This window comes from Erinaceus europaeus, chromosome 9, assembly GCF_950295315.1.
Source record: "Erinaceus europaeus chromosome 9, mEriEur2.1, whole genome shotgun sequence".
In the NCBI taxonomy this organism is placed as follows: Eukaryota; Metazoa; Chordata; class Mammalia; order Eulipotyphla; family Erinaceidae; genus Erinaceus; species Erinaceus europaeus.
In genome coordinates, this window is record NC_080170.1 from 125,887,949 (window position 1) to 125,951,112 (window position 63,164).

Here is a 63,164-nt window from a genome sequence, read left to right on the forward strand (position 1 = left end):
ATGATTAGAACTAGCCCATGCTTTATTCCGAATGGATCAGGCTATTGCTAAGTTTGAAATGATTGGATATAGGCTGATAAGGTGATGTGCTCCCCCCTCCCTGAGTGGAGTCTGAATTCCTATAAATTGTGTGGTTTGAGCCTTGTTCAGGGTCGAGCTGGCAGGCTGCTGTCTGTTGCCACTCAGCCCGGATTGCAATTTGTGAATAAACATCTTTTGCTTCCTTGCAGTGGATGGTGGTTTGATTTCACTTGCTAACACCCATCTGCAGGGGAGTCGCTTCACAGGCGGTGAAGCAGGTCTGCAGGTGTCTGTCTTTCTCTCCCCCTCTCTGTCTTCCCCATCTCTCTCCATTTCTCTCTGTTCTTTCCAACAACGACCACGACAACAATAACTACAACCATAAGACAACACGGGCAAGAAAAGGGAGTCAGTAAGTCAATAAATAAGCAGAGGAACGGTGAGGCAGCAGGTGGGACTCACTCGCCACAGGTCCCAAGGCCCATCCCTGGTGCCGCCTCAGTCAGTGGGTCACTCTGGTCAAAAGAACCAACAGTGTAAAGCCGGGAGAGACCACTGGCCAGGTGGGCGGCGTCTCTGTCTCTGAGAAAAGCCAGGCCAGGAGCAGAGAAGCTGTGTGTGAGTAAGGCCCCGGCTCGGAAAAAACATGAGGCGAAATAATAGTAACAGGTGCAGGGAGGCAGCACAGGGGTTCTGCAACAGACTCTCCTGCCTGGGGCTCTGAAGGCCCAGGTTTGATCCCCAGCACCACCAGCCGCCAGAGCTCAGCGGGCGCTGGCACACCATCCCAGCTTTCTGCTGAGGAGAGAGCAAGGTAGACATGACGGCTGCATGGACCTGCCTTCCCCGGCCATGTGTGTTCCCCAGAAGGAGAAGAACTTTCTAGAATTGGGTTTTGACCTCCGCTGGCCTTGTGGCCTTGGGGACAGAGACCTCAGAGTGGAGGGGACAGAGCTGTGGGCAGGTCTGCTTCCAGAAGCCGCGTGGGGGCGGAGGCTTGGCGCCCGGGGCCAGCCGATGCCCGCCCGGGCATCGAGGGACGGGAGGCCAATTACTCAGCCTGTGTCAACAGCAGCCAGTGTCACACACGCCCCCCCAGGCCCGGGTGGTGGCATTCATCTTGCTCTGGGAATGTTTTCTGAGCGTCAGGCCGGGAGGGAAGGCCCGGCTCTGTGGGCAGCCGGTGACACCACAGGGCAGAGGAAGCTGAGACCCCAGGCCTCAGGAGGGAGGCCGCTCTGGGGTCAAACACAGTTTCTCCTTAAGACAAACAAACAGGGGAGGGGCACAGACTTTCCAGCTGCCTGAGGCTGAGGCTCTTGCTTTCTTCCTACTGAACGCCCAGCTGCCAGGCCCCAGGCCTGTGACAAAGCCACCCCAACCCCCCTCTCACCCCGCCATGCCCTGCAGCCCGGGGCCACCCGGGGGGGGGGGTGTGTGTGTGTGTCTGTCCCTCCCTCTGTGTCCTGCCTGCAGAGAAGCTTTGGGGGGTGGCCGCGCACGCCAGAAGCTGCCCCCCTCTGCAGTTCCCCCAACTGAGCTCAAACCAAACAGTACCCTCCCGGCAGACTCAGGCCAGGGGGCCCCCACTCTCAGCCTGTGGGGCGGGTCTGTGGACATAGCTCCCACATAGCTGGGAGGGGAGGGGCCTCTCAGCCTCGCTCCACTCACAAACACCAACAGAAATGGGACCAAGCAGCCCTGCACCCCAAGAGCCCTCACCTGAGCTCCATGCACAGTGGCCCAGGCTCACAGGGGGGAGGGGGGAGGCACAGCCCCCCATGACGGCCACTACCAATCTCCCCTGCTCCCCGCCCTCACAGCAGTCGGAGCCACAATCGGGTCTCCACACCAGAGCAAAAATAAAGTACCCGAGTGGACACGGCGGGCAGGGCAGCCTACAAGACAAGCTCCCCGACCCCAGCAGCTGGCGCTCAGGCCCCCCGCCCCCCCATCGCCGGCCTCTGCTCCCCAGCTCCACTGGCTCCTGCAGAACTGCGAGCTGCATGCTCCCCACTCCAGAGGCTGGGAAGCGCCCGCCCCGCCCCGGCCCGGCCCCCTCTTTCCCCCCCTCCCCGGCCGCCGAAGGGCCTCACCTGGTAGAGCTTCAGGATGTGGGGGTGTCTCATGAGCTTCATGATCCGTGCCTCTCGGTGCACCTTCTCCAGGTCGCCCGCGTCCAGCCGCGTCTTGTCGATGATCTTGATGGCGACCTGGAGGGCGCAGGAGGCGGCTGTTTGGCTTTGAAGGAGTCAACCCTTCCCGACCAACCGCTGCCTCGCGTAGGCCGCCCTCTCTGCAGGTTCACCCTTCAAGCGCCTTCTGTCCCCAAAAGGTCACAAGAAGTCGGGGTGGGGGTGTGCAATCGCCAAAGTCAGCCTGAACGTTACTTAAAATAGTGTCCATGAAATAGCCGTCTGGCCGGGGGCTCACTTTACAGGCGGCTCCGCGGCTATTTTGATCTCCCCGGCCCTCCCCTCGCTCCAGAGTCTGGACCTGGTGGCGGGGTGGCCCAAACCTGGGTGGGGTTCGAGCCTGGCCGCTGACCCCTGCCGCCCCTCTGCTGAGATCCCCACGCACCTGGGTTTTGGTGACGCGGTGGCGTGCCAGCTTGACCACGGCGAAGTTGCCCTTGCCCAGGGTGCCCTCGATGTCATAGAAGCCCACCCGCAGGGGCTTGAGTGGGGCCTGGCCCTCGGGGGCCCTGCAGCTGGCAGACACGATGACCATGGCTCCTGGTTGCACCTGTGGGCCCGGGGCGCTCAGCACACACCCACCCGCACATGTGCCAAATCGCGGCCCCTAGGCCCAGTGCCCCCAGCAGGCCAAAGCGCCCCCAACAGGCCAAAGCGCCACGGGACGGACCAGCCCCCCCCAGGACCAGCCCCCCAGGACCAGCCTCCCCAGGATCAGCCCCCCAGGATCAGCCCCCCAGGACCAGCCCCCCAGGACCAGCCTCCCCAGGATCAGCCCCCCAGGACCAGCCCCCCAGGATCAGCCCCCCAGGATCAGCCCCCAGGACCAGCGGCCCAGGATCAGCCCCCAGGACCAGCCTCCCCAGGACCAGCCCCCCAGGATCAGCCGCCCAGGACCAGCCCCCAGGACCAGCCCCCCAGGACCAGCCGCCCAGGATCAGCCGCCCCAAGTCCGCGCTGCGCGAACCCCAAGGCCCCCGTCCCCCGGAGCCCCCCAGCCCCCCGCCATCGGCGCCCACTGAACCCCGGGCAACGCGCGCCCCGCTCCTCCGGGCCCCACCTCCGTCGCCGCCGGGCCGCCCAGGCTGGGACGCCGCTGCCCTCGACGCCACCCGCCCGCCTGCCACTCCGGCCGCGCCGCATGTCAGTCCCCGGCCGCCGGAGAGCTCGCCGCGGAGGCCCCGCCCAGCCTGGGACCACGCCCCCGGACACGCCCCCACCACCCCCTCGTTGTGCTTGGCCACGCCCCGACACGCCCACTATTTCCGGGTCCCGCCCACGCGCGTCGCCCCGCCCCCGGCCCCGCCCCGCCTCCGCCCGAGTGCTAAGGGCCCATTGACGTCACTTTGACGCCAGAGCTACGCGCGGCCGCGCGCCCGGCGGATGGCAGGCGGGAGATCGGATGGTTGCCAGGAGACCAGAGGTTCTGACGCGCGCCCGTGAGGCTGTCGCCATGGCGACCGCGGGCCTGTGACGTCAGGGGCACCGGCCGCCCGGGGCCCGCCGAGCCCCCTACCGGCCGCCCCGGGCGCTGCATGGCCGCAGGAGGCGCCCCCCACCCGGCTCCCTAGGCTCCTCTGCAGCCCTCCGGTGGGCTCGGCCCCCGTTAACCCGGCGGTGCCCAGTCGCCGGCGGGATGAGAATGGGGGTCGGGGTCAGCGGGCCGGCGCACACCCCGGGGACCAGGCCTGGCGGACCCCCAGCTTCCCGGCCGCACCCGAGGCGCCCTGGGCAGGCACCCAGGACCGACCGGCCCGCGGGGAAGGGTGCGGGTCTCCGGGAGAGAGCACCCACCCTGCCGCCGAGCCCCGGGAGGAGGCGGGTCCCCAGGGTGGCGAGTGTCCAGCCAGCGGCCGCTCGGGCCTGACCCAGAGAGCTCCCACCCGGGACCACCCACAGGTGAGAGACGCCACCCCAGGGCCACCCATAGGTGAGACACGCCACCCCAGGGCCACCCATAGTGAGAGACGCCACCCCAGGACCACCCATAGGTGACACACGCCACCCCAGGGCCACCCATAGTGAGAGACGCCACCCCAGGACCACCCATAGGTGACACACGCCACCCCAGGGCCACCCATAGTGAGAGACGCCACCCCAGGACCACCCATAGGTGACACACGCCACCCCAGGGCCACCCATAGGTGAGACACGCCACCCCAGGACCACCCATAGTGAGAGACGCCACCCCAGGGCCACCCATAGTGACACACGCCACCCCAGGACCACCCATAGTGAGAGACGCCACCCCAGGACCACCCATAGTGACACACGCCACCCCAGGGCCACCCATAGTGAGAGACGCCACCCCAGGACCACCCATAGTGACACATGCCACCCCAGGGCCACCCATAGGTGACACACGCCACCCCAGGGCCACCCATAGTGAGAGACGCCACCCCAGGACCACCCATAGTGAGAGACGCCACCCCAGGACCACCCATAGTGAGACACCCCCCAGCCCCAAGACCACCCTATGGGTGACATCCCCAGCCCCAAGACCACCCTATGGGTGACATCCCCAGCCCCAAGACCACCCTATGGGTGACACCCCCAGCCCCAAGACCACCCTATGGGTGACATCCACCAGCCCCAAGACCACCCTATGGGTGACATCCCCCAGCCCCAAGACCACCCTATGGGTGACATCCCCCAGCCCCAAGACCACCCTATGGGTGACATCCCCAGCCCCAAGACCACCCTATGGGTGACATCCCCAGCCCCAAGACCACCCTATGGGTGACATCCCCAGCCCCAAGACCACCCTATGGGTGACATCCCCAGCCCCAAGACCACCCTATGGGTGACATCCCCCAGCCCCAAGACCACCCTATGGGTGACATCCCCAGCCCCAAGACCACCCTATGGGTGACATCCCCAGCCCCAAGACCACCCTATGGGTGACACCCCCCAGCCCCAAGACCACCCTATGGGTGACACCCCCCAGCCCCAAGACCACCCTATGGGTGACATCCCCAGCCCCAAGACCACCCTATGGGTGACACCCCCCAGCCCCAAGACCACCCTATGGGTGACACCCCCCAGCCCCAAGACCACCCTATGGGTGACATCCCCAGCCCCAAGACCACCCTATGGGTGACACCCCCCAGCCCCAAGACCACCCTATGGGTGACATCCCCAGCCCCAAGACCACCCTATGGGTGACACCCCCCAGCCCCAAGACCACCCTATGGGTGACATCCCCAGCCCCAAGACCACCCTATGGGTGACATCCCCAGCCCCAAGACCACCGTATGGGTGACACCCCCCAGCCCCAAGACCACCCTATGGGTGACACCCCCCAGCCCCAAGACCACCCTATGGGTGACACCCCCCAGCCCCAAGACCACCCTATGGGTGACACCCCCCAGCCCCAAGACCACCCTATGGGTGACACCCCCCAGCCACAGGACCACCCTATGGGTGACACACCCTCCAGCCACAGGACCACCCTATGGGTGACACCCCCCAGCCCCAAGACCACCCTCTGGGTGACACACCCTCCACCCACAAGACTACTCTATGGTGACAGCCCCAGCCCCAAGACCACCCTCTGGGTGACACACCCTCCACCCACAAGACTACTGTATGGGTGACACCCCCAGCCCCAAGACCACCCTATGGTGATACCCCCAGCCCCAAGACCACCCTATGGGTGACACACCCTCCACCCACAAGACCACCCTATGGGTGACATCCCCCAGCCGCAGGACCACCCAATAGGTGATACACTCCCCACCCCCAGGACCACCCAATAGGTGACACACCCTCCACCCACAAGACCACCCTATGGGTGACATCCCCCAGCCACAGGACCACCCAATAGGTGATACACTCCCCACCCCCAGGACCACCTATTGGGAGACAACCCCCACCCCCAGGACCACCCAATGGGTGAGACACACAGCCCCTGGGCTTTGTGCTTTTTAACTTGTTTTTAATGTTTACTGATTTGATAGAGACAGAAATGCCAAGTAAGGGGTAAACAGACAGAGAGACGCCTGCAGCCCTGCTTCACCACTCCGGAAGCTTTCCTCCTGCAGGTGGGGACCAGGGGCTCGAACCCAGGTCCTTGAGTGCTGTGACGTGAGCTCAGCCAGGTGCCCCACGCGGTCCCATTTGTGCTTCTCCTGCTGAAAGCCCCTTCAAGGACCCCAGGGCCCCACCCCAGGGCCCCACCCCAGGCCGTCCTCGGGGTCTGCAGGAAGCCACCTCCCAGGCCGGCCCCCACGACAGCGAGACGCGGGAGCAGCAGGCCGCCAAGCCGCCTGTCCCCACAGCCTGGGTGCTCGCAGGAGAGCCGCTGTCAGCGCTGGGAGCCAGGCCACCCCATCCTGGACGCCACGTTTCCTGGCACAGTGCGGTGTGGCTGGCACAGGGGCCCCTGAGGCTGGGCAGAGGCCTCTCCCGTCAGGGTGCAGCTCGACGCCCCGAAGTGGAGGGGCTGACACGCTGCAAGGCTGTTTGCGGGCTGGTCACTGGAGACTCAGAGAAGCATCTGTCAGCTTTCTCTTCCATCTGGAGTCTTTGTATTTTTTTAAGTATTTTTATTTATTGGACAGAGACAGCCAGAAATCAAGGGGGAAGGGGGAGAGAGAAAGAGAGACAGAGAGACACCTGCAGCCCTGCTTCACCACTCGCAAAGCTTACCCCCTGCAGGTGGGGACCAAGGGCTTGAGCCTGGATCCTTGCGCACTGTAACATGCGCACTCAACCAGGTGCACCACCACCCAGCCCCTGGAATCTTTGTATTTTTTTATATAGCAAACCTACAGCCAACATCACACTCAGTGGTGAAAAACTGGAAGCATCTCCCCTCAGATCAGGCACCAGACAGGGCTGCCCACTATCAGCATTACTATTCAACATAGTGTTGGAAGTTCTTGCCATAGCAATCAGGCAGGAGCAAGGAACTAAAGGCATACAGATTGGAAGAGAAGAAGTCAAACTCTCCCTATTTGCAGATGACATAATAGTATATATAGAAAAACCTAAGGAATCCAGCAAGAAGCTTTTGGAAATCATCAGGCAAGACAGTACAGTATCAGGCTACAAAATTAACATTCAAAAGTCAGTGGCATTCCTCTATGCAAACATTAAGTCAGAAGAAGTTGAAATCCAGAAGTCAATTCCTTTTACTATAGCAACAAAAACGATAAAATATCTAGGAGTAAACCTAACCAAAGAAGTGAAAGACTTGTGTACTGGAAATTATGAGTCACTACTCAAGAAAACTGAAAAAGACACAATGAAGTGGAAAGATATTTGTATTTTTTTTAATTTAAAAAAGTATGGGGTGGGGGCAGACAGCATCATGGTTCTGCAAACAGACTTTCCTGCCTGAGCCTCCGAAGCCCCAGGTTCAGCCCCCTGCACCACTATCAGCCAGAGCTAAGCAGTGCTCTGGGAAAACAACTGTGGAGACCCGGCTACAGCTCAGCCAGTAGAGTGCAGGCCTGCCTGTGGCACAGCTTGGGTTTGAGCCCTGGCACCACATGGAGATGTCACAGCAGCACCAGGGGACGTTCTGGTGGGGAGAGGAGGAGGAGACAAGGAGAGATGGGGGGGAGAGGAAGAGGAAGGAGGAGGACAGAGGGGGAGGAGGGGAAGGGGAGGAGAGAAGGGAGGGCAGGGAAAGAAAAGGAGATGGGGGAAGAACGGGGAGGGGAGGAGGGAGACGGCCAGGGCGCTGAGGGCAGTGCTGGCCCAGAGAATGGGGGTGGCTCTGGCTGGCTCCCTGTCAGGGAGGTGGGGCCAGCACCCCGGGATGCCCCCAGAGCCACTGCAGACCCTCGGTGTCCCCGGTCTTCCTGGGAGCTGACACTCAGCTCTCTGGGCCCCGCTGCCGCCCCCCTGCCCGTCCTGGCTTTAACCTCAGGGAAAAGTCAAGATAAATGACAAGACACAGAAGTGAGGCCGAGGACGGAGTCGTGCAGCTGGGCAGCCTGGGTGCCATGCGGGGTGCAGGCGGGCAGCTCCCTCCCCCCGCCCCTACCCCACCCCCCGCCCCGCTGTTGGACGTTAAACCAGCTCCCTGCTCCCTGCTGCACTGCAGACACTATGGCCTCTTTTCATAATCACCGTTTTGCCTGCTCTGTCTTCTTTCTGCCTGCAGGGCACATTAATCCCGCCAGTTAAAACCCTCGCAACCGTTGCTACGGAAGCTTTCTTCCGTCCCCGTCTTTCTTTCCTCCACCCCCTTTCCCAGCCATCTCCCTCCTGACCTAACACTTGCAGTTTTACCCCGTAAAGCTCACTTCTGTTTCCGGTTTCACTCTCTCTTCTCTCCCGAGTCCCAACCTGGAGAAGGACTGGCGTGTGGAGCGGGAGGCGGCCATTGCGGTTTGGCGCCACGTGGCTTAACCCGCCGTGCTTGCACCCGACTCCGGAGCCCCCGCACGAGTGAAGAATTGCACTGCCACGCCGCCACGAGTCCCTGGTCTCTCGCCCTCGAAGCCTGCACCCCCTGGTTGGACCCCGGTCTTCTCTCCCTGCCCCAGGATGTCCTGCATCCTCACTGTGGAAAGACACCTCCAAGCGTCCAGCAGCCCGTCCTCCCAAAGGCTTAACTTTCCACGGCTGTGACTCTGCCTCCACGGACAGACAGACGGGCACTGGAGCAGCTATTCCGGGGCTTCACACCTCCCTCTGGGTGGAGCCCTGAGCAGGGACTCGGGAGCCCAGGGGCCGGCGTGTGAGAACGTCCACCGAAAGAGGATCTGAGGCCCGGGGACAGCACAGGCCTCACCAAGCGGCAGACCCGGGTTCGAGCCCCAGCACCGCACGGGAGCTCACGGGTGGTGGAGCAGTGCTGCGGTGTCTCTCGTCTCTGAGCAGATGGAATCGCCACCCTGGCTGGGGACGACTCAGCAGCCCTTATCTGCAGACGTCAGCTGGGCGGGTGGGCGGGCGGGTGGGCGGGCGGGCGTCTCCTGACGTCTCCTGGGGGGGGGTTGAAGGGTGGGAGGTGTGGGTGCCCGCCTCCCACCGCCAGGGTGCCCCTCTGAGCTCCTGACCTCTGGTCTCCCGTGCTCTGGGGGTCAGGCCCGGAACCGGGGTCCCCCACAGCATCAATGTCCTGTCTCTCGGGGTGCCGAGGAGGGCGCCCTCCTCTCTGTGCGAGCAGAGGGCAGGGCGATCCAGTGAGCGCCCAGGCGGCCCCGGGGGGAGGTGGGGACGGGTGCAGCTGGCCCGAGGAAACACACTCCAGAGGCTGCCTCGCCCCCCGCAGGGGCCCAGCCCAGCCCTGCCCAGAGGAGGGTCCTCAGGGCTGAAGCAGGGACTCTGAGGGGCCATGTTTGGGGGCCGGGTGGCCAGAGGGAGACGCAGACAGGCCAGTGATGCAGCGGCAGGGACCCCAGATAGTCAGGCGAGTAAGGAGGGGCCCGGGGTACACGATGGCCAGGGGGTGGGTGGGTGGATAATGGATAGACGATGGATGGATGATGGATGGATGGATGGATGATGGATGATGGATGAATGCATGATGGATGATGGATGGATGATGGATGGATGATGGGTGATGGGTGATGGATGATGGATGGATGGACAGATGGATGATGGATGGATGGACAGATGGACAGATGGGTGGACGGATGGATGGATGGACAGATGGACGAATGGATGGACAGATGGACGGATGGATGACGGATGGATGGACTGAGGGTGATGGATGGATGGATGGTCTTGTAGATGGGTAGATTTTGGGTGGGTGGATGGATGCATTAATGGGTGATGGTTGGATGGCTGGATGGGCTGCTGGGTGTATGGGCTGGTGAAAACATTAGTGGGTAGATGAGTGGATGGACAGATAGACAAGGCCTGTGAATAGACAGGTGGATGGATGGATGGGTGGACGGATAGACGGACAGACGATGCATGTGTCCTCAGCACACGCGTCATCGTGCTTGTCCTAGGGCGCAGCCTAGCCTCTCCCGACAGCCCACCCTGTCCCCACCCTGAGCTCCTCCACATGGGGAGTCCTCCCTCTGGGGCCCCATGCCCCACCCAGGGCTCCCAGCCTCCCACTCCTGGATGCCAGAGCTGTCATGGGACCCTCCAAAGATAGAGGAAGGCTGGGGACCCTCTGCAGGTGGCACAGGAGCCCCCGTGGAGGGGGTTAGAGAGGACGGGCTCCGGCTTCCTGAGGGGCCATCAGCGTCCCCTCGCGGGCTGGCAGTGGCAGGAAGGCGCCCGCAGGCCTGAGGCCGCCGCTGGGCTGGTTGTCACAGACATGTCCACACGGTCACCGGTCAGCCATGCCGGAGAGGGGGACACGGGCAAGGGGAGGAGGGGGGCAGTGCTGGGGCTGTGGGGGTGCGGGGTGGGTTTCGTGGAGTGTCGGGGCAGAGAGCGGGGGGGGGGGCAGGGCAGCACAGAGACAGCATCCAGGCTGCTCAGAGAAGGACGGGGTCACGGGAGAAGCGACCCCAGGCCTCTGGGAGTGTGGAGGGCGGGCAGGGCTCACGTGTGGGGTCGGAGCCCCCTCCTCAGCCCCGCACCCCGGGGGAGATCCAGGTTCAGGTGGAAGGTCAGTGTTGGGGGCCAGGTGGTGGCACATGTTACAGCGCGCAAGGACCCAGGTTCAAGCCCCAGCCCCCACCTGCAGGGGGAGAGCTTCTCCTGAGTGCTGAAGCAGGGCTGCGGGTGTCTCTCTCCCCCATCACCGCCTTCCCTCTCGATTTCTGTTTCTATCCAATAATAAATCTTTTTAAGTTAAAAAAAAAGGAAAAGGTCAGCACTGGACACTGTAAGTGTCCCGAGAGTCACCGGTCCCTCCCTCAGCCACGCCAGCCCGCCAGGCCCCCCCACTTCCCAAGCTGGGGTTGCGGGCTCCTCGCTGGCCCCTCACCCACACTTGGGCCCGTGGAGCCTCGACTGTCCTGGTGTGAGCCCCCTTCCTGGTGCCAGCGTGGGACCCGGGGCACAGGGACGGGGTCCCTGAGTGGGTGGGGTGAGGGGAGGGGTCTGGAAGTTTCGGGCAAGCGCCCCCATAACTGCAGCCCTGCTCCGCCATCTGCGAAGCTCCCCCTGCAGGTGCAGACTGGGGGCTTGAACCCGGGTCCTTACGCACTGTACCAGGTACGGCACTGCTCAGCCCCAACAGAGAAGTTTTAAAGAAGCCCCAGGGGCCGGGGAGACAGCATGATGGTCTGCAGACACCTGCCGGAGGCTCTGAGGGCCCAGGTTCAGTCCCCAGCACCACCATTAGACAGAGCTCAGCAGGGCTCTGGGCTCTCTCTCTCTCTCTCTCTCTGCATCTCTCATTAAACTAAACAAATGTAGAAATGAATAAAATACCTTAAAAAGGGCTGGGAGGCAGCACAGGGGTTCTACAAAGAGACTTTCCTGCCTGAGACTCCTGAGACCCAGGTTCCATCCCCAGCACTTTTATCAAGGGCTTTAAGATTTCTTTCTCATCAAAATAAATAATTAAAAATAATAAGGGAGTCGGGCGGTAGCACAACAGGTTAAGCGCAGGTGGCGCGAAGCGCAAGGACCGGCGTAAGGATCCTGGTTCGAGCCCCCGGCTCCCCACCTGCAGGGGAGTCGCTTCACAGGCGGTGAAGCAGGTCTGCAGGTGTCTGTCTTTCTCTCCCCCTCTGTCTTCCCCTCCTCTATTTCTCTGTCCTGTCTAACAATGACGACATCAATAACAATAACAAACCAAGGGCAACAAAAAGGGAAAATAAATATAAATTTTTTTAATATTAAAAAAATTCCACCACCTGCACCCCACAATTATCCTGGGTCTATACTACCAGAGGGATAAAGAATAGGGAAGCTAAGGAGTCGAACAGTAGCGCAGTGGGTTAAGCACACATGGCGCAAAGCACAATGACAGCATAAGGATCCGGTTTGAGTCCCCAGCTCCCCACCTTCAAGGGAGTCGCTTCACAAGCGGGGAAGCAGGTCTGCAGGTGTCTGTCTTTCTCTCCCCACAGGACCAAGGGCAAAGATCCAGGTTCAATATCCTGCTCTCCACCTGCGGGGGGGGGGCAAGGTCACGAGTGGTGAAGCAGGTGTGCAGGTGTCTGTCTGTCTCTGTCTTTCTGTCTTATCCATGTAAACGGAATAAACAGCCTCCAGGAGCAGTGGATTCCTAGTGCTGGCACCGAGCCCCAGCAATAACCCTAGAGGCAAAAACAAAAAACAAAAAACAAAAACAAACAGGTGGAGGGTGTGGGCTTGGCTGGGGACTCAGCGGCAGCCCCCACGAAGGGGAGCTGGAGCCCCAGATGGGGGGGGGGGGGCTGCTGCTGGAGCTGAGCTCAGCCTGAGGCTGGGGGGCTCACAGGCCCACCCTCACCTCGAGTGAGGGCCCCAGAATGGAGGTGCAGGGGGGCCATTCTCTCCCAGCCCTGGGAACACCTCTCCTCCGTCCTGGGGGGGGCGCCTGAAGGAGGCCCCTCCCCACTGTCCTGGCCATGGCTGGTTCCTTCCTCCCAGACTCTGGGCAACCCCACCCACAGGTGGGAGGTGGGAGATGGGAGGTGGGGCTGGGGGCTGAGCTATGGGGGGCCGTCAGCCCCGTCCCAGGTGGGGGGGGCAGGACATGAGGGGCCGTCAGTCCTTCCTGTCAGAGCTGGGAAGCCCCTGGCCTGGGGCCACGTGTGACCAGTCTGTCCTCAGGAGTGAGCAGGTCCTGAGCTGGCGGTCAACAGAGGCTCCGTGTGGATGTGTGGGCGGTGACCCCAGGGCGGTGAGGGCGCTGACGCAGCCTGCGAGGTGGAGGTCGGCCTGCGGGGACGACCACACCAAGGACAGCCTGTGGCATGGTGCAGGGACAAGTCCTGGCCTGCGGAGCCACCTGTCAGCGCTGCCCTGCTGTGGGAACGGGGGGGGGGGGGTGCTGGAGGACACCCACACAGGGTCACACGCGGGGACGGTGGGCTCAGACCGGCACCCGGACAGCTCCTACTGTGTGCAGGCCCATGGTGTTTACTATGTGGGGGCCCACTGTGTGCTGTCCGAGGGCCGGCCGCTGTACACGCCCTACTGTGCTCCAGCTGCCCTGCCGCGCGGCCCCACTGTGTGTGGCGAGTCCGCCACGTCACGGGTTGAGCAGAACCAAACAGGCGGCCCCACGGGACACTTAGCGGGGCGCGCACGCGGGGGAGGGCTCAGCCCAAATTCTGCAAGAGGGAGGCGGTGCCTGCGCTCCACCAGCTGAGCCGTCTCTCAGCCCAGGATTTTCAGAGCTGCCCACCGAGTCACAGCACAGCCAGGGGGCACAGCAGGGCGTGTGTGGCCTCCACCCCATGGCCCTGGGCTCACAGCGGCCACCTGCCCCGCGGTACCCGCGCCCCCATTCCTGTGACTTAGCCGTGACTCAAACGAGCGCGGGAGCAGAGAGGCAGGCGGGGCGCAGGAACACCCCGTCCTGTCCTGACGCGCGGGGGGGGGGGGGGGGGTGCGGGGCGGGGGCACTGCCGGGGCGCAGCTGCCAGCCGGGGGAGGGGAACACGGGGGCTCGCAGCCCAAGGGCAGGGGGTCACCGCAGGGCCTATGTCCGCAGCTACACCCCCCACACGCCTGAGGGCACTGGACCGTGCTGGGGGCCCACAGGAAGCTGTGGTTCCCAGGGAGAAACTCCCGGAAGCCTGGGGGGGGGGCGGTGCAGCCAGACAGGGTGTGTGGCCCAGGCTGAGACCAGCCCCCAGACCCCACTGGACACTGAGGTGCCAGGCGGGCGGGGCAGGGGAAACCCCACCCTGGCCTTCCTGCTCTCTGAAGGTTCTGTGCTTCAGTCCAGAAGCTTCTGGAGTGGCCATGGGGTTGGTGCAGTGGGTAGAGCACCGGACTCTCAAGCAGGAGGTTCTGAGTTCAATCCCCAGCAGCACATGGACCTGAGTGATGTCTGGTTCTTTCTCATGAATACTTTTTTTTAAAAGCATTTTTTATTATTGGATAGAGAGAAATTGAGATATAAAGGGAGAGAGGCACATCTGTGGCTCTGCTTCAACAGGTGCTTGAACCTGGGTCCTTGCACACTGTAATGTGTGCGCTTAACCAGGCGCACCACCATTTGGCCCCTCAGACTATTTTGCCCTTTTTAAAAAATACTTATTTACTCCCTTTTGTTGCCCTTGCTTTGTTGTTCTTGATGTCATCATTGTTGGACAGGACAGAGAGAAATGGAGAGAGGAGGGGAGACAGAGAGGGGGAGAGAAAGACAGACACCTGCAGACCTGCCTCACCGCCTGGGAAGCGACGCCCCTGCAGGTGGGGAGCCTTACGCCGGGCACTTGCACTTTGCGCCATGTGCGTTTAACCCGCTGCGCTACCGCCCAACTCCCTATTTTGTCTTTTTTAAAAAGTATTTTATTATTGGGTAGAGACCGAAATTGAGAGTAGATACAGAGGGAAACAGGACATCATCATTTCTTTAAAAAAAAAAAAGAAAAACAGCTTCTGCAATCAGCCAGCCTGGCCCCAGGAGTTCCCATGGGGGAGGCAGGCGCTCAGGGATGGGTGGCTACTCCTTTGCACCCCAAAAGCTCAGAGGGTCGACGGGGGTCCCCCCAGACACAGGTGGGAACAGACAGCTGGCCTCCAGGGACAGCCTCTGCTTCTGAGGACGAACCTGGCCTGGGGGAGGGGCGGCTGCACGTCTGGGTGCACCTGTCCTGAGGCGGGGGGACTCAGTCCCCGGTGTTCCTGGGGTCACGGCTGAGCTCAGACCCATTGTGACAGGCCAGCCCACCCACCCCACCCGGGGTGCAGGATCAGGTGAGGGGTTGTGCCCCCCACGCCCCCTGGGGGGCTGGAGCTGTGCCGGACGGGCAGGGGGCAGAGGGGTCCAGGAGGGGCCGCCCCCCAGGCTCTGCCTCGTCCTCCCGGGAGGCAGACACCCAGCGACTGGCGGCTCAGTCTCAAACTTTATTCAATACTAAAAGCACAAAAATAGACAACTCAGAGGCCCAGGGGCCACAGGCAGAGAGGGGCGGCGGGGGCAGCCTAAGGGTGCTGGCCCAGAGGCTGCAGGTCCTCCAGCAGCTCCCGCGCCGCGGTCTGCAGCAGGGGGTTGCGGCTCTTGGTCATGGCCAGGACGCGGGGCAGCGGCAGGGAGTCGCGCAGCTCGGCGGCCGCCTTGGCGAAGACCTCGGGCTCCAGCACCAGCGACTGGGCCAGGCGCAGCGCGTGCAGGCACACCTCGGCGTCGGGGTCTGCGGGCGGGGGGGTCAGTGCTTGGCGCGGGGCCGGCACTCTGCGGGAGGGGCACCGAGCGGAGGGTGGAGCGGGGTGGCAGAGTCCCGGCACAGGTGCACGACGCGGGTCAGCGGCGCGATCAGCCCCAGCGCTCCCTGCGGGATGGACGCGGCCCCGGGAGGCTGCTCAGCTGCCGTGCTCCTGCCGCCCTCCCACCCTGCCAGCTCCGGGCGCAGCCGCCTCTGGCTCAGTCTGTCTGTCTGGCCGCTGCTCCCCCCACCCCATCTTCAGGGCAGAGCTCGCGGGGGTGGGCGCACGTAGCAACAGCCCCCCACCCCTAACACAGCTCAGCCAGGCTGCTCCGGGCCGGCCGACCTCCCCCTAAAACAGCCGCGGCTTTCCTGGAAGTGGAGGCGGCGCGGGCGCAGCCCAAGGAGTCACAGCACACAGACTCCGCGGAATCCTACTCTACCATGCAAAGGGGACCGTGTGTCCTTCGGGACAAGACGGGTGGAACTGGCTGTGACTGGCTCAGAGAAATCGGCAGAGATGACAGGCGGCTGCCAGGTGGTGCCCCTCAAGGCTGGAATCCAGGTCGGATTCCGGACCGTCAGACAGAAGCCAGCAGACCGGCTCTGGGCCTCGGGAGCCCCGTGGCGGGGACTCTGGCAGGCTGCGGTGGGCTGCAGCGTGGGGCTAGACCCGTCATCTCACGATGCTGCCACCCACTACTGATCACGAGGAGGAGACCGGAGAGCGAGCGGGAGACAGCACGGTGGTTCCGCAGACAGACTCTTGCCTGAGGCTCCAGGTTCAAGCCCCAGCACCACCATGGGCCAGAGCTGGGCAGGGCTCTGGGCAAAGTAAACAGGAGCGTGACTTCTCGAACAGCGTCCCCGCTGCCGTGTGCCCAGGGAGAGCCAGGCCCGACCCTTTCCAGTCAGGGCCGAGCAGGAAGCCGGGGACCGGGCTCCGCTGTTGCGAGGCTCAGGGGACCGAGTGGCGCTCGGCGGGCCTGCCTCCGCACACGCCCCCGCACGCCCCGGCAGGCCCAGCTCTCTCCAGGAACAGAAGCTCAAAGCCCGCGGCACGGCTGCGCCTCCTCCGCCCTGCCAGGGACCCACGCCACAGGGGCCGGGCCTCTGCTCAGGGCCGCGAGGGGGCCTCTGGGGTGGTGCCTCAGCCGCACAGGCGCAGGCTGTCAGGCTGTCAGGCCGGGCAGCCGCGGGCAGACCCAGGGAGGGCGGCGTGGGCCGGGCACGCACTAAGTGTCCCTGGCACAGAGGCGTCAGGCGAGGCGTGCCCGCGCAGGGACCCTGTGGCGCCCCGGTTGAGCGCACACGTCCCAGTGCCCAAGGACCCTGGTTCAAGCCCCGGGTCCCCACCTGCAGAGGGACAGCTTCACGAGTGCCGAAGCAGGGCCGCAGGTCTCCCTCCCTCTCCATCTCCCCTTCCTCTCCGTTTCTGGCTGTCCCTACCCAGCAAAGATGCTAAGACCGTTACGAAAGAGCGTGCCCTGTGACCAGGGCCTGAGGGGGTACAGTGGGCCTAGAGGGATGCCAGCCCGGGCCCGAGCAGGAACGTGGGGGATCTGAGGGCCGGCCAGGCGGGAGTGAACGGCCCCCCAACTAAGGCAGCCTCCACACTTGCAGGCCGAGCCGGCCGGAAGTGCACGCCCACTACGTCAACGGCAGCTAGAAACCAGGGGTCAGGAGGCAGGGGGTCGGGGGGGCTGGGGCCAGAGTCGGCGTGCAGTCGGCGGCCCTCAGCCCCGGAGGTCCCGGTGGTAAGGGCTTCCCTGGAGGGGGCTACAGAGCCACAGACGGGGCCTCCAGAGCTCAGACCTCGGCCTGGGGGCACTGCTGGGGGGGCCTGGGGACGGGGGTAGCAGGGGAGTCCTAGTCAGAAGGGCTCCCCTCGGCAGGAGGGGCACCGCCCTCACCTCAGCCTGGCCAGGGCTGAGCACCCAGGAGGAACGGGAGGAGCACTTCCGTCTCTGCGGAGCTGCCCCGAGGGTGACGGGTAGGCACCCCGGCGGGAGGGCGGGCGCTCAGTACCGAGCCAAACCCGGGGGGGGGGGGGGGGGGGTGCACATGTGAGGCTTGGGTTCGAGGGACAGCCAGTGCCCGGCAGAGGGCCGATCCCTTCAGGACCGGCGGCAGCGGCTCCGGACAGCCAGGGACACGCGGCAGGCGGCCGAGGCAGCGCCCCGTCCGGGAAACCTCCGCCGGCAGCGGCCGGGCACCAGCACGGGAACAGCGGCCACACCGCCACCTGCTCCGCCCTCGGGGCCGCGTGAGGGCTCTGGCCCCGAGTCTCACCCTTGAAAACACTCTTCAGAAGCTGGGGGGCCCGGGGTGCACTTGGTAGGGTGCACATGCCTCCGTCCAAGGACCGGGGTTCAAGTCCCCTGCCCCACCTGCAGGGAGAAGCTTCACACGTGCAGCTCTCTCTCTCTCCCTCTGCCACCCCTCCCTCTCCTCCTCTCTCCTCTGTCCTAATCAAGGTGAAAAACCAACAGCGCGGAGATGAAATCCAGGCGTGGGGCCTGCGGGCGGCTCCCCGGCGCTGTGCAGCGTACCAGCCCGAGGACCCAGGGCCGAGCCCTGGAGCCACAGGAACACCACACACGGCAGCAGGCTCTGCCCCGTCTCTCACTCACTCAACCGTCTGAACTGGGGCAGGGCGGGCAGTACGGGGGTGGCGGGGCTGCATGGGGGAGGAGGCCGGGACCCAGGTCTGCCCCTCCCTGTGCCTTCAGCTCCCACCGGGACACGGGACACGGGGAGGGTCCTCACCACTCAGCAGCCACCACAGCAGGGGGATGAAGCCGGGGCTCTCGCTCATGTACCGCAGGCCCTTCAGGTTGATGCTCATGTTGTACAGACACATCAGCAGCAGCCTGCGGGGCGGGCGGAAGGTCAGACTCGGCCGCCACGCGGGACCTGGGTCTCCGGCACGGGGTCGGGTGGGGGGGGGGGTTCCCGGGCGTGGCCGCGGCTCCGCTCCACTTTAAGGTGTCGAGATCAGGTGACAGGTCTTTCGACCCTGCTGGGTCACGGCCAGGCGTCCCAGGAGCGCACCACCTCCTGCCCAGCCTCCCCGCCATCACACCCTGACCGTCTCTGCCCCAGCCCCGTGTGGGGTGCCCTGCGGAGCCGAGGGGCCGGGCGGGGGTCCCCAAGGCGCAGGTGCTGGGAGCCCACAGCGAGCCCAGGACAGACCCTAAAAATGGATCCCAGGCCCCAGAGGCATGGTCCCCGGCCCCCAACCTGGAAGCCCTCAGCTGCCTCAGACAAGGACAGACGGAAGGACAGACAGCAGGGCGGACCAGGGCCAGGAGCCCGGACCTATGGAGACAGCGCAAGTAGCTCGCAAGGCACAGGCAGAAGGGACGCTGGTGTCACCCATCTGCACAGCCTGGGAGGGCCTGGACTCTGAGTCACGGCCGATTCCCCCAGAGCAGCACAGATGACCTTGCTCCGGCCACAGAAACGGCCTCTCTCAGAAGGAATAAGCGGGACACACGGCATCACCGCAAACTGGAGGCGAGGTGGGTGTGGGCCTGGGCCCAGGCAGATGCGCGCCCTCGGGCAGCAGGCAGGGCCGGCGCGCCAGAGGCTCTGGGTTCGATCCCCAGCGCCAAAGGTGCCACAGCTGAGCGACACTCCGGGCTCCCCCTCGCTCAGAACCCATGTTCATGACAGTCGGCACAGGCTGAGCTTCGTGTCCAGCACCAGAGCCTCCGAGCACCCGTCTGGGCCCGCACGTCCAGGCTCTCCGGGTGCCGAGCCCCAGCGCCGTCTGCCGCAGCTTCGGAAACCGCCGCCCTCCCCACGGCCCAGAAACAGGTGCCTCGTGCCCAGCCGTTAGCCTCGCGTCGGCCGGACCGATGAGGCTTGGGGGGGACAGGACGGAGACGCGCCTTCCCGTGGGCCGATGCCGCGGACCCTGCGGGCTGCGTGTTCCACGGAGCTGGGCTCACACGTGACTCGGGGCTGCTCGGTCCCGGGGTCCCGCCCGCCCACCGACGGCCGTGGGGACAGCGTACACTTTGAGCTTGGTGCACTGCCCCGGCTTCAGGTCCCCCAGCAGCTGCAGGATGGTGTCCAGGAGCACGTGGCTGGAGCTGACCAGGAACTCCCGGCCGCAGGCGATGGCGGCCACGTCTGTGGGGAAGAGGAGGGAGAGGGGGGAGGGGAGGGGAGGGGAGAGAAGGGAGAGGGAAAAGAGGGAGAGGAGGGGAGAGGAGGGGAGGGGAGAGGAGAGGAGGGGAGAGGAGGAGAGAAGAGAAAGACAGAGAAGGAGAGGGGAGAGAAGCGAGAGGAGGGGAGCGGAGGGAGAGAGGGCAGAGGAGACAGGGAAGGGGAGTGGAGGGAGAGAGAGGAGGGGAGGGGAGGGGGGAGCAGTTCGGGCGCGGCCACCTCGGGACAGGATTCACCTGGCTGCTGTCTCTGCAAAAGTTGTCTTATTCCCGACGACTGTGTGTGCTCATGACAGAAGGAGAGAGAGAGACGGAGCGTGAGAGAAGTGGCACTGCTGTGGGCACAGGACACACCTCGTCCTGCACAAGGCCCTGGGTTCGAGCCCTGGCACCAGGGAGGCTCCAAGTGGCGGGGCTACGGTGTGGTCGGCCTCACCCCAAAATAAAAGCGAAGAGCGCCTGGCAGCAGGGAAATCAGTCAGGCGGCAGCGCAGCGGGTTAGGCGCATGTGGCGCAAAGCGCAAGGACCGGCATAAGGATCCCGGTTCGAGCCCCCGGCTCCCCACCTGCAGGGGAGTCGCTCCACAGGCGGTGAAGCGGGTCTGCAGGTGTCTTTCTCTCCCCCTCTGTCTTCCCCTCCTCTATCCATTTCTCTCTGTCCTAGCCAGCAATGACAACAACAACAACAATAAAACAAGGGTAACAAAACGGGGTAAATATTAAAAGAAAAAAGACACAAAGTTAGAAACACAAAACAGGCGGTTCCGAACAAAACCTTCCTGCCCGAGCCCTGGGCCTGTGTGTCAGAGCCAAGCAGAGCTCAGGTGCGGGGCCGCCCTAGGGCCCCCAGTCTCGTCCTCCGCGTCTCCTCGAGCCAGACCCGGGACAGGACGCTGCGCCAGCAGCCCGGCTCTGCGGTGGCTCCGTGGGCCGGCAGAGCCCGCAGAGCAGGGCCCCGCACCCTGGACCAGCCGCCCAGCGATCTGAGCTGGGCCCGGGGGCCGTGCGTGGCCCCAGGGCGCTCGGAGAGGGTCACTTACTCGTCACGATTCCGGCCAGAGCAAAGACGAACTGGTTCTCGTCGGAATCGAGCTCCTTGACGTCGCCATCCAGCGACTTCACGAAGCTCTCCATGGTCTGGCCGGTGATGCTGAAAAACTTCAGCGCCTTGTCCTGAAGTTCACAAGGGACACGTCAGGCCCTCCCGGCCGGCCGGCCGGACCGTCGGAAGCGCACAGGCCAGGAGCCGAGCCCCAGGCAGTACCCGTGAGCGCTGCGGGTGGAAGGGCAGCACCGCAGGGTGTGCGCGAGTCCCTCTGGCTCCGCAAAGTGAAGAGCGGACGCATCCACCCGGGACGGAAGTGTGCGGGGCTGACGTCCTGCCGCCCGCCCGCCCCCCCCCCCCCCGGGGCAGGGCGGCTAAGAAGGTCCGACTCGAGTGCCTTCCTCTCGCCTGCCCCCTGCCCCTCGCCACTAGCGTGGACGCAGAGAAGCGGGACGGAGACCGTGGTGCGTGCGGGAGGGCCGGGGGTTCGGTGCGGCTCTGCGGTTGGCCCTGGGCTCAGCCCCCTGTGCCCCGGCAGACGCGGCAGACGCAGCAAAGCGCCGAGTCCTGGCCGGAAGCCGACTCAGGTTCACGCAGCAGGGAAGCGCTAGAAAGAGGCGGCGTCTCCCGCCAGCGCGCGCTCGGCCTCCGTGCGGGCCAAGTGTTCGAGTCCCGGCACCGGGGGAGCCGTCCCAGTCTCTGCCCCGTCCTCCTCAGGACACAGGATAAGCCCCGAGCCGGGTTAGGAAGATGGCCCAGCGGGCGTGTGAAGAGCCCGCGACGCCCGAGGCTCTGGCCCCAGGTTCAAACCCCGGCACCGCCAGCAGCCAGGGCTCTGCAGGGCTCAGCTTCCCAAGCAAACCGGGCCACCTGCTAGGGACACGCACCTCGTGCTCGTCGTGGGTCGTGCCGGGAAAGCGCAATTTACTTGTAGACGGGGAGACGGGGAGACGGGGAGACAGACAGATAGACAGACCCGCCCCGCCCCGCCCGTCCCGGCGCTCACCGCGGCCAGCATGGCCTTCACCACGTCCTCGCTGCTGGTGGCGCCCCAGAGCAGCGTGCAGGCGGCCGCGCCCATCTCGGTGCAGTAGGCGGCCTGGCGCTCCAGCTGCTGCCTCGCCTCGCACAGCTGCCGCCGCACGGCCAGCTTCTCCTGCGGGAGGGGGCGCGAGTCCAGCCGCACAGCCCGCACAGTGGCTCTAAGACCGAGGCTGGGGGGTCGCCGAGCAGGAAGCAGGCCCGGGGTCCCCCTCCCGCCCGCCCGCCCGGCGCCCACCTTCCTCTCCCTCAGGCCCTCGGCCTGCGCCACCTGCAGACGCGCCCTGAAGTGCTCGCAGTCGGCCCTCAGCTGCTCCAGCTCCCGCTCCTTGCGCTCCAGGTCTGGGGAAGGGGCGGGGCGGGGGCTGCGTGAGGCGGGTCGGGTGTGAGGCAGGACTGAGGCGGGTGAGGTGGGATGAGGCGGGTGTGAGGCGGGACTGAGGCGGGTGAGGTGGGATGAGGCGGGTGTGAGGCGGGACTGAGGCGGGTGAGGTGGGATGAGGCGGGTGTGAGGCGGGACTGAGGCGGGTGAGGTGGGATGAGGTGGGTGTGAGGCGGGACTGAGGCGGGTGTGAGGTGGGATGAGGTGGGATGAGGTGGAATGGGGCGGGTATGAGGCGGGTGTGAGGCGAGATGAGGCGGGTGTGAGGCAGGACTGAGGTGGGACTGAGGCGGGTGTGAGGCGAGACTGAGGCGGGTGAGGTGGGATGAGTCGGGTGTGAGGCGGGTGAGGTGGAATGAGGCGGGTGTGAGGCTGGTGTGAGGCGGGATGAGGCAGGTGTGAGGCGGGATGAGGCGGGTGTGAGGCGGGACTGAGGCGGGTGTGAGGCGGGACTGAGGCGGGTGTGAGGCGGGACTGAGGCGGGTGTGAGGCGGGATGAGGCGGGTGTGAGGCGGGACTGAGGCGGGTGTGAGGCGGGACTGAGGCGGGTGTGAGGCGGGATGAGGCGGGTGTGAGGCGGGACTGAGGCGGGTGTGAGGCGGGTGAGGCGGGATGAGGCGGGTGTGAGGCGGGTGTGAGGCGGGATGAGGCAGGTGTGAGGCGGGACTGAGGGTGTGAGGCGGGACTGAGGCGGGATGAGGCGGGTGTGAGGCGGGATGAGGCGGGTGTGAGGCGGGTGAGGCGGGATGAGGCGGGTGTGAGGCGGGACCGAGGTGGGATGAGGCGGGATGGGGTGAGGCGGGAGGTGAGGGCGCCCGGCGGCTCACTGCTCTCGAGGGCGCGCAGCTTGTGGGCCGTGTGCAGCACGTCGCCCTGCAGGATGCGCGGCAGGAAGTCGCGGATCTGCATCACCTCGGTCGTCAGGCGCTCCAGGTCCTTCCTCCGCACCCGGACGAACTCCTCCCGCGGCAGCTGCGGGCGGCCCAGGCTCAAGGCGGCGGCCGCGACCCCGCCGCGCCCCCCCCACCCGCGCCGGCCGCGCCCCTCACCCGGCACGTCTCCTCCGCGTCGCCCGCCTCGCCCATGGCGGCGGCTCGGCTCTGTGCGCAGGCGCGGCGCCCTCGGACCCCGGCGCGGGCGGCGGGCACGTGCTACGGAGACGAGACGCGCGAGGCTCACGGCGCCCGCCCCGGGACCCTCCCCTCACGCCCCGCCCCGGGACCCCCCCCTCACGCCCCGCCCCGGGACCCTCCCCTCACGCCCCGTCCCGGGACCTCCCCTCACGCCCCGCCCCGGGACCCCCCCCTCACGCCCCGCCCCGGGACCCCCCCCTCACGCCCCGCCCCGGGACCCTCCCCTCACGCCCCGTCCCCGGGACCCTCCCCTCACGCCCCGTCGCGGGACCCCCCCCCCCCCCCGTCTCGGTCCGGGACACCCGACAGCGCGCCCGGGGCTCGGCCCACGGAAACACCGCGGACTGAACGGCGTGGCCCTGAGGACCCCGACGCCCGGCCCCGCTCACCTCGCCGCTAACCGCCCGCGCCGCGGCCACGACGGGCAGCGGGGCCGAAGGCGCGACGCGCTCCTCCGCCGCTGGGTGTCGCCGGCCTCCCGCGACTGGAACGCGGCGCCTTTGTGACGTCACGCAGCGCGCCACCCCCGTGCGCAGGCGCAGAGCCCCCCCACCCTCCCGTGCGCAGGCGCAGAGCCGCCGCCCCCCCCCTCCCGTGCGCAGGCGCAGAGCCGCCGCCCCCCCCTCCCGTGCGCAGGCGCAGAGCCGCCGCCCCCCCTCCCGTGCGCAGGCGCATCCGGCGCGAGGCCCGACCCTGGTGGCGACGCGCGGTGCTCAGGGCGCCATGGCCCCCGCCACGCCGCCCGCCGAGGTCCGCTTCGCGCAGCGCCTGGCGTCGCACGAGAGGGGCGTCCGGGAGCGCGCGGTGCGGAAGCTGCGCCAGTTCGTGAGCCTGAGGACGCAGCGGGACGCAGGTGCGGGGCGGGCGGACACGAGCGGCGGGGCCCCCAGAGCTCGGCCCCGGGTCTGCACGTCCGTCCGTCCGTCCGTCTGTCCTGAGGCCGCGCGGCGCTGGTGCGGGCGGGGCGGGGCGGGGCGGGGTCTCCGTGCTGGGCCGGGAGCTCTGCCGCGGCCACATTGGGGCGCGGGGAGGCGGCGGCGGAGGGCGCTCGGGGGCCGGGGTCTGGGGTCGCGGGGGCCGGGGGCCGGGGTCTGGGGTCCGAGGGCCGGGGTCTGGGGTCCGAGGGCCGGGGTCTGGGGGCCGGGGACCGGGGTCTGGGGGCCGGGGACCGGGGTCTGGGGTCCGAGGGCCGGGGGCCGGGGTCTGGGGGCCGGGGGCCGGGGTCTGGGGGCCGGGGTCCGGGGTCTGGGGGCCGGGGTCTGGGGTCTGGGGTCCGAGGGCCGGGGTCTGGGGTCCGGGGTCTGGGGTCCGGGGTCTGGGGTCCAAGGGCTGGGGTCTGGGGTCCGGGGTCTGGGGTCCGAGGGCCGGGGTCTGGGGTCCGGGGTCTGGGGTCCGAGGGCCGGGGTCTGGGGTCCGGGGTCTGGGGTCCGAGGGCCGGGGTCTGGGGTCCGAGGGCCGGGGTCTGGGGTCCGAGGGCCGGGGTCTGGGGTCCGAGGGCCGGGGTCTGGGGTCCGAGATCTGGGGTCCGAGGGCCGGGGTCTGGGGTCCGAGGGCCGGGGTCTGGGGTCCGAGATCTGGGGTCCGAGGGCCGGGGTCTGGGGTCCGAGATCTGGGGTCCGAGGCCCGGGGTCTGGGGTCCGAGGCCCGGGGTCTGGGGTCCGACGCCCCGCCCGGCGCTCACCCTCCGGCCCGACCGCCTTCTCTCCCCGTCTTCTGCCCCCGTGTGTGTCCGGGGTCGCCGCAGAGCTCGGAGCCCGCCGCGGACCCGCTGCCTCTGGAGGCCGCTTTCCCCATTTTACTGTTATTATCGTTGTTGTCGTCGATGTTGGCTAGGACAGAGAGACACGGAGAGAGGAGGGGAAGACAGGGGGCGGGAGAGACAGACGCCTGCAGACCTGCTTCACCGCCCGTGAAGCGACTCCCCTGCAGGTGGGGAGCCGGGGGCTCGAACCGGGATCCTCACGCCGGTCCCTGCGCTTGGCGCCACCTGCGCTGGTCCCGCTTGTCTGCGGGGAGGGCAGCCGGGGTCACACCGCCCCTCCGGCCGAGCCCCTCAGCCCCTGTGCCCGCCTGCCTCCAGGGGGCTTCACGCAGGAGGAGCTGCTCAAGATCTGGCGGGGGCTCTTCCACTGCCTGGGGGCGCTGGACCAGCCGCCGCTGCAGGTACCGGGTTGGGCTGGGCGGGGGCCGGATCCGCCCCAGGGCTCCCCCGACGATGGCCGCCCCCCCCCACCCGCAGGAGGAGCTCGCCACCGCCTTCTCCCAGCTCATCCACGCCGTCGGGAACCCGGAGACCCGTAAGTCCCGCCGCCCCGCGCGGCTCTCCCCTCCCTCCCTGGGCGCCGCCGTGGCCGCCACGCGGGCCTGCCCTCTGCGGGAGCTGCCGGAGCGCCGGGCCAGGCCACAGCCCCGCTTCTCTGTCCGTCTCTGTCAAGCGAGTGGCTGGCAGAGCAGCCCCGGGCTCGGCGCGGGGCGGTGTCTGCGGGGCCCTGGGTGCCGGCTGGGCCCCCATCTGAGCCGCCCGCCACGACCGCAGAAAAGCGAGGGGCTAGCGGACCCTGAGGCACTGGGCCCGGCGCGTGGCGGGCAGAGCCCCGAGCCTCCCGCGGGTCCGGGTGGGGCCTCGGTGGCAGCGTGGCGGCTCGGAGGCGGAGGGGCGTTACCGCTGCAGCCCGCCTCTCGGCGTGTCCCGCAGAGCTCCTGTTCCTGCAGACCTTCTGGCAGACGCTGAACCACGAGTGGACCGGCCTCGACCGGCTGCGAATGGACACGTTCTGCATGGTGAGGGGCTCGGGGCTCCGGCTGCCCTGATGCTCCGGGCCGGGTCGAGCGTCCCCTCCTCTCTGCTGACACGCTGTCTCCCCAGCTCACGCGCCTGGTGCTGAGGCAGGCCTTCGAGGTGCTACGGCAGGACAGCTGGGAGCAGAGGTGGGCTGGGGGGCACGAGGCCCGTCCCGTCCCCGTCTCTGCCTCATCTCTGTCCTGGCCCGTCTCCGCCCCATCCCCATGCCTTGCTGCCGTCTGGGGGGCCTCAGCGTGCGTGTGTCCCGCAGCCGCGTCAAGTTGCTGCTGGGTGTCCTGACCCGGGAGGTGCTGGTCCCCGAGAGCCGGGCCCCCGACGGGGTGAAGCTGCACTTTGTCGACATCTACCTGGACGAGCTCGCCAGGGTGGGCGGCGGGGAGGTAGGTGGGGCCGGGGCTGGGCCGGGCCGGTGGGGGGGAAGGGGAGGGAGGTGTCCGCGGGCCCCTTGGCATCCGTGGGGCGTCTGGGGCGCAGACCCTCCCTCCTCGGGCGCCGTGAGCTGGCAGCGTCCCGCCTGCTCCCGCCTTGCGGTCACGGCGCCTCTGGTTTCGGTCGCAGCTCCTGGCCGAGCAGAGCTTGGTGTTCATCGAGCCCTTCTGCAAGGTCGCCGCCAGGACAAAGGAGTGAGTGGGCCTCACGCTGCCGCCCGCGGGGGCCGTACAAAGGGACCCCAGGTTCCCTGCAGCTGCCGGGGCCGGGATGCCCCTGCCGCCCGCCCGCCCGCTCATCACCCCCCACCCCCGCTGCCCAGCCCCGCGCTCCTGCAGACCATCACCAGGGGCGTGTTCGAGGTCATGGTGGAGCAGTCCGCCCTCGCTCCAGAGAAGCCCGCGGGACCGGGCACAGAGCCTGAGGCGGCGTGCAGGAAGGCAGGTGAGGGCCCCTGGAGCTCGTCCCTGGGGCCTCGACACGTGGGGCTTCCCAGGGAGAGGCCGGGTGGCTGGCGCCGGGTTTACATCTGGACCGCAAGTGTGAGGCCGGGGGCCTGGGAGCCAGACGGGGGGGGGGCACTCCGGGGGGCACCCTGTCCGTGGCGTGACTCCTCGTCCGGCCTGTTCTGCTAGCCCCAGGGCAGCCTGGCTGCAGAGAGGATGGTGGCGGGGATGGCGCCGAGGGCCCGTGGCTTCTGCAGGTCAGTGCCGCCGCGGGGGAATTAGGGTCGAGAGGGGTGGCGGTGCTAATCTTCCCGGTAAAGAGCTTAGGGAGCCGCCGGCTGGGCGCCGTGGCGCCGCTGGGCCTGGGCCTTCTCCGTGCACGGGCCCGGTGCTCGCGGCTGAGCCCCTGGCTAGATGGCTCTCGGCCCTCGGGACGACACCCGTGTCCGCGAGTTGCCCAGGACCCGAGCGCAGGCGGCCAGCAGGCGTCGAGGCTGCGTGAAGGGTGGGGGCTCGAGGCAGAAGGGCCGCACCGCACCGCCTCGCCGAGGAGCCGAGCTCACCCAGCCCCGGCTGCCCGTCTGAGTGGCGTCTCCCGCAGTTCGACTACAAGGCCGTAGCCGACCGGCTCCTGGCGATGACCAGCCGGAAGGGCACCCCTGCCGTCAACAGGAAGCGTCTGTCCGGGCTCGCCAGGAAGTGAGTGTGGGTGGGCCCCGGTGCTGCTCCTTGAGCCCCTTTGGTGCTTGGTCACAGTGGTCAAGGCTCCTGGCCCTGGGGAGCCAGGTCACAGCCTCCTCCCGCCCCAGCCGCGGCGCGCTGCCAGTCCTGCTCCTGCAGCTGTGGGCGGGGCCGCTTGTTCCTGGTCGGCTCTGACTGACGGCAGTGCTGGGGATCGAACCTGGGACTCGAGCCCTTGAGTAACCTCTGTGTTGTCTCCCCGCCCTTGTGTCTTTCAGATTCCGGGAGCTCTCTGGAGGTGAGGAGCCCCGAGGACGTTCCCTCGTGTCCTTGTGTGACCCTGGCTTGCCGGGGGAGCAGAGCCCCCAAGGGTGTGGGGGAGGTAGCCCAGGCAGACCAGGTGGGCCTCCACTCAGCACGCGTGCCGGGGGTCCCTGGGCTAGTGGGTGCGAAGAAGACCCCCTCGTTTGTGACGCCGCGCCTCGGCACCTCGGTGCAGGCCTCCAGAGTTGCTCCTTCCCTTGGCGGGCATGGGTGGCAGGCCGAGGAGGGGCCTGACCCTGGGGCTGCCCGCAGGTGGCAAGAGCGCCCTCGGCTTCACGGAGGACCCCTCAGAGGCTGCCGAGGGCCAGACCGCCGGCCACCAGGAGGGAAGCACACCCGTGGGGGCGTGCACTGAGGAGAGGGGGCCAGGTGAGGGCAGGGGAGGTGGGGGGTGGGGCGGGGCGGCCCGTGGGCAGGCTGCGAGCTACAGCTGTCGCTGGTGTCACCAACGGTGCTCAGAGTTGGGGAGGAGACGCACCACCCCTGGGATGGGGGCTCCTCCTGGGACCTCCCGTCTCCCGTCTTGGGGGGTGGAGAACGCAGGCGGGAGGCACAGCCCTGTGGCAGAGGGCGGCGCATCTGCTCTCTGCTCTCTGCTCGGCCCGGCGCCAGCGGTGAAGTCTGTTCCCACACCTCCCGGCCTCCAGGGCGACTGCTGGCCTGAAGGGTGGAGGAGGGAAAGGAGGCGGGGACGGGGCTTCTGGGGCTCGCACCTGCCCTGTCCTGTCCCAGTCCCTGTCCCTGCGGCGCGCTCAGCAGCACGTGTGCCTAGGGAGCGCCCCGTGTCCGCCGGAGCCTGTGCAGAAGAGGAGGCGGGAGAAGAGCCGCCCCCCGGCGCAGCAGGCGGCCGCAGAGGCCCCGCGGGACAGGGGAGACCCGCCTCCGGCAGCACCGGGAAGGACCCCCGAGGCGGGGGTGGGGGAGCCGAGGGCGGCCCCCGTGCCCGGGAAGAGGAAGCGGCCACGCAAGCGGAGCCTGAGGGCCCGGGAGGTCACCTCACAGCTGGCCCCCGCCCCTCCTGAGGCCCCAAGCAGCCCGGCCCGGGGGCCCCCCCCTGGCAGCACCCACGTTCCCAAGAAGAAGCGGAAACTCGAGGCTCCCCCGATCAACGGGAGAGGCCCCTCCACGCTGGCCTGGCCCCTGCCCCAGAAGGGAAACCCCCAGGGCAGGCCCGCTGAGGGCAGGAGCGTCGGGGGGCTGAAGAGGAAGGGAGCGCCACCTGGCACCGGCCCCTGGGACCAGAAGATGGGCCTCGGGAGGAAGAGGAGGAAGGGAAAGGAAGCACCCGGGGCCACGTCCCCGAAGAGCCCGGTGAGGCGGCTGAGCACACCTCAGGCCGGAGGTGGGGACCTGCTGACGAGCACCGCCCTGCCTCACGCTCAGGCCTTCAGCCCCGTGAAGAGGCTGAAGACGCCGAAGACGGAGAACGAGTTCGTGCGCTTCCACACCCCCCTCCCGCCCAAAGCCCTGTTCTTCCGCAGGGCCAGGAGCGGCGGCTCGGCCCCCAGCCTGAGCCCCACCCGCCAGGTACGGCCCTTGGGGTCTGGGGGGCCAGGGTCTAGGGGCCGGGCGTCAGCGAGGTGGGGCCTCGTACCCTGCACCGCCCAGCCTGCAGTGGGGGGGGGGCAGTGGGGGGGTCCGCCCGCAGGGATCCCCCGAGCTGCCTCTGGTCAGAAGGCCCGTGGCGGCCAGCTTGGAGGGAGCTGACCCGTGTGGTTCGCAGCTGATCGGGACTCCCGCCGGCTCCAAGAAGGTGACCTTCGGGCTGAGCAGAAACACGACCGCCGGTGAGGGCGCCCGGCCGGCCGGGGAGACCTGGGGTGGGGACGCTGGGGGACTCGGGCTGGTGGGGGCGCGCCCCCCCTGACACGCAGCCTCTCCCGCAGAGTTCAAGAAGACGGACAAGAGTCTCCTGTTGAGCCCCACAGGCCCCGAGCGGGTGGCCTTCAACCCCGAGCGGCAGCCCCTGCACGGGGTGCTGAAGACGCCCAGCGGCACCCCCACCGGCACCCCGCGGCGCAGGCCCACCGCCATGGACTTCTTCTAGTCTGGGCCGGCCCTCACCCCTGCGCCGCTGCCTTTTGTACGTTTATTATAAAGCTCCGTGTTGTACAGACGGGGCTTGGCGTGCTCTGCTGCCCACGGGGCAGGGGTCTCGCCGGCCCTTTGGGAGAAGGAGGAACCGTCGCCCTGTAACCCCCACACTCCCTGTGGCCCCCAGATCGCGGCGTTCGGCTGCTGGGGGCCTCTGCCTGGCCCCCCCAGCCCCATCCAGCTCAGTCCACGGTCGCGGAGCAGCACCCCGCCTCCCCACAGGGACACAGAACCGGGGACTCGTGGTCGCCGCCCCCGGGGGACCCTTTGGTTCTTGGTCATGGTGGTCAAGGGTCCTGGCCCTGGGGAACTAGATCACAGCCTCCTCCCGCCCCAGACGGGCGCACCTTCCTGCCAGCTCAGCAAGGTGGCATTTCAGCCCCAGCGCCAAGTGGCCAGCTCTGGAGCGGGTGGGATATACGCGTCTGCTTTCACCCAGGCTGCTCAGCGCCCCCGCCGGCTGCTCTCTCCGCCGTGTAGGAACCTGGGTTTCACCCCCGTGTCACTGAGGCTTCAAGGCGCTCAGCTCACACCCACGGCGGGAGGGTTGAGCTTCCCGCACCTGCTTCCTCGGCCATCATGGCCACTGCCCGTCTCAGCACCTCACACACCGCACACCGGGTGTTGCGGCAGCCTTGCTGGTGCCTGAGGGCTACGGAAAGAAGCCTGGCAGACGAGTCACAGGAAGGAAGCCAGAGCTGGGAGAACACAGCACTGCTGCTCCCGAGGCCCCGGGTTCAAGCCCCAGCACCCACCGCCACGAAGGGGGGTCCCAGCTGCTCTGTGTGCCGGGCGGTGGCCTCGGCTGTCCGCGGCCCCCGCCGCGAGCTGTCTCCCTGGAAAGGAGCCAGGCTCCTCAGGACACCCACCCTCAGTCGGCCTTCACTCCAGCCGTAGAGGGAGGGGAGAGACCACTGCACCATCCCACCGCCTGGGGGCCATCATGGCACGTGCAGAGACGGCGCTGCCCGGCTCCCAGGTGCCAGGAAGAGCGGGAAAGCGCCAGGCTTGCCCAGCCAGGAGCACGGCCAACCCTTCAGAGGAGACCCCACTGGCCCGGCCAGGGATCGCCCATCCACCTGTGACCTGGGCAGCCACTTCTGAGACCCGGGCCCCCACAGCTGCTGGCTGGCCCCCGCAGACCACCAAGTGACCTGGGGCCACGGGACCAGTGCCCAGAACAGCCTGCCCACCCCAGAGCCAAGCCAAGGTTTGCTCTCCAGACACGGCGGGGCCAGCAGGCTGTCCCGGGAGCTCAGCGTGGCAGAGCCACCGCAGCGGGGAGGGAAGGCAGCCTGCCACCCGCCAGGCCACAGCACGCAGGCTGTGGGTGGGGACTGGTTTGACTCGCTGGGGGCCACCCAGCCTGCAGAGCAACAGATGGGTGGAAGTAAGACGGCATCACGGTTCTGCGAAGGGATCCTGCCTGAGGCTCTGAGGTCCCGGGTTCAATCCCCGCACTACCCTCACACAAAGCTAAGCAGGAAGTCAGCTGGTGTGGGGAGGAGGGTTGAACATGCCTTCCTGGCACCCGCCCCAACATGGGAGGTTGACAGGTGCGGGAGCAGGCGTGCGGGGTGTCCACTGCCTCCGTAATTAGATGGGACAGAAATTGAGAAGGGGGGTGTAGGGAGGGCGGCGACTGCAGGCCTGCTTCCCCGCCCATAAGCTCCCTGCACTGGGGAGCGGGGCTCTGCAGGACATTTGCTGACCCGCACGCTCCACCACCCCGACCCTTCCTCGGGCAGGACGAGGAGAGCCCACTCGGAAGGGGACTGGGACCTGGAGACTGAACTTCACAGGCTCAGCGTTAGCCGGGGGAAGTGGGTCTGCGGTCGCTCTCCGGGAGGCCTGGTGGCAAGCACCCTCTGGCTGAGGGACCTGGGCGTGTGCGCCCCATGAGAACGCCCGTCTTTGCCGGCATAGAAGGCCCGGGTCCTGTCAGCGAAAAGCAGGATGGGTCCGTCTGGCAGAGCTGGGGTCCAAGCAGAGACGCGGGTGACCCAGGGTCAGTCTCCGGTGCCCGCGGGTGCCCGCGGCGGCGTGATGTCACCATCCTGCTAGGCTAGGCAAAGCCACGGGCTGTCAGCCCTCGGTAACCCTGAGGCCTCTCCCGACACCCACCACGCTCTGGGAAGCCACGGAGCTGTCAGCCTTCCGGAGGGTTGAGAACGTCATGTCTGCGCTCCAGCCCGAGATAACGGGTGTTTATGTGTGTTACACCCGCCCCGCAGAAGAGCGAATACTCGCCTCCCGCATGGACCCAGGTGGGAGCACTGTGAAGAGGGGATTTGGCCCGGAGACAGCATAGTGGGTCTGCAGAGAGACTCCTGCCTGAGGCTCCAAGATCCTGTGCCACCATCAACCAGAGCTGAGCGGGGTAAGGACCCTGGTCTGAGCCCCCGCCCCCACCTGTAGAGGGAACACATCACAGGCGGTGGGGCAGGTCTGCGAGGTCTCCCCTCTCAGCTGCTTTGTCCTTTCAAGTAAAATAGAAATGGCCGCTGCCACCTATGGATTCATAGTGCCAGCGACAAGGCCCAGATCAACCGGCATAAGGATCCGGGTTCGAGCCCCCGGTTCCCCACCTGCAGGGGAGTCGCTTCACGGGCGGTGAAGCAGGTCTGCAGGCGTCTGTCTTTCTCTCCCCCTCTCTGTCTTCCCCTCCTCTCTCCATTTCTCTCTGTCCTGTCCAACAGCAATAACAACAAGGGCAACAAAAACGGAACGATGGTCTCCAGGAGCAGCGGATGCATTTTCGGTGCAGGCACCGAGCCTCAGCGATAACCCTGGAGGCCAAGAAAAAATACCCTGCCTGAGGCACTGGGGCCCAGGTTCGATCCCCAGCACCAGCAGCAGCCAGAGCTCAGCAGGGCAGAAGGGAGGGAAGTGGGAGCCCACATGGAGCACCGTGGCGCCTCCCTCTGTCTGAAAAGCCTCGCATGAGGGGTGACACCCCTGCAGCCACAGAAGAAAGAGGCAGGGCGCCAGGCGGTGGACCACGTGCAGAGCACACATCCCTGTGCCCTGGGTCCCGGGGGAGGCCTCCGGCCGACCAGGCAGGGCTGCCCTCTCTCTCCTGCCGCTCACCGGCCGATACTTCGGTCAGGCCCTGCGCAGCTCTGGCTGACGGCTGTGAGGGATTGAAGCCGGCGCCTTTGGAGCCTTGGGCAGGGGGTCTTTCTGCAGAGCCGCCGCCCGGTGCAGCCTCCATCCGTTTCCCCCATGGCACAGTACAAGCGTCCAGGACCCTCGCTTTACAGCCCAGCTTGGAGAAGTGCCCCTCTGGGGTCATCCTCACGATGGGGTCATGCCAGGTTACGGACGAAGCAATGCCCCTACACAGACACTTACACTCATACACACTCCATAGCACTGCCCTCCATAGACACACGGGTCATGCCGGGTTCCGGACAGAGCAATGCCCCTACACAATCACAATCACTACACAGCACTGCCCTCCATAGACACACGGGTCATGGCAGTTTCCGGACTGAACAATGCCCCTAAACAATCAGAATCACTACACAGCACTGCCCTCCATAGACACACGGGTCATGGCAGTTTCCGGACTGAACAATGCCCCTAAACAATCAGAATCACTACACAGCACTGCCCTCCATACACACACACACACAGCATTGTATACACACACACAGCATGGCCTACACACACACAGCATTGTCTACACACACAGCACTGCCTACACACACAGCATTGTATACACACACACACAGCATTGTATACACACACACACAGCACTGCCTACACACACACAGCACTGCCTACACACACAGCACTGCCTACACACACACACAGCACTGCCTGCACACACACACAGCACTGTCTACACACACACAGCACTGTACACACTCACACAGCACTGCCTACACACACAGCACTGTCTACACTCAGCACTGCCTACACACTCACACAGCACTGCCTACACACACAGCACTGCCTACACACTCACACAGCACTGCCTACACACACAGCACTGTCTAACACTCACACAGCACTGCCTACACACACAGCACTGTCTAACACTCACACAGCACTGCCTACACACACACACAGCACTGCCTACACACACACACAGCACTGCCTACACACACACAGCACTGCCTACACACACACAGCACTGCCTACACACACACAGCACTGCCTACACACACACAGCACTGCCTACACACACAGCACTGCCTACACACACACACAGCACTGCCTACACACACACACAGCACTGCCTACACACACACACAGCACTGCCTGCACACACACACAGCACTGTACACACACAGCACTGCCTACACACACAGCACTGTCTACACTCAGCACTGCCTACACACTCACACAGCACTGCCTACACACACAGCACTGCCTATACACACAGCACTGTCTAACACTCACACAGCACTGCCTACACACACAGCACTGTCTAACACTCACACAGCACTGCCTACACACACAGCACTGCCTACACACACACACAGCACTGCCTACACACACACAGCACTGCCTACACACTCACACAGCACTGCCTACACACACAGCACTGTCTACACACACACACAGCACTGTCTACACACACACACAGCACTGTCTACACACTCACACAGCACTGCCTACACACTCACACAGCACTGCCTACACACACACACACAGCACTGCCTACACACTCACACAGCACTGCCTACACAAACACAGCACTGTCTACACACACACAGCACTGTCTACACACACACACAGCACTGCCTAGACAGCACTGCCTACACACTCACACAGCACTGCCTACACACACAGCACTGCCTACACACTCACACAGCACTGTCTACACACACAGCACTGCCTACACACACACACAGCACTGCCTACACACACACACAGCACTGCCTACACACACACAGCACTGCCTACACACACACAGCACTGCCTACACACACAGCACTGCCTACACACTCACACAGCACTGCCTGCACACACACAGCACTGCCTACACACACAGCACTGCCTACACACACACAGCACTGCCTACACACACAAAGCACTGTCTACACACAAAGCACTGTCTACACACTCACACAGCACTGCCTACACACTCACACAGCACTGCCTACACACTCACACAGCACTGTCTACACACTCACACAGCACTGTCTACACACTCACACAGCACTGCCTACACACTCACACAGCACTGTCTACACACTCACACAGCACTGCCTACACACTCACACAGCACTGCCTACACACTCACACAGCACTGCCTACACACTCACACAGCACTGCCTACACACTCACACAGCACTGTCTACACACTCACACAGCACTGCCTACACACTCACACAGCACTGCCTACACACTCACACAGCACTGCCTGCACACACACAGCACTGCCTGCACACACACAGCACTGCCTACACACACACAGCACTGTCTACACACAAAGCACTGCCTACACACTCACACAGCACTGTCTACACACACACACAGCACTGCCTACACACACACACAGCACTGCCTACACACACAGCACTGCCTACACACTCACACAGCACTGTCTACACACTCACACAGCACTGCCTACACACTCACACAGCACTGCCTACACACTCACACAGCACTGCCTACACACTCACACAGCACTGTCTACACACTCACACAGCACTGCCTACACACACAGCACTGTCTACACACTCACACAGCACTGCCTACACACTCACACAGCACTGTCTACACACTCACACAGCACTGCCTACACACTCACACAGCACTGTCTACACACTCACACAGCACTGCCTACACACTCACACAGCACTGCCTGCACACACACAGCACTGCCTACACACACACACAGCACTGTCTACACACTCACACAGCACTGTCTACACACTCACACAGCACTGCCTACACACACAAAGCACTGTCTACACACAAAGCACTGTCTACACACAAAGCACTGTCTACACACTCACACAGCACTGCCTACACACTCACACAGCACTGCCTACACACTCACACAGCACTGCCTGCACACACACAGCACTGCCTACACACACACAGCACTGCCTACACACACACAGCACTGCCTACACACACAAAGCACTGTCTACACACAAAGCACTGCCTACACACTCACACAGCACTGTCTACACACACAGCACTGCCTACACACACACACAGCACTGCCTACACACACAGCACTGCCTACACACTCACACAGCACTGTCTACACACTCACACAGCACTGCCTACACACTCACACAGCACTGCCTACACACTCACACAGCACTGTCTACACACTCACACAGCACTGCCTACACACTCACACAGCACTGTCTACACACACAGCACTGCCTACACACACACACAGCACTGTCTACACACTCACACAGCACTGCCTACACACTCACACAGCACTGTCTACACACTCACACAGCACTGCCTACACACTCACACAGCACTGTCTACACACACAGCACTGCCTACACACTCACACAGCACTGTCTACATGCCTACACGCTGTCCTCTGCCCTCCACTGTTTTTTTAAATTAGATTTTAATTTGTTTATATTTTATTTTATTTTTTGCCCCCAGGGATATTGCCGGGGCTCGGTGTTTGCACCACGAATCCACTGCTCCTGGTGATCATTTCTTCCCCTTTTGTTGCTCCTGTTCTATCATTGTTTGTGGTTATTATTGTTGTTGGATAGGACAGAGAGAAATGGAGAGAGGAGGGGAAGACAGAGATGGGGAGAGAAAGACAGACACCTGCAGACCTGCTTCACCGCCTGTGAAGCGACTTCCCTGCATGTGGGGAGCCGGGGGCTCGAACCAGGATCCTTACGCTGGTCCTTGTGCTTTGCGCCAGTCCTTTGGCTTTGAGCCACCTGTGCTTAACCTGTTGCACTACCACCCGACTCCCTTTTTTTTTTTTCCCAGATTTTATTTATTAATGAGAAGGTAGGAGGAGAGAGAGAAAGAACCAGACATCACTTTAGTACATGTGCTCCCCGGGATTGAACTCAGGACCTCACACTTGAGGGTTCAATGCTTTATCCACTGTGCCACCTCCTGGACCTCTTTAATTTGCTTATTATTGGACAGTGACAGAGAGAAATTGAGGGGGAAGGGGAGATAGAAAGATAGACACCTGCAGTCCTGCTTCACCACTTGCAAAGCTTTCCCTCTGCAGGTGTAGACTGGGGGCTCTAACCCGGGTCCTTGCACATTGTAACGAGTGCCATCTGTTACGCCCAGAGGTTCCAGAGGTTCGAGTCCTGATCTCACGCAAAGAAGACCAGACTCACATGCCACAGCAAGAGCTTTTATTAGCAAGCTTAAGCTCGGGCCGCCCACACCCCTCTATGCAAGGGGAGGGTCTGCGAGCATTTCCCATCCCACCTTTTTATAGTTAGCACAGGGTGGGCACAGGTGGAAATATTTACGCGGAACAAGGAACAGTTGGTTTTGGGTTAAGGGCTGTTCTCAATATTCGGGGCTTTAACCTCCATACATCAACCCGATGCGCCACCAGCCGGCCCCTCTCCTCTCCCAAAGTTAAAACAGAAAAGCATAACAAAAAGGAAGGCAGACTGATTCCTGAGGCTCCAAAGTCTCAGGTTCAATCCCCAGCAGGGCTCTGGGCTCTCTCTCCCCTCCCGCCCCATCTTTCTCTGATTAAAATAAAAAACAGGATATATCTTTATAGAAAGATCAGACTGAAGAGGTATAAACTCCGTGTTTCTGTCCCTTCCAACTGCTGACTCCTCAGAGGGGCCACTTTCCCGTTCAGACAGAGACAGAGACGAGACAGAGATGAGACAGAGACGAGACAGATGAGACAGAGACAGAGATGAAACAAATGAGACAGAGATGAGACAGAGACAGAGGTGAGACAGACAGATGAGACAGAGACGGACAGAGACAGAGATGAAACGGACAGAGATGAGACAAATGAGACAGAGATGAGACAGAGACAGAGGTGAGACAGACAGATGAGAGAGACGGACAGAGACAGAGATGAAACGGACAGAGATGAGACAAATGAGACAGAGATGAGACAGAGACAGAGGTGAGACAGACAGATGAGACAGACGGACAGAGACAGAGATGAAACGGACAGAGATGAGACAGAGACAGATGAGACAGACGAGACAGAGGATGAGGCAGAGACAGAGATGAGACAGAGAGGACGAGACAGAGCTGAGACAGACGAGACAGAGACAGCCGCAGCCCCTGCGGCTCCAGACAGACTATGACCCACATAGTCAACGACTGCCACCTCTCCAGATTCAAAGGAGGTCTCGAAACTTGACATCAGGCTCAACCTGACGCTGTTGACTGGCTACGGAAGAAGGGCAAACGCTAGAAGAAGAAGTTAGACGAGACAGAGACAGATGAGACAGAGACGGACAGAGACAGAGGCAGACAGGACGAGACAGAGGCAGAGATGAGAGACAGATGAGACAGACAGAGATGAGACAAATGAGACAGACGGACAGAGGCAGAGACAGAAAGGACGAGACAGGCAGAGATGAGACAGAGAGGACGAGACAGAGGCAGAGACAAGACAGATGAGACAGAGACAGACAGAGGCAGAGACAGATGACACAGAGACGAGACAGAGTGAGACGGGGCAGACAGAGACAGAGACAGCTTCCTTTGCTGCTCTGCCACCTCCAGGCGGGTGTCGGGTCAAACCCGCGCTGCACGCTGTGCCAGAGCAAAGGATTCTGGGGAGAGGGGCGGCGGGGTGCGGGTGCAGGTGAGGGCGGGGGGCGGGGCTGACGGGGGCGTGGTCGTAGGCGGGGCGGATGGAGGGGCGGGGCTACGTCTGGGGCCAGGCGGGGCGGGGCTACATTTGAGGTGGGCGGGGCCGTAGGCGGGGCGGGGCTGCATTAGGGGCCAGGAGGGGCGGGGCTGCCTTTGGGGCGGGGCGGGGCTGCGTGGCGGACTGGGCGGTGATCTTCCCGCGTTGCCGCGGGGTTTGGGGGCGTGTCACCCTGCAGCTCCGCCCCGGGCCGCGCGGGCTCGAGTCACACGGAGGCGGCCACCACGCCGGCGCCTGCGCGAACCCTGCTGCTCCGAATCGGACCCTGGACCGGATGGAACCCTGACCCGGCCGAACCCCAAGTCGAGTCGGACCCCGGGCCGAGCCGAACCCCCGGGCCCATCCAGATCCCGGGCCGCGTCGATCTCCGGGCCGAGTCGAACCCGGGTGGGAGCCGGCGGCCGGCATGGAGGCGGAGTGCCGGGTGCTGTCCATCCAGAGCCACGTCGTCCGCGGCTACGTGGGCAACAGGGCGGCCGCCTTCCCGCTGCAGGTGCTCCTCCCGCTGACCTTGGCCGGGCGCCGGGGGTGGGGGCAGGGCCGGGGGCCGGGGGACCAGAAGGTGGGGGCCCGGGGTGGGGCCCGGGGGGCGTAGAGATGGGGCCCGGGATGGGGGCCGGGGGTGTCAGCGGCTGGGGGCCCAGGGTGGGGGCCGGGGGTGTCAGCGGCTGGGGGCCCGGGGTGGGGGCCGGGGGTGTCAGCGGCTGGGGGCCCGGGGTGGGGGCCGGGGGTGTCAGCGGCTGGGGGCCCAGGGTGGGGGCCGGGGGTGTCAGCGGCTGGGGGCCCAGGGTGGGGGCCGGGGGTGTCAGCGGCTGGGGGCCCGGGGTGGGGGCCGGGGGTGTCAGCGGCTGGGGGCCCGGGGTGGGGGCCGGGGGTGTCAGCGGCTGGGGGCCCGGGGTGGGGGCCGGGGGTGTCAGCGGCTGGGGGCCCGGGGTGGGGGCCGGGGGTGTCAGCGGCTGGGGGGCCCGGGGTGGGGGCCGGGGGTGTCAGCGGCTGGGGGTCCCGGGGTGGGGGCCGGGGGTGTCAGCGGCTGGGGGCCCGGGGTGGGGGCCGGGGGTGTCAGCGGCTGGGGGCCCGGGGTGGGGGCCGGGGGTGTCAGCGGCTGGGGGTCCCGGGGTGGGGGCCGGGGGTGTCAGCGGCTGGGGGTCCCGGGGTGGGTACAAGGGGCTGCAGAGCGGTGTTCCTGCATGGAGTGGGGGCACCCTGTGGACTTGCTAAGGGTGACCCCTCCCGCCATGCACCCCTGCCCCGTAGGGGCTGCCCAGGGCCGGGGGAGGTAGCAGGTGTGGGGGGCGGGAAGCTGGGGGCCCAGTGGGCAGGGAGGCCTGGGAGGCGGCGTCCCCAGTGGTCCTGCTGACCCCGTCCGTCCTCGGTGGGGACTCGCTGGCCACCCCACCCGCTGTTCCTGCTGCAGCCCGGGGGTCACGCCTGGGTGTCACTTGTGTGTGGGCTGGGGTGTGATGGTTCCCTTATTCCCCGCTGCCCCGATGGGCGCCCTGTGGGGGGGACAGGGCCAGGGGACTCGCCGCAGGAGCAGAGGGGCTGCATTGGGCGGCAGGGTCCAGGGTTCAAGGCCATGCGGCCGGCTCAGCCCCGTGTCCTTCTCCTTCCTTGCGGCCGGCGGGGGTCAGAAACGGTGGGTGGGGGGTGTCAGGGTGCACAGAGCTGTGAGCTGCCCCCAGTGACCGCGGCCCCCTCCAGGGGCAGGGAGAGCTCACTGGGAGGGTCGGAGGGAGGGCTGGGCCTGCTGTGACAGCAGGGTGCCTGCTGGCCCCCCACCCTGTCAATGTGACCCAGTGCCCCGGAGCTGGGACGCCCACAGTGTCACCCTTCCTGCTGGGAGGGGCCGCTCACCCCCCCCACACCCGGCAGAGCTGGGAGTTTCCTTGGGACCCCCGGGCCCTGCAGCCCCGACCTGGGAGCTCACGGACTCATGGGCCTGCGTGGCCCCGGGCCGCCAGCCAGGTCTAGAGGGCGGTCAGGGGCCGGGGGCAGAGGGCTGCCAGGCTGGGGGCACCTAGAGGTAGATGAGGCTTCTAGGACCTTCTGTGCCCCTCCCCCCGCCCTTTGGCTCCGCCACCTGGCCCCCGCGGGCACGTGCTGCCTGACTGAGCTGGGACTGAGCTGGGACTTCCTGTTCCCGCTGAGGACCCAGCTCGGACGGTCGGTCGGGGAAGGGCCGGAGGTGGCAGCTGCTGCCCCACCCCAGGGTTGTTCCTCACTGAGAGCCTCACGCCTGCGAGTCTTAAGGAACTCAGAGTCAGGGCTTGAACCCAGGGCCTCGGGTGGCAGTCGGCTGCAGGGCCCTCTCTGGCCCGCCTCTCCCGTCATGTCTTTTTTTTTTTTTACCATAGCACTGCTCAGCTCTGGCTTATGGTGGTGCAGGGGATTGAACCTGTGACTTTGGAGCCTCAAGCATGAGAGTCTGTTTGCAGAACCATGATGCTGTCTCCCCTGCGCTCATGTCTCTTTAGGAACAGGGAACAGCCAGGTTTCTTGAGGTTGTGGCTCCCAGCTGGGGACCCAGGTCTTTGGGGAGACATTTCTTTATTTTAAAATTCATTACCAGGGGAGTCAGGCTGTAGCGCAGCGGGTTAAGCGCAGGTGGCGCTAAGTACAAGGACCGGCATAAGGATCCCGGTTCGAACCCCGGCTCCCCACCTGCAGGGGAGTCACTTCACAGGTGGTGAAGCAGGTCTGCAGGTGTCTGTCTTTCTCTCCCCCTCTCTGTCTCTCTCCCTCCTCTCTCCGTTTCTCTCTGTCCTATCCAACAACGACGACAACAACAATAATAACTACAACAATAAAAAAAACAACAAGGGCAACAAAAGGGAATAAATAAATAAAATTTAAAAAAATAAAATAAATAAAAAAAAGAAACAGTAAAAAAAAAATTCATTACCGGATAGAGACAGAGAAATTGAGAGGGTAGGGTGAGGTGGGAGAGACAGACAGACACCTGCAGCCCTGCTTCCCCGCTCGTGAAGCTTCCCACCCCCACAGGTGGGGAGCAGGGGCTCGAACCCATGACCTCACGCACTGTAATGTGTGTGCCATTGCCTGGCCTCCGGGGTGACATTTCTGTCCCGGAGAAAAGCAGGAGTTGGTGACATGGCTGCTTTGTCCTGGGTTCAAGCCCAGCCCCCAGCAACTTGGCGAAAGGTCCGGTGGGTGCTGTGGTCTCTTTGTCTACTAACAAGCGGGAGAGAGCTGGGTGGGGGCACAGCTGTCTGGCCACACGTTACCGTGCTCAAGGACCTGGGTTCAAGCCCAGTCTCCCACCTGTAGGGTAGCTTTACGAGTGGGGAAGCATATGTGCAGGTCTGTCTCTTTTTAATTTTTTAATTTATTTGTTAGATAAAGACAGAAGTTGAGGAAGGGAGATGGGGAGAGAGACAGACACCCGCAGGCCTGCTTCCCCACGGGTGAAGCTTCCCTCCTGCAGGCGGGGACCGGGGTCTCGAACCCGGGTCTTTGTGCACAGTAATGTGAGTGCTTAGCCAGGTGCGCCAGCCCTTGGCCCTGTACTCTCTCTCTTTTCTTCTTCTTTTTAAAGATTTTATTTATTTATTTATTTTGCCTCCAGTTTATTGCTGGGCTCGGTGCCTGCACTACGAATCCACTGCTCCTGGAGGCCATTCTTTCCCCCCTTTTGTTGCCCTTGTTGTGGTTATTATTGTTATTATTGATGTCATCGTTGTTGGATAGGACAGAGAGAAACGGAGAGAGGAGGGGAAGACAGAGAGGGGGAGAGAAAGACAGACACCTGCAGACCTGCTTCACCGCCTGTGAAGCGACTCCCCTGCAGGCGGGGAGCCGGGGGCTCGAACCCAGATCCTTATGCTGGTCCTTGTGCTTTGTGCCACCTGTGCTTAACCTGCTGAGCTACCGCCTGGCCCCTAGGTTTTATTTATTAATGAGAAAAATAGGAGAGAAAGAACCAGATGTCATTCTTGGCTGGTCCATGTGCTCCTGGGGACTGAACTCATGGCCTCCTGCCTGAGAGTCCAGTGCTTTATCTACTGAGCCGCCTCCCAGGCCACCAGCCTTCTATCTCCCCTCCCTTCACAGTGTCTTTCTGTCCTGTCAAGTATAACAGAAGGAAGGAAGGAAGGAAGGAAGGAAGGGATGATAACACAGTGAGCTTTTTCATTCCGAGCCTCGTCTGACCTGTTCCCGCTGCTGAGGGTTCACGACTGGGGGCTCGTGGTCCTGGCCACACAGGGACCCCTCGTGGAGCAGCCGTGGTCCGGGCGGGTGGAGGCCGCTCTGGAATGTCCCGGAAGGCTCGGCCTGCCCATGTGTGTTGGTGGCTGCTGGGAGACCGTGGGCCCCCAGATGGGGACAGCAAGAGGCTGAGCCTTTGCCCAGGGTCCAACGTCCAGTCCCGGCCTGGATGGAGGTGGCCGCCATGGAAGGGCGGAGCCCCACCCAAGGGGATGGGCGCCAGCTCCCCCGAGGTGTGTCACCCGGCAGCGCCTTGGGTCCGACTGTAGGGGTGCGGCCAGCGGAGGCGAGGCTCAGAGCGGCCCCCCGGGAGTCCTGGGGTGATTCTGCATGCCAAGGGCAAAGTGCTCAGAGACACCGGACAGTCAACTCGGAGAGTCTTGGTGGGCAACTCGTTTCTTAGAGAGAGAGAGAGAGAGAGCGCGAGTACATACAGAAGGTCAAGGTCATCAGTAACCCAAACATAGCAGCACAATGCAGGGTCACATTTTGACCTACTGACTATTTGATCCCTAGGTTTGATCACAAGCTTCACAATGCATATTCCCCCGGGGGTGAATTACAGGAACCCCGGGGCAGGGGAGGGGGGTTGAGTAAGGGGAACTCGCTGTGGTTTTCAAACACAAAACAAGTTTGGCCACACACAATAATTCATGGCCTTTTTTTTTTTTTCTTAAGTGTTTATTTATTTTTAATATTTATTTACTCCCTTTTGTTGCCCTTGTTGTTTATTGTTGTAGTTATTATTGTTGTTGTTGGCTAGGACAGAGAGAAATGGAGAGAGGAGGGGAAGACAGAGAGAAGGAGAGACAGACAGACACCTGCAGACCTGCTTCACCGCCTGTGAAGCGACTCCCCTGCAGGTGGGGAGCCGGGGGCTCGAACCAGGATCCTTATGCCAGTCATTGTGATTTGCACCACCTGCGTTTAACCCGCTGCGCCACCGCCCGACCCCCATGGCCTTTGTTTTAAGGGGAGGGGAGGGCGCGTGCAGGGAGCTAGCCCCCATTCTGGAGAAACCGTCCAAAGCCACTCGGCACTAGTTCAGGAGGTTGGGGGAACCTGTGTTGACCCAAAGGGGGAGCTAGGAGCCAGCCCACTCGGACCTCATGGAGACCACAGCCCGGCCCTCTGGGATAGTGGGCCCATCCTCCCAACATCGGAGTGCTCTGTGGGGGGCCAGCACCCTCGTTCAGGGACTCAAGGGGGGCCTGGGGCTCACCGTGCGGGGAGACGTGCCCCCTCCACTGAGGCTGGGTTTCTGGGGGTCTGTCGGGAGGGCAGTGTTCTGCTTGGAGGTCCCCCAGAGGGCCCAGGCCTTTGAGGGCTCAGGACATGGCCACAGCTCTACAGCACGGTGGGCTCTGTGGGGTGTGGCCAGGTGTCAGGAGCCGCTGTGGTCAGCCATCAGTCTTGAGGGTCAGGGGTCGTGGGGAGGGGCAGGTCACGGGCTACCTTGAGGCATCATGGAGGGGGACTCCAGACCCCAGCCTAACTGGGTGCGAGAAGACATGAGCCCCTCCTCCCTGGACTAGAGGATTCTCCACCCTCCCTCTCTCTACCTCCCTCCTTCCCTCCCTACCTCCGCGTGTTTTTTGTCAGTGCAGTTCAGGGCAGGGCCAGCTTGGTGCCCACACGCCACGACCGGGCATGGCCAACTGCCCCTGGGCACCCCGTCCCCCAGCCGAAGGAGAGGCAGGGGTGGGGGTGCAGTGGGTGCCATGGCTGCAAGTCACATGCCCCCTGGTGACAGGACAGAGACGTGCCTCCGTCGGCGGCCACGTGCAGAACTACGCGCTGGCCAGGCTGGGGCTCGGGCGCCGAGTCCCCTTGGCCTTTGAGCGAGGACCCCCGTCCGGTCCCCCATCTGCCCCACTCATCCCCGGCCGGTGCCCTGAGGGCTGTGTGCTCCGTCCCCAAGATGGGGCGGCTGTGGGGGGGTCGTCTGCCCTCCGGAGGCAGGACTGGGCCCGCAGGCTGGTGTCCAGCTAGGTGTCGCAGCTGCCCAGGCCTGGGGCTTCGGGGACTCCAGGGTGGCAGAGGGCACAGTGCCCCTCCAGCTTCCTGGGTGAGGGAGGCAGAGGGCACAGTGTCAGACCCTCAGGCCCCGCCATGTTCCCCTTCTGCTTCTCTGTAAGTGACTAGTTAAACATTTAGGTAAAATCGGTCTGGGAGACAACAGGATGGTTCTGCACACAGACTCTCCTGCCTGAGGCTCTGAGACCCCAGGTTCCATCACCAGCACCACCAGCAGCCAGGGCTCAGCAGGGTTTTGGCGTCTCTCTGTCTCATTAAAACAAGAAAGTAAAATATTTTAAAAGTAACATAAGATGAGCCTGGCCAGCAAGCTAGCTCACTGGACAGGTCTGCGCCCGGCCCCTGTGCAGAGGAAGGGCCAGTGTGTGAGCCTCTCTCTTTCTGAGAAGGCTGACCCAGAGCAGTCAAGTCCCCTGACCCAGAGCAGTTGAGTCCCCTGACCCAGAGCAGTCGAGCTTGTACCCTGTGGGGGTGAGCTGAGCCCTGAACCCCAGCCCTGAGGGCAGGTGTGAAGGGCTGGCCCCTCCCAGAGACCCCAGCCGCTGTCCCTCAGGCCGTCCCGCCTGGCCCTCCCCTCCCCTCTCTGTCTCTCCCCAGATCCCTCTCTGTCTCTCCCCAGATCCCTCTCTGTCTCTCCCCAGATCCATCTCTGTCTCTCCCCAGATCCCTCTCTGTCTCTCCCCAGGTCTCCTGTCTCTCCCCAGATCCCTCTCTGTCTCTCCCCAGATCCCTCTCTGTCTCTCCCCAGATCCCTCTCTGTCTCTCCCCAGATCCCTCTCTGTCTCTCCCCAGATCCCTCTCTGTCTCTCCCCAGATCCCTCTCTGTCTCTCCCCAGGTCCCTCTCGGTCTCTCCCCAGATCCCTCTCTGTCTCTCACCAGATCCCTGTCTCTCCCCAGATCCCTCTCTGTCTCTCACCAGATCCCTCTCTGTCTCTCACCAGATCCCTCTCGGTCTCTCCCCAGATCCCTCTCTGTCTCTCACCAGATCCCTCTCTGTCTCTCCCCAGATCCCTCTCTGTCTCTCCCCAGATCCCTCTCGGTCTCTCACCAGATCCCTCTCTGTCTCTCCCCAGATCCCTCTCTGTCTCTCCCCAGATCCCTCTCGGTCTCTCCCCAGATCCCTCTCTGTCTCTCACCAGATCCCTCTCTGTCTCTCACCAGGTCCCCTCTCTGTCTCTCCCCAGATCCCTCTTGGTCTCTCCCCAGATCCCTGTCTCTCCCCAGATCCCCCTCTGTCTCTCCCCAGATTTCTCTCTGTCTCTCACCAGGTCCCTCTCTGTTTCTCCCCTCCCCTCTTTGTCACAGGTTTTGGGGTTCGAGATTGATGCCGTGAACTCTGTGCAGTTTTCCAACCACACAGGTAGCAGGGGTCCCGGCCCTCGTGGGTATCCCTGGGGGTGAGGGGCACAGGTAGCTGGGGTCCAGACCGTCGTCTTGGGGTGTCCCTGGGGGTGGGGGGCACCTGCCCACCAGGGGTACGTGGTACGTGTGCATGCATGTGCGGGGCCTATGCCTGGCGTGGCTGACGTGTCCCGTGTCCCCACAGGCTACCCGCATTGGAAGGGGCAGGTGCTCAGCTCCAGTGAGCTGCAGGAGCTCTACGAGGGCCTGAGGCTGAACCAGGTCACCAAGTATGACTACGTGCTCACGGGTAGGCAGGCGCGACAGGCCCGCGGGGTGGGGGGGCCGAAGCGGCCTTGTCGTGGACGCTGGTCAGGCATGAGCGCACTCCTCACAGGCGAGGGGAGGACAGAGCCCCGTCCCCCCCGCCTCACACAATATCTGTGAGGTCCGCCCGTCACCCCTCTGTCCTGGTGTGTGAGGTCCCCCCGTCACCCCTCTGTCCCGGTGTGTGAGGTCTGCCTGTCCCCCGTCACCCCTCTGTCCCGGTGTGTGAGGTCTACCTGTCCCCCCTCTGTCCCGGTGTGTGAGGTCCCCCGTCACCCCTCTGTCCTGGTGTGTGAGGTGTCCCCGTCCCCCATCACCCCTCTGTCCCGGTGTGTGAGGTCCGCCTGTCCCCCGTCACCCCTCTATCACAGTGTGTGAGGTCCCCCATCACCCCTCTGTCCCCAGCTCATTTGAGTTCCTTTTCCGAGCCAGCGTGTCCCCGCAGGCTACACCAGGGACACGTCCTTCCTGGCCATGGTGGTGGACATAGTGCGGGAGCTGAGACAGCAGAACCCCCGGCTGGTATACGGTGGGTGAGGGGCCCCTTGACCAGGGGAGAGGGGACATGGGCTCTGGGAGGAGGTGGCCGGCTGACTTGGGGACCACCTCCAGCCACCCCACTGATGGTGCCCTGTCCCCACAGTGTGTGACCCGGTGATGGGGGACAAGTGGAATGGCGAGGGCTCCATGGTGAGTGTCCGCAGGGACGGGGTGCAGGCTGCCCGCGGGAGGCCCCCTGGCAGGGCAGAGTCCTGGCCTGAGCCGGAAGGGAGGCGGGAGGGGCCCCGGCGGGCGCCCTGGCTGCATGGCCCCATCCTGCGAGCTACAAGCGGGAACCGGCAGGTGTCTCTGCGTCTCCGTGCGCGAAGGTGGGGCTCCCTGGGGGTCAGTTGGCATTGTCTTGCCCTCCACTGGTCCGGACGTGGCAGTGGGTGACTGGGTGACCGGAGCCCGTGTGCCCAGAGGCTCCCGTCCCGCCCAGCCTTGCACCAGAGTGCTGCTCTGCCTTCTGTCTCTCACGAAACACTATCTCATGAGAAGTCAAATCTTTGAGCCGCCAGGGAGACAGCACAGGGGTCTGCGAAAGACTCTCCTGCCTCCGGCTCTGAGGCCGCAGGTTCAATCCCCAGCTCCATCATCAGCCAGAGCTCAGCAGGGCTCTGCTGTCTTGTCTTGTCTCTCTGTCTGTCTTTCTGTATCTCTCTCATTAAAATAAGTAATAAAAATAAAACACTTTAAAAAACACAAAGGAGATAATACACAGACTCTCCTGCCCGAGACTCTGAGACCCCAGGTTCGCTCCCCAGCACCACCGTCAGCCGGAGCTCAGCAGGGCCCTGGTGGAGTAAACAAGCTTCGTGGTAAAACCTTTGAAGAAGAAGGTGGAGGGGCCAGACGGCGGCAAATCTGGTTAAGCGCACACATTACAACGCGCGAGGACCCCGGTTGAGCCCCGGGTCCCACCTGCAGGGAAAGCTTTGTGAGTGGTGAAGCAGGGCTGCAGGTGTCTCTCTCTCCTCTCTCTCTCTCTGTCTCTCTCTGTCTCTGTCTTCCCCATCTCAATTTCTGGCAATAAACAAAGAGAATAAGGAGAAGAACAGGTGCGGTGAAGAGCATGGAAGCTGCTCTGAGTCCAGGAACCAGGGCACAGGCTGACCCTCCCTGTGGGTGGCGGCGGGGCACCTGGCCGCCCTGCCCCCCCCACCCCCCGTGGGCCCCACACCCTCCATCCAGTGTGTGTCTCCCGGACGTGGAGGCTTCTCTGGAAGGTTCGGTCTCACGTCCTGCCGTCTGTCTGGCGTGGCGGTCCGCGCCCTTGTCCCCGCCCACAGTACGTGCCGGAGGACCTGCTTCCTGTCTACAAGGAGAAGGTGGTCCCGGTGGCCGACATCATCACCCCCAACCAGTTTGAAGCCGAGTAAGTGAGTGAAGCTGCCGCCTCCGTCCCAGCTGGGGCTGGCGGAGTCCAGGGGCCTCGCGGGAGCAGAGAGCTGAGGGCCAGGGCCCTGCTGAGTGTGCATACGACCTGGGTTCAAGCCCACCCCTCTGCTGGAGGGACTTTTGTGTCCGAGGCACCTTCCCTTCCCTTCTTCTTTTTTTTCCCCCTTTTGCCTCCAGGGTTGTCACTGGGGCGTGGTGTCTGCACTATAAATCCACTGCTCCTGGAGGCCGTTTTCCCATTTTGCTGCCCTTGTTAGTGTTATTGATGTCATCGTTGTTGGACAGGACAGAGAGATACGGAGAGAGGAGGGGAAGACAGAGAGGGGAGAGAAAAAGACACCTGCAGACCTGCTTCACCGCCTGTGAAGCGACTCCCCTGCAGGTGGGGAGCCGGAGGCTCAAACCGGGATCCTTAGGCCGGTCCTTGTGCTTGGTGCCATGTGCACTTAACCCGCTGAGCTACCGCCCAGCCCCCTCCTTCTTTGTCTTTTTAAGAAATTTTTTTGTGGACCGGGAGGTGCCGCAGTGATAAGACTTTGGACTCTCAAGCACGAGGTCCTGAGTTCGATCCCCAGCAGCACATGTGCAGAGTGATGGCTGGTTCTTTCTCTCTCCTTTTTTTTTTTTAAATAAATAAATTTATTTATTCCCTTTTGTTGTCCTTGTTGTTTTATTATTGTTGTTGTTGTTGTTGTTATTGTTGTCATCCTTGTTGGAAAGGACAGAGAGAAATGGAGAGAGGAGGGGAAGACAGAGGGGGAGAGAAAGACAGACACCTGCAGACCTGCTTCACCACCTGTGAAGTGACTCCCCTGCAGGTGGGGAGCCGGGGGCTCGAACTGGAGTCCTTACATCAGTCCCTGTGCTTTGTGCCACCTGCGCTTAACCCACTGCACTACTGCCCGACTCCCTTTCTCTCTCCTTATATCTTTCTCATGAATAAATAAAATCTTTTTTTTATATTTTTATTTATTTATTCCCTTTTGTTGCCCTTGTTGTTTTATTGTTGTAGTTATTATTGATGTCGTTGTTGCTGGATAGGACAGAGAAATGGAGAGAGGAGGGGAAGACAGAGAGGGGGAGAGAAAGACAGACACCTGCAGACCTGCTTCACCGCCTGTGAAGCGACTCCCCTGCAGGTGGGGAGCCGGGGGCTCGAACCGGGATCCTTACGCCGGTCCTTGCGCTTTGCGCCACCTGCGCTTAACCCGTTTAACTTTATTTTTATAGAAGTTACTTATTTGTTATTGGATAGAGACAGAGAGCAGGTAAGAGGAGAGGGGAGGTAGAGAAACAGAGACACCCCTGCAGCCCTGCCTCACCACTCGTGAAATTTCCCCCTGCATGTGGGGGCTGGGGCTTGAACGCAGGTCCTTGTGCGCCTTAATGTGTGCGCTCAACCAGGTGTGCCACCAACCAGCCCTCTTCTAAAACACAACGAGCAAATTGTTCTGGAGGAAGCTCCTAGGTGGCAGATGCCCAAAGCCCCACAGTCACATAAGAAAGTCACAAACTTGAGGTCATGCCGGGCAGTGGCGAAACCATTTGAGCGCTCACATCACAGTGCACAAGGACCCGGGTTCAAGCCCCCGGTCCCCACCTGCAGGGGAAGCTTCATGAGTGGTGAAGCAGGGCTGCGGGTGTCTGTCTCCTCCTATCTCCCCCTTCTCTCTCCGTTTCTTTCTCTATCCAATAAATTAAATATTTAAAAAATTAAAAAGAAAGGGGGGTCGGGCGGTAGTGCAGCTGGCTAAGCGCACGTGGCGCAAAGCGCAAGGACCATCATATGGATCTGGGTTAGAGCCCCTGGCTCCCCGCCTGCAGGGGAGTCACTTCACAGGCAGTGAAGCAGGTCTGCAGGTGTCTGTCTTTCTCTCCCCCTCTCTGTCTTCCCCTCCTCTCTCCATTTCTCTCTGTCCTATCCAACAACAAGGACATCAGTAACAACAACAATAACTACAACAATAAAACAACAAGGGCGACAAAAGAAAATAAATAATTTTTTTTTTTAATTAAAAAGATGAAACCTGTTTTCCAGGAGGTGGCTCAGTGGTTAAGCTTTGGACTCTCAAGCATGAGGTCCTGAGTTCGATCCCCAGCAGCACATGTGCCAGAGTGATGTCTGGTTCTTTCTCTCTCCTCCTATCTTTCTCATAAATAAATAAAATCTTTACAAAAAAAAAGAGAGATGAAACCTCTTTAACAACAACAACACACTAACCCCTGCCCCCGACTGGCCCTCAGAAGCAGGGCCTGTGACCAGGGTTCGAGAGGCCCAGCAGGCCCAGGGGTAGCTCCCAGTGGGGGGTGGGGGAGGCAACTCAGGCATCCGGTTTCTAGAATGTTCCATGCGGGGTCTCACTGCCCACCCATCGTCTCCCAGGTTACTGACCGGCAGGAGGATCCAGACCCAGGAGGAGGCCTTGGAGGTGAGCAGCCTGCGCAGTGCGGGGACCCTCACGGCCTTGGGGACGCGCGCGTGGGGCCAGGCCCGAGTCTCCCATCTGAGGGTCCAGGCAGCCATGAGGCTCCCTCTTCACAGCTGATGCCGCGGGGCCCTGGGTGTGGGGCAGCAAGTCCCTATTTCTGCTCATCTGCTCTCCCTGTCCTGCTGTCCCCATCCCTCCTTGCGTCCCTCCTGTCCCCGTCCTGCTGTCCACGTCCCTCCTCACGTCCCTCCTGCCCCTGTCCTGCTGTCCCCGTCCCTCCTATCCCCGTCCTGCTGTCCATGTCCCTCCTCACGTCCCTCCTGTCCCCATCCTGCTGTCCCCATCCCTCCTGTCCCTGTCCTGCTGTCCCCGTCCCTCCTGTCCCCGTCCTGCTGTCCCCCGTCCTGCTGTCCCCCATCCTCCTGTCCCAGTCCTGCTGTCCCCGCCCTCCTGTCCCCGTCCTGCTGTCCCTGCCCTGCTCTCGTCCCTCCTGTACCCGTCCTGCTGGCTCTGCCAGCATCGACCACTCTTGCCCAGTGCATTTCTCCTCGCACCACCTTTTATTTATTTCTTTGTTCCTCTGTTTTCCCCAGAGCCCTGCTCTGCTCTGCTCTGCTCTGGCTGCTGGTGGTTCAGGGATTGAACCTAGGACTTTGGAGCTTCAGGCAGGGGGGGTCTTTTTCCCCTCCAGGGTCATCACCAAGGCTCAGTGTCGGCGCTAAGAATCCACTGCTCCTGGTGGCCATTTTTTATTTTGATTTTCATTGGATAGGACAGAGAGAAATGGAGAGAGGAGGGGGAGATAGAGAGGGAGAAAGACAGACACCTGCAGACCTGCTTTACTGCTTGTGAAGCGACCCCCCCCCCCCCCGCAGGTGGGAAGTGGGGGCTCGAACACAGGTCCTTGTATTTAGCACTTGACCAGGTGCACCGCTGCCCAGGCCCCAGGAAAGTCTCTTTACGTGATCACTGTGCTGTCTCCCCTGATGTCCCTGGTTCTATTTTTTAAATATTTAATTGATTGATTTGTTAGAGACATTGAGGGGAGATAAGAGACAGAGAGACAGAGGAACAGAGAGACACCTGCAGCTCTGTTTTACCGCTTCCCCACTGCAGGTGGGGACTGTTGGCTCAAACCCGGGTCTTTGCAGATTGTAGCACGTGTGCTCTGCCCAGAGTCCGGGGGCCCTGCCCTGGGCAGTTTGTCAGGGTCCCAGCAAGGCAGTGAGGGCAGGTGACACTGCGGGAAGCAGCCCAGGCCCGGGTTCTGATGGGGCCTGACGGCCCAGGCCATTCGGGGTGGGGCCGGGGTGGCGGCCTGGGACTGCAGGGAGTCAGCCTCACCGCAGCGGTTCCTCGTGTGGCCGGGGTGGCGGCGCCCCCACAGGTGATGGACGAACTGCACGCCATGGGCCCCGACACCGTGGTCATCACCAGCTCCGACCTGCCGTCCCCCAGGGGCAGCGACTATTTGATCGCTCTGGGCAGCCAGCGGACGCGTGAGTCCCCCCAGGTCACCCAGGGCTGCGGCTGCGGCTGTGGGGGTGGGGCCTGCTTCACGGTGACAGCCCCGCACGGGGAGCTCCCACTCTGAGCTGTCTCTCCCTGCCTCTGCGTCTCTGCGTCTCTGCCGAGCACTGGCCAGGGAGGTCACGCGTGTGTGCAGCCAGCCCTGGTGATGTGCAGAGCCTGTGTGTGGGGAGCCGTGTGTATCTGTGTGAGCACAGTGCCCACGGGACCCGCATACACAGCCACACGTGCAGAGCTCACGCTTCTTCATGCTCTGTCCCGGAGCCTGTGGTGTCTAGCGCCCGGCCCCCTCCCTGCTCTCCTCCCGCCCCACCTCCCCGCAGGGCTCCCCGGGGGCAGGGAGGCAACCAGGCACCATGTCCCGCGTCCCAGCCCGTGCCGTCCCCAGGGGCCCCCGACGGCTCTGTGACCACACAGCGGATCCGCCTGGACGTGCGTAGAGTGGACGCTGTCTTCGTGGGCACCGGAGACCTCTTTGCCGCCATGCTGCTGGCGTGGACGCACAAACACCCCAACAACCTCAAGGTCTGGGGGCTGGAGGCAGGCGAGGGCTCGAACCCCGCATGCCGGGAGCTGGAGGGACGCCGCAGCAGGGGGGGGGGCAGGAGTGAACAAGGAACAGCCAGCTGGTGAGGGTAGAAGCGTCCAGAACAAAAAGATGGCTCTGCTCCCTGAGGTGTGTCCTCAGCAGGGGGGAGACAGGGGTGGAGGCTGTGGTTGGTGACACCAGGCCTTGTCCCTCCTGGCAGGTGGCCTGTGAGAAGACGCTGTCGGCCATGCACCACGTGCTGCAGCGGACCATCCGGTGCGCTCAGGGTAGGCGCGGGGCCAGGTGGGGGAGGGTCTCACTGCCAGTCCTGGTGCAGAGCCCTGGGGGTTTGGGGGGACGGGGAGGGTCCTCACTGCCAGTCCTGGTGCAGAGCCCTGGGGGTTTGGGGGAGGCAGGGAGGGCCCTCACCCCTCCACATCTGTCCCCAGCCCAGGCTGGCGAGGGCTGCAGGCCCAGTGCCGCCCAGCTGGAGCTGCGCATGGTGCAGAGCAAACGTGACATCGAGAGCCCGGAGCTCGTGGTCCGCGCCACCCTCCTGTGAGCCTGCGTCTGACCTGTGACGTGTCGCCTTAGAGCCGGGACGCAGCGTGACCCTCCTCCCGTCGTCTTCATCACGAGCCGAGCTGTCCGCAGACCTCACGCTGGGCTCCGACCCTGGGCAGGGGCTGGGGGTATGAGGGTGGGAGCCTCTGGGGGTCCCCCCACCCCAGGGACCTGACTGTGACGCCCACTGGAGTTTGTGCCAAACGCCCCAGACCGCCATCCTGACCCCGTCCCCGTGTCCCCACGCCTCCCACGCCTCCCGTCAGGACCCTGCCTTTGCTGCCAAGGCTTGGGGGACAGGGCAGCAGGTCCCCAGGCATCTGGGGGGGTTCTGACGTCACTGTTTTGCACCTTGGATGGGACAGGATGTTCCCTGATGTGGCTGTCCTCTTTGGGGCACAGGTCAGGAAGCCCCCCGACTCACAGCGCTTCTTGGGTCTTCTGAGCTCAGGGTGGAAATGTGGCAGGGGACATCATGGGAGATTCCCACAGGGGTTCCTCTGGGAACTCGCCTGCCTTGCGGTGGCATAAACAGTCCCCTGCCCCTCAGAGCTGGTAGACAGGTGGTGCAGGGTGGGGACGTCTGCCTGAAGCCACTGGGGACCCACCGACTGGCTGGCCTTGGAAGGGCAGACAGCTCCTCTGGGACGAGCCCCATCCCTGTCCCTTCAACTTCACGGTCCCTTGACGGCAGCCCCCACCTGTAGTGCAGAGCCAGCGTCTGGGACCCCACACCCTGGAGAGACGTGGGGAGGCCGCGGATGAGGGCGAGGTCCCGGGGAGCCTGGTCCCCCCAGCCCTAGGGCAGGCTCCTGGAGCCATAGCCGTGTACAGTACCCAGGAAGATGAGAATCCCCCCAACCAAGAGATGGGGTCCCCAGGGGTGCTGGGCCTGGCTGTACTGCCCTTGCAGCTCCTGCCCTGGCCACAGCCTGGCTCAAGCCTGGGCCCCACCGACTCCAGGCTGGCACAGGAGGGAGGCCACGGGGGTGGCGGCCCCTCAGCATTCAGCTCACTTTCTGGGGGTCCCCAGAAAGTCTGGTCATTCACTGCCAGGTGTGTCCAGCACCCTTGGGGAAGCTGGCTCTCTCAGCCCGGGGCCGGAGAGCAGCTCAGTGTCCTCCCCTGCGGGAACGTGGGTGCTCGGGGGTGGGTCTGAGTGTGAGTGAGCCCACAGACACCCAGCTCCTGGTTTCTGGGAGCCCTTGGGGGGCTGCTGCTGTCAGTGACCACTTGGTCCAAGGAAAGAGCCCCTCAATGGTGTGGCGGCCCTGCCCTGGCTTTGGCCCCTCCGTGGGCACGCGGTAGTGGCAGCCGGGAGCTGGGCTGACTTCTCCACAACGTTCCGGCACAGGCTGGGTCCAGGCCGGGAGTCTGGCTTTCCCTTCCCGCTGTGCAGTGACAGGGAGGGTCAACCCTTCATTCTGAGGCGACAGGCGTGCAGGCCCCGAGGTGGGTGCCCGCTCCCAGGTCTGCTGTCCTCACTCCCTCAGTCCAGTATCTCGTGCCCTCCTGCCCGGGTAGGACCCATCCTCGGCACTCGCCTAGTCTGCTACAGTCACATCCCTGTGCCGCCTTTTGCAATATACGTCTGTGATGGCAGAAGATGCCGTGTGCCTTGTCCTGTTTCATTGCAGAGGGAGGAGAGTGACGCTCACAGAGCTTCGCCTGGTGCATGGCGCTCCCAGGTGGTGCTGGGGCCCTGAGCCTGGGTTCTTGTGTTCGGCAGTGTGTGCTGTTTGGGGCACACTCTCCCAGCCCATTGCCAGCCGTCATGGGTGAGGAGGACAGTACCCAGCAGCTGCATGACGTGACAAGGGTCCCTGGGTGCCAAGTCCCCGCCATCCACCTCCACTGTCAGGCCCATGCCCAAGGTGAGGGAGAGGGGCGGCAGGAAGGGTGCCAGGGCGCCCTGACCCCAGTCACTGGCATCCTCTTCCTGTGGTGCCAGAGAGCAGGCGGCCTGGCGGCTTGTTTTAAGGATGTCTGTTAGGGGGAGGTGGGGAGGAACGCAGCGGGCAAGTGGACGTGGCACGAAGCGCGAGGACTGGCGTGAGGATCCTGGTTCGAGCCCCCGGCTCCCCACCTGCAGGGGAGTCGCTTCCCAGGCGGTGAAGCAGGTCTGCAGGTGTCTGTCTTTCTCTCCCCTCTCTGTCTTCCCCTCCTCTCTCCATTTCTCTCTGTCCTATTCAACAACATCAATAACTACAACAACGATAAAAAAACAAAGGCAATAAAAGGGAAAATAATTTTTAAATGTCTGGGAGCCAGGCAGTAGCTCAGCAGGTTAAGCGCACTTGGCACAAAGCGCAAGGGCCGGCATTATGACAGCAATAAAAGCCTCTCGTATGAGGCGGGCGTCTTCAACATCCCAAGAAAGAAGACGAGTGTGCAAAGACGTAAGAAATCTGTATTTTGGAAGGAACAGAACCACCTTTGGGAGGACAGCGGTTGCTGGGGGAGGTGCAGAGGGGCGAGGGCCGCGGGTCTAGAAGTATGTCAGCTCCTCGTGTCTGGCCTTGCCCATCTGGTAGCTGTGCAGGGCCGGGGGCTTGTTCTCGTGCGGGAGGCTCTGGAACACACGCAGGTGCAAGAACTCCTCGCCGCCCACTTGCACCTGGGGAAGGGCGGCCGTCGGCACGGGGCAGGGGACGGGCACCCACACCCTCCTCTGAGCTCGCGCCCGGATGCCAGCAGACCTGTCCACGTCTCCCAGACACCGTGCAGGAGGGACCCGGAGGCCCCAGCCGGCTGCCACAGTCCCCGCCCGTCAGTGCCCACCCGGCGCCCGTCACCTTGATGAAGTAGTTGGTCCCGGCCACCAGCTGGGTCTTGAACTCAGTGGCCTTAAACATGCCGAACTTCTTGTTCTCTTTCTCCTCCAGCTGGGCTTTCACCTGGGGGCATGGAGACGCGGGAGGTGGGACTCTGTCCTCCAACCCTGCGTGTTTTTGACGCCACATGGCCGTGGTTGCAACAGACACGTGTCACGGTCAGCAGGTGCGGACAAGTGCCCCGTCCCCTCAGCCCATGGCGGCCGGGCCGCCTCCTCTGGCTCCCGAGGGCCTCGCGTGTTCAGCTCTGACCCCGGCTGCTCTTCACTCAGATGGGTCACTTGGCAAACTGTGTGGGGCTGGGCGGGGCACCTGGTCGAGCACACCTCAAGGCCAAGGACCTGGGTTCAAACCCCTGCCCCCACCTGCAGAGGGGAAGCTTCCCGAGTGGTGGAGCAGGGCTGCAGGTGTCTCTCCCTTCTCAATTCCTATCTCTATCAATAAATATAAAAAAGAAAAATTTAGGGCGGAGGGCAGATAGCATGCCTGAGGCTCCAAAGTCCCAGGTTCAATCCCCCACACCACCATAAGCCAGAGCTGAACAGTGCGCTGGTTAAAAAAAAGAAGAGGGGAGTCAGGCAGTAGTGCAGCGGGTTAAGCGCAGGTGGCACAAAGCGCAGGGACCGGCGTGAGGATGCCGGTTCGAGCCCCGGCTCCCCACCTGCAGGGGAGTCGCTTCCCGGGCGGTGAAGCAGGTCTGCAGGTGTCTGTCTTTCTCTCCCCCTCTCTGCCTTCCCCTCCTCTCTCTCCATTTCTCTGTCCTATCCAATAACGACAATAACAGCAACAAAAGGAAAACAAGTAAAGAAAAGACTACATTCTAACTTTTTTTTGCCTCCAGGGTTGTCGCTGGGCTTGGCGCCTGCACCGCCAGTCCACCGCTAGGACCCTAGGGGCATTCGCTCCATTTTGTTACCGCTGTTGTTACTGTTGTTGCTGTTACTGTTGTTCATGTAACTTTTGTTAAACTTTATTTTATCTGATAGAACTGAGAAATTGAAAGGGATGGGGAGACAGGGAAAGACAGACACCTGTAGCCCTGCTTCACCACCTGTGAAGCTTTCCCCTCGCAGGTGGGGACCAGGGGCTTGAACCCAGGTCCTTGTGCATGGTAATACAGGCACCTGACCAAGTGTGCCACTGACTGGCCCCCCATGTAACTTTTTTTGGGGGGTGGCTTCACTGGTCCAGGTGACTTAGAGACAGACAGACAGACAGGCATGGGGAAGACACCATCTATGTATCAGTGTGTGCGCTCTCTCGAAAATGTAAAATTGAAAAAAAAAAACTTTTTTTTTGATAGAACAAAAATTGCAAGGCAGCGGGAGATAAAGGAGAGAGACAGAGAGACACTTGAAGCCCTGCTTCACCGCCTGCGAAGCTTCCTCCCGCAGGAGGGGAGCGGGGGCTCGAACCCAAGCCCTTGCACACGGCAGAGAGCAGTAACCCTGTGCGCAACTAACCGCCCCCAGGTGTCTGTTTCTCATTCTGACGTCGCCGTAACTCTTGTCATCTCGTGGCTGTGCAGGAACCGGCCAGTTTCCCTCGACCGACCCAGAGTCCCCCCCCCCCCAAGAAACAGACTTCAGTTCACTTGCAGCCTCTTAGGACCTGGGGGCGGGGGGGGGGGGGGGGGGGAGGGGAGGGGAGGGGAGGGGAGGCAAGGGCGGGGAGGGCCTCCTCTCAGCTCACTGACCCACTCATGAGCCAGGCAGCGCCCCCTTCCCACCTGCCCACCTGCCCACCTGCCCGAATTCCAAGGCAGCAGGAGCTGACCAGACACGTTCGCAAACGCGAGGACCCGGGTTTGAGCCCCCTCCCCACCTACGGGGGGGGGGGGGGCAGCTGCGCCAACCGTGAGGCAGGTCTGCATGTGTCCGTCTGTCTGTCTCCACCTCCCCCCCAACTCCTTCCTCTCTGTCCTATTCAAATAAAAAGGGAAAAGGACCCCGTGGCCCCAGGAGCGCCGGACTCGTGGTGTGGCGCCCGCCGGCGACGCCCCGGGGGGTGAATTGAAATAAATTGGAGCAAATCAAATCCCAAGGCCGCCGCCCACCCGCCTGCCCGCGGAGCCGAGCTGAATCCGGAGCCGTGAGCCCCGTGTCCCTGCAAACCTGCCCCACCCACGATGGCGGGCGCTCCTCGCCCTCAGCCCTGCCTGGGCGGGTCCCGGGGTGAGGGGCACCACACACGCACCGCCCGGCTGGCGGCTGGGAGCGGGGGCAGGACGCCCGGGTGGGGCCAGGGGGGTGGCGAAAGGCCGGAGGGTCCTCAGAGGCCGGTCCTGGGGCTGGGGAGGCGCCCACACTCCCGCCAGGGGGACCACAGGGCACCGTGATGACAGGGCACCGGGACATCAGGGCACCATGACCACAGGACACCCGTGACATCAGGGCACCGTGACATCAGGACACCCGTGACCACAGGACACCCGTGACATCAGGGCACCGTGACCACGGGACACCCGTGACATCAGGGCACCGTGACATCAGGACACCCGTGACCACGGGACACCCGTGACATCAGGGCACCGTGACATCAGGACACCCGTGACCACAGGACACCCGTGACATCAGGGCACCGTGACATCAGGACACCCGTGACCACAGGACACCCGTGACATCAGGGCACCGTGACCACGGGACACCCGTGACATCAGGGCACCGTGACATCAGGACACCCGTGACCACGGGACACCCGTGACATCAGGGCACCGTGACATCAGGACACCCGTGACCACAGGACACCCGTGACATCAGGGCACCGTGACCACGGGACACCCGTGACATCAGGGCACCGTGACATCAGGACACCGTGACATCAGGGCACCGTGACCACGGGACACCCGTGACATCAGGGCACCGGGACATCAGGGCACCGTGACCACAGGACACCCATGACATCAGGGCACCGGGACATCAGGGCACCGTGACCACAGGACACCCATGACATCAGGGCACCGTGACCACAGGACACCCGTGACATCAGGGCACCGTGACCACAGGACACCCGTGACATCAGGGCACCGTGACATCAGGGCACCGTGACATCAGCGCACCGTGACCACAGGACACCCGTGACCGGGTCTCACGCTGGGCCAGGCTGAGTCACCTGCGGTCGCTGGGCCACAGGCGGCAGCTCAGAGGGGCCCCTGCTGTCGGTTCCGACCTGACTGTCCCTCTGTCCCCCCTCTGCCCGTCCCCTGTCCCCCTGTCCCTCCGTCTCCCGTCCCCGTCCCTCGACCTCCTATTCCCAGCCCCCCATCCCCCATTCCCCTGTCCCTCTGTCCCCCGTCCCTCGACCTCCTATTCCCAGCCCCCCCGTCCCCCATTCCCCTGTCCCTCTGTCCCCTGTCCCGTCCCTCTGTCCCCCGTCCCGTCCCTCTGTCCCCCGTCCCGTCCCTCTGTCCCCCGTCCCGTCCCTCTGTCCCCCGTCCTGTCCCTCTGTCCCCCGTGCCGCCCCAGCGCACCTGGTCGGCCAGGGCCTGGGTCTCCTCGGTGGCGGGCCGGGTGTCGGACGTCCCCCCGCACATCATCCTGGCGGCGGTGGTGGGGCGCAGCGCGGTCTATCTGCGGTGCAGGGACCCGGCGCCCTAAGTAGCAGCCCGTCACGTGACGGTCACATGGCGACGTCGGCCGAGCGGGCGGGAGACGGGCCACGCCCTGGAGTCACGTGGGCGGGGAGGGGCGGGGCCAGGAGGGAGGGGCGGGGCCAAGGCGGGGCAGGAGGGGGCAGGAGGGGGCAGGAGGGGGCAGGAGGGGCAGGAAGGGCTCGCTGAAGCAACCGGACTCCTGGCCCAGAAAGGGGGGGGTCGAGGCAACATTCAGGCCGGGGGCTCCACGCAGGGCTCAGTCCCCGCCAGCCCCAGACCCGCGGCCCTGCCCTGGGTTCAAGGCGAGCCTGACACGTGGGCCTGGAGGCCTGGGGGGGCTGGAGGGGCAGCCTGGGGGGGGGCAGGGGGACAGCCTGGGGGGCAGGGGGACAGCCTGGGAGGGCCGGGGGACAGCCTGGGGGGCCGGGGGACAGCCTGGGGGGCCGGGGGACAGCCTGGGGGGCAGGGGGACAGCCTGGGGGGCAGGGGACAGCCTGGGGGCCAGGGGGACAGCCTGGAGGGCAGGGGGACAGCCTGGGGTGTAGTGGGGACAGCCTGGAGGGCAGGGGGACAGCCTGGGGGGCAGGGGGACAGCCTGGGGGGCAGGGGGACAGCCTGGAGGGCAGGGGACAGCCTGGGGTGTAGTGGGGTCAGCCTGTATTGGGGTGAGGGTGGGGAACTGTGCAGGCCCCTGTGCTCCCGGTGTCTAGGGTCACAGCCCTGCTCCCACAGTGCAGCCCGTGTTCCCTGCACCCCCTAATTCAAGGCAGGTCCACCACGCCCCGCGCTGAGCCCCAGGTTCTGGCCGTGACCCAGGGACGTGGGTCAGAAGAGGCTCAGAGTTGGAGGGCTGGGTTTTTGGCTTGGCTCCCTTGGGGGGCAGCCTCTCCCTCCCGTGGGGGTGGGGCCGTGGGAGCAGACTGCAGCTGGCCCCTGACTCAGCCGTCCCAGGCGTGCTGCCGGGGTGTGGAGGACCTGTCCCTGCCTGCCAGCACCCTGGGTGGGGGGACTTGCACGCTCATGCCTGAGTCCTTCCTGGAGGAAGTGAGCCTGCGGGGAAGGCGGGAACTCAGCCTGGGCCTGGTGTGCAGGTGCTGGCCTGTCCCTCGCCTGAGGGAACAGAGCCCAGCCCCACGCCTACAGGGAGGCAGCTCAGAAGACAGAGTGCAGGCCCTGTCTGAGAGGCCCTGGCTTCAGTCTGGGTCCTTGAGCAAGACATGCACTCTACCACGTACCACTGCCCGCACCGGCTTCTCAGGCCCAGGGGAGCCCACCCTCACGCAGGGAGGTCTGTTCTCAGCAGGCTGGCCGGCAGGCAGCCGCAGGGCCGGTGCCGGGGAGCTTGGGGCGACAGCGGGCTGAGCAGAAGACGCTGTGAGCAGGCTCACCCCAGCGGGGCCCCTGGGAATTGGTTTCAGGGCCACTGGGCTGTCTCTGGCCACTCTGGGATGCAGATTTCAGAAGCTGGTTTTTGGAAGGTCTCCCTGTGGGCCGGGGTCCCTGTGCTCTATGCTCAGAGAATCCGGGGTCTGTGCGACAGAGGCCAGGCTGGTGGAAGGGATGGTGAAGCCCCAGAGACGCTGAGCTGGACAACAGCAGAGGCTTTTCATTAACAAACCCAGGAGTCGCCCAAGGACCCGGGTTCAAGCCCCCAGTCCCCACCTGTGGGGGGAAGCTTCACGAGTGGTGGAGCAGCAGGATTACAGGTGTCTCTCTGCCCCCCCCCCCACTATTTTCTTTTCTTTTTTTTTTTTTTTTTTTTTTTACCAGAGTTCAGCTCTGATTTATGGTGTGGAGGACTGAACCTGGGACCTCAGAGCCTCGGGCATGAGAGCCTCTTTGCTTAACCATCATGCTATATACCCCAACTCTAGCTCCCTTTCCGCTCTCAATTTCCCTCTGTTTATATCCAATAACAAAGGAAGGGGTGGTGGCCCAGAGCTGGCTCAGTGGATAAATTCGGGGGAGGGGGGCAGCCCCAGCAGGTCATTAGGATGACCTGGAGGGGGAGGGGCGGCGGCGAGGAATGAGGGAGAAAAGCCCACTGAGTCGATGCGGAATCAAGCCCCAGCAGACGTCTCTGTCTGACTTAAGCAGAGCTTTATTTTTATAGTCTCATAAGGCTTAGATCATTCAAACAAAAATCACCAAGGTATTTATTATTAAAACAAAAGTCACCAAGGCTTTAGTCACTAATACAAAATCACCAAGTAAGAACAGCACAGGTAGGAAACACCTCCTGCTTTGTGGAACAGGGGCACTTTCCTCCCTAGAGATCACGTCACAGTTTCTGTGTCTTTTGTTACTCCTGTACCTGTGTGCTGGGCAGATGTCCTATTGATTAATATTCTACCTGTATGTTTTTTTAATATGTATTTATTCCCTCTTGTCGCCCTTGTTTTATTGTTGTAGTTATTATTATTGTTGTTATTGATGTCACTGTTGTCAGATAGGACAGAGAGAAATGGAGAGAGGAGAGGAAGACAGAGAGGGGGAGAGAAAGACAGACACCTGCAGACCTGCTTCACCGCCTGGGAAGCGACTCCCCTGCAGGTGGGGAGCCGGGGGCTCGAACCGGGATCCTCACGCCGGTCCTTGCGCTTTGCGCCACCTGCGCTTAACCTGCCGCGCCACCACCGACTCCCACACACTCCAGTGAGGTCCTGTGCCCCATCACTAAATAAAAATATATATATTAACATTTAAACTAATTTTTACCTCAGACTTTAAATTTAATTTTATCTTTATGAGAATTACGTTGAAAACCTTTTTTAAAAAATAATTTATTTCTTTATTGGGGAATTAATGTTTTACATTCAACAGTAAATACAATCGTTTGTACATGCATAACATTCCCCAGTTTCCCATTTAACAGTACAACCCCCACTAGGTCCTCTGTCATCCTTCTTGGACCTGTATTCTCCCCACCCCCCACCCCAGAGTCTTTGACTTTGGTGCAATAAATACTCCAATTCCATTTCAGGTTCGACTTGTGTTTTCTTTTCTTTTCTTTTAATAATTCATTTCTT

At 63.5% G+C, this 63,164-nt stretch overlaps 5 protein-coding genes across 7 annotated transcripts in view; 2 read left to right on the forward strand and 3 right to left on the reverse strand.

The window, feature by feature from the left end:
- The window catches only part of SIK1 (salt inducible kinase 1), a 10,876-nt gene extending 7,448 nt beyond the window's left edge, over window positions 1-3,428 (reverse strand). Inside the window, exons 1-3 of the mRNA XM_060198769.1 lie at window positions 3,277-3,428; window positions 2,602-2,766; window positions 2,118-2,234 (exon numbers count right to left, since the gene is read on the reverse strand). Coding sequence (XP_060054752.1) covers window positions 2,118-2,234; window positions 2,602-2,751 — 267 coding nt within the window. The 5' untranslated portion in view covers window positions 2,752-2,766; window positions 3,277-3,428. The remainder of the gene's footprint in view (window positions 1-2,117; window positions 2,235-2,601; window positions 2,767-3,276) is intronic.
- Window positions 3,429-15,085: 11,657 nt separating this feature from the next.
- Window positions 15,086-23,719, reverse strand: HSF2BP (heat shock transcription factor 2 binding protein). 2 transcript variants are annotated; one of them, XM_060198799.1, is made up of 9 exons: window positions 23,563-23,718; window positions 23,090-23,191; window positions 22,868-23,012; window positions 21,897-22,000; window positions 21,624-21,773; window positions 20,613-20,745; window positions 19,420-19,537; window positions 18,167-18,270; window positions 15,086-15,385 (listed from the first exon to the last, which is right to left on the reverse strand). In XM_060198799.1, exons 2-9 carry the CDS (start codon window positions 23,123-23,125, stop codon window positions 15,177-15,179), a joined length of 999 nt encoding a protein of 332 aa, XP_060054782.1. In that variant the 5' UTR covers window positions 23,126-23,191; window positions 23,563-23,718; the 3' UTR covers window positions 15,086-15,176. The 2 variants fall into 2 exon arrangements, with proteins under 2 accessions (XP_060054782.1, XP_060054783.1); XM_060198800.1 differs by lacking the exon at window positions 18,167-18,270 and having other exon boundaries at window positions 23,563-23,719.
- A 117-nt stretch (window positions 23,720-23,836) lies between these two features.
- On the forward strand, window positions 23,837-29,970 carry RRP1B (ribosomal RNA processing 1B). Its single transcript, XM_016194829.2, has 15 exons — window positions 23,837-24,026; window positions 25,254-25,336; window positions 25,413-25,470; window positions 25,869-25,954; window positions 26,040-26,101; window positions 26,227-26,356; window positions 26,535-26,599; window positions 26,728-26,849; window positions 27,041-27,108; window positions 27,453-27,550; window positions 27,811-27,830; window positions 28,109-28,225; window positions 28,629-29,383; window positions 29,580-29,643; window positions 29,743-29,970. Exons 1-15 carry the CDS (start codon window positions 23,897-23,899, stop codon window positions 29,901-29,903), a joined length of 2,019 nt encoding a protein of 672 aa, XP_016050315.1. The 5' UTR covers window positions 23,837-23,896; the 3' UTR covers window positions 29,904-29,970.
- Window positions 29,971-38,922: 8,952 nt separating this feature from the next.
- On the forward strand, window positions 38,923-55,314 carry PDXK (pyridoxal kinase). Of its 2 annotated transcripts, none has more exons than XM_060198798.1 (11): window positions 38,923-39,276; window positions 46,354-46,408; window positions 46,595-46,699; window positions 47,162-47,245; window positions 47,360-47,406; window positions 48,549-48,634; window positions 51,041-51,086; window positions 52,474-52,585; window positions 53,005-53,141; window positions 53,366-53,511; window positions 53,566-55,314. In XM_060198798.1, exons 1-11 carry the CDS (start codon window positions 39,190-39,192, stop codon window positions 53,705-53,707), a joined length of 1,047 nt encoding a protein of 348 aa, XP_060054781.1. In that variant the 5' UTR covers window positions 38,923-39,189; the 3' UTR covers window positions 53,708-55,314. The 2 variants fall into 2 exon arrangements, with proteins under 2 accessions (XP_060054781.1, XP_007538261.2); XM_007538199.3 differs by having other exon boundaries at window positions 38,934-39,276; window positions 53,366-53,432; window positions 53,595-55,314.
- A 785-nt stretch (window positions 55,315-56,099) lies between these two features.
- On the reverse strand, window positions 56,100-60,169 carry CSTB (cystatin B). The gene is made up of 3 exons (XM_060198770.1): window positions 60,013-60,169; window positions 56,505-56,606; window positions 56,100-56,326 (listed from the first exon to the last, which is right to left on the reverse strand). The coding sequence occupies exons 1-3, from the start codon at window positions 60,076-60,078 to the stop codon at window positions 56,198-56,200; spliced, it is 297 nt and encodes a 98-aa protein (XP_060054753.1). The 5' UTR covers window positions 60,079-60,169; the 3' UTR covers window positions 56,100-56,197.
- Window positions 60,170-63,164: the final 2,995 nt, after the last annotated feature.

Bases quoted from the DNA above. Each gene is read 5' to 3' on its own strand.
- HSF2BP (XM_060198799.1), bottom strand. From the start codon at position 23,125: ATGGGCGAGGCGGGCGACGCGGAGGAGACGTGCCGG. The intron at 23,013-23,089 runs GTGAGGGGCGCG...GGCCGCCCGCAG, and splicing joins ACGCGGAGGAGACGTGCCGG to CTGCCGCGGGAGGAGTTCGT. The intron at 18,271-19,419 runs GTACGCTGTCCC...CCCGCCCCGCAG, and splicing joins CAGTGCACCAAGCTCAAAGT to GCTGCTGCTGATGTGTCTGT.
- RRP1B (XM_016194829.2), top strand. From the start codon at position 23,897: ATGGCCCCCGCCACGCCGCCCGCCGAGGTCCGCTTCGCGCAGCGCCTG. The intron at 26,600-26,727 runs GTGAGTGGGCCT...CCCGCTGCCCAG, and splicing joins GTCGCCGCCAGGACAAAGGA to CCCCGCGCTCCTGCAGACCA. The intron at 28,226-28,628 runs GTGAGGGCAGGG...ACGTGTGCCTAG, and splicing joins CACTGAGGAGAGGGGGCCAG to GGAGCGCCCCGTGTCCGCCG.
- PDXK (XM_060198798.1), top strand. From the start codon at position 39,190: ATGGAGGCGGAGTGCCGGGTGCTGTCCATCCAGAGCCACGTCGTCCGC. The intron at 39,277-46,353 runs GTGCTCCTCCCG...TCTTTGTCACAG, and splicing joins CGGCCGCCTTCCCGCTGCAG to GTTTTGGGGTTCGAGATTGA. The intron at 53,142-53,365 runs GTCTGGGGGCTG...CCCTCCTGGCAG, and splicing joins AACACCCCAACAACCTCAAG to GTGGCCTGTGAGAAGACGCT.
- CSTB (XM_060198770.1), bottom strand. From the start codon at position 60,078: ATGATGTGCGGGGGGACGTCCGACACCCGGCCCGCCACCGAGGAGACC. The intron at 56,607-60,012 runs GTGCGCTGGGGC...CCATGCCCCCAG, and splicing joins CCCAGGCCCTGGCCGACCAG to GTGAAAGCCCAGCTGGAGGA. The intron at 56,327-56,504 runs GTGACGGGCGCC...GCCCTTCCCCAG, and splicing joins GGACCAACTACTTCATCAAG to GTGCAAGTGGGCGGCGAGGA.